This window comes from Gracilinanus agilis, chromosome 4 (assembly GCF_016433145.1).
Source record: "Gracilinanus agilis isolate LMUSP501 chromosome 4, AgileGrace, whole genome shotgun sequence".
Lineage (NCBI taxonomy): Eukaryota > Metazoa > Chordata > Mammalia > Didelphimorphia > Didelphidae > Gracilinanus > Gracilinanus agilis.
The window spans coordinates 168,162,030-168,230,160 of record NC_058133.1 but is presented as its reverse complement, the minus strand read 5'-3'; the positions used below and the strand labels follow the sequence as shown (position 1 = coordinate 168,230,160).

Sequence of the window (68,131 nt, the reverse complement as noted above, 5' to 3'; positions counted from 1 at the left end):
CACTATTTTTTCCATCAGGCTAGGAAGATTTGTTGCCACAAACTAAAAGGAAAATAATTTGCAAGAACCACAATGGGGGGCAGCTGGGTAGCTCAGTGGATTGAGAGTCAGGCCTAGAGATGGGAGGTCCTAGGTTCAAATCTGGCCTCAGACCCTTCCCAGCTGTGTGACCCTGGGCAAGTCACTTGACACCCATTGCCCACCCTTACCACTCTTCCACCTATGAGCCAATACACAGAAGTTAAGGGTTTAAAAAAAAAAAAAAAAAAAAGAACCACAATGGTCATAATCTGAACAATAGGATGAAATAGTTGCCTCAACATCAATCTGCTTTCTTTTTTTTAATTCAAAAATATTTTTTTCCCAATTACATGTAATAATTTCAACTTGTTTTCCAAAATTATAAGGCCCAAACTATCTCCCTCCATCCCCTCCCCCCAACTCAGAGAAGGTAAGCAATTTGATCTGGGCCATACATGTATTATTATGTAAAACACACTTCCATATTGGTCATTGTTGTAAGGGCACAATCCTACAAAACCCCAAAACAATATCTTAAATTTTACACTGATGTGAAAGATAGGCTTTGATCTTCATCCAACTCCAACAGTTCTTTTCTCTGGATGTGGATGGCATTCCCCATCATAAGTCTTTCCAGATTGTCCTAGATCATTACATTGCTGAGAGGAGCCAAGTTTTCACAGTTGATCATCACACAATATTGCTGTTACTGTGTATAATATTCTCCTGGTTCTGCTTATTTCACTCTGCATCAATTCACATAAGTCTTTCCAGCTCTTTCTGAAATCATCCCATTCATTATTCCTTATAGCACAACAGTATTCCATCACCATCATATACCACAGTTTGTTCTGCCATTCCCCAACTGATGGGCATCCCCTCAATTTCCAATTCTTTGACACTACAAAAAGAGCAGCTAGAAATATTTTTGTTCAGATAGGTCCTTTCTCCTTTTTTATTAGAGTATCAATTCTAAGAACGATGATAACAGTTTTTGTTTTTTTAAATACTTGTTGACTGAGAGACTTATGAGAAAGAATGATATCCACATTTAGAGAAAGAACTGTGGGAGTAGAAGCACAGAAGAAAAACAACTGCTCGATCACATGGTTTGATGGGGATATGACTGGGGATGTAGACTCTAAACAATCACCCCAGTGCAAATATCAATAATATGGAAATAGGTCTTGATCAATGACACATGTTACCCAGTGGAATTGTTCATTGGCTACAGGAGAGGAGTAGGAGGAGGGAAAGAACATGAATCATGTAACCATGGGAAAATATTCTAAAATAATTAATTAAATAAACTTATTTTAAGATTTTAAATAAATAAAAATAAAAATACTTATTGACCTGTTGAAAGGAGAAAATTAGGTCTGAAAAAAAGAAAGTTTTTCTATACCATACTTTTCTTTGTGTAGTTTACACTCCAGCCAAACTGAACCACTAGGCAACCAGGAGGAACAGTGGATAGAATGTTGAGCCTGGAATGAGGAAGACTTGGCTTCAAATCCAGCCTCAGATAATTACTATCTGCATGACCTTAGTCAAGTCACTTTTTAAAAAAGTTTCAGTTTGCCTCAGTTTCTTCAGCTATAAAATGGGAAAAATAATAGCACCCCCCCAAAGTTGTGAAATTGCAAAGTACTTAGCATTGTTATGATAATAGCTATTATTATTATTATTATTACAATTTGAATTTACATTGCCACTAGGCTTTCAAATAGGCCATTCCCAATTCCTATGATATTATAGGAGGCTATCCTATAGAGCATGCTCAGAGTAGTCATTCCTGGTTCCCAACAACCACATGAAAGCTAGATGCTTGCTTACAGCCATGTGTGACTCCTCACTGAAAGATTTAAACTTAAAGAGATCATGAAGAGTTCCCTTGTTGGCTGCAGAGTCAGAGAAACCAGGGACTTAGTATATAGAACAGCTCCCGACCCATCCTCTACTTCTTTCTTCCTTCTGAATTATTCCTGGTGAATGCTCTTCAAAACTGCCTTCAGCTGGCTGCTGAGAGTTGGGTTGGGGAGAGAGGGGGCTAGAGCCTCCTTCCTCACCCCAGCCTCCACGAGGCCGCAAACACAGGGCAACTAAAGCTCTTGTCCTGTTTGGGAAGGCTGAACCTAGGTTTGGCCTCTTTTTTGTGTCTGTTATTTCTTTATCTTAGATGAACACAAGATAGGTCCTGGCTCTCATGGGGTCAGAGCTGAATGGTAGCAGGGAAAGATTATCCAGAAGCTATCTCAGCATTCTTGGAGAGGGTTGCCACAAGAGAATTACACCAACCAAACCTGCTACTTTATCAGCAGAAACGAACTCAGAGCTGAGTTGTTTAGAAATTGCAGAGCTAAAGTGAAATGTAAAATGCCTAATTAGAAGTTCTGCAAACTGATTTATATTCAGTAAAGTATCAATCTCCCAATAGATTGTGACTAGTTACAAGATAAGTTAGAGCCCTGTTTCTTTAAGTTTGTTTTTATAAAAGGTTTTATAAAGGCTTTATAAAAGGCTTTTTGTAAAAGTTTTTATAAAAGGCTTCAACCCTTAAGAGTGTCCCATGTTTAGCATTCTTTTGGTATATAGGAATAAATTACTTGTTTCCCATCAGAGATATATTGTACAGAGAGTGATGTTTTTACTCTCCCCTAGATGTCACAAATAAAACCATCTCTCATCTGATAGAAGCAGCTAAGTGGTACAATTTTCAGTGTTAGACTTGGAGTCAGGAAGATCAGAGTTCAAATCTAGACTCTGTCACTTACTGGTTATATGACCCTGAGCAAGTTACTTATCCTCAGTTTCCTCAACTATAAAATAGGGTTAAAATACCACTGACCTTGAAGGGTTTGGGGAAGGTTCAAATGAGATAATATTTGTGAAGTACTTACCACAGTGCCCAACACATAGTAGGCTATATAAAGGCTTTATTCCTTTCCTCCCATCTCTACCTAATGAATTCCTTCCCTTCTTTCAAGGCCCAGCTCAGGTGCCATGTTCCCTATGAAGCCTTGGAAAGGCTGAGCACATGTGTCTGTTTGCTTTATGGACCTAAGGAGAAGCTCTTTTGACCAGAGTCTATCCTCTTGACAAAAAAAAAAACAAAAAACAACAAACCAGTCATCTGGGGGAACAGTCCAATCACTGAAAAATAACCAGGAGTTGTCTGGTACCCATGGGTTTGCCTACCATCTCTATGGGGGATGGGGTATTCCCATCAGATGTCCCAAAGATTTACCACTCAAATTGATCAGGAAATTAACCTGGACAACATCAACATCTACATCTCCACTGGGGGAGAATAATAATATTGGAAAGGATGGAGTTTGAGAAAAGAATATTGCAAACATTCAAGCTCTATAGACTGTAAGATTAAAAATTAATATCCAAATACTTCAAGTATTTTATTTTATAAAGTTTATTTATAACAACTTGAAGTAAAGGAAGAAAAGTTTCAGTAAAGAAAGCCCGCTTTCCCAGCCAAGCAGATTTTCTAATTACAAAAGACATAGTTCTTATCTTGTGGAAGAGTCTGGAATGGCTGCTCCACTGGAAACTGAGACAAAGGTCATGCCAAAGAGGTTGATTCTTCTTGGATAGGGGCTAAAAAGAACAGAGTGGGGATGGAAGGACTTTACTCCCCAAAGTCCCCAAAGAAACTATTGCATATCAGCCAGGTTTGAAAGGATCTAGCAGATTCCATGGTTATGAGAATGCCCAGTCCCACCCAGAGGGTGTCTGGTGTCACTTCAGAACAGATAACCAGAATTCTTCTTCCAATAGATACTCCAAAAAAGATGGCAGCTGATCTTTGAGAAGGAAAGTGATTTTTCCTCTCCCTAGCAGCCTCTAACTTGGAGGAGGAGAAAGGAATTCAAGTTACCAAGAAGTGCAATCCAGCTAATGTTGAGGCTCTCTGAACCCACAGAAGGCAGAGTTTTTGCCTTCAAGAAGTTTAGATCTTTGAATTATAAAGCCAATGATTCCTTCTATTGATAATTTGGCATTTCTCCTTGGGCTACTTCCCCACTCCTATTCATACTGGCAGGCTGGTTCCCCAGAATTACTCCTTCCATCAGGGTTCTAGAGTTAACCCTACAGGCTAGGGAGTGATTTCCTAGTTTTGTAGCTCATGAGTCCCCATAAGGTATGTTTCCCATTAAATACCAACTAGCTAGATAATCATAGTATGAACAATTGGTATAAAAACATCTCCCACCTGTAAAAGTGAAATTTGAGAGATGCCATCTTTAAGTATATATATATATATATATATATATATATATATATATATATATATATATATATGTTCTGGACACAGGGAAATTGTTGAACTACATTTNACAAGAGGAAGCTCTGTTCCACCAAGGCTCTTGACAACAAAGCTCTATCCTATTTAGAATCTACTAGTTATAAGACCTACTCTTTGCTATTATTCTTTTTTCTTTGAGTCTTTCTTCCTTTGTTGTGTTCCCTCTCTCTCCCTCTGTCCCCTTCACCCATTTTCCCTGGGTTTCTAACTTTCCTTCCCAGGTGTCCACCTGCGAATATATTAATTTGTGGCTGCACAAAAATAATTAGTAAATAAATATTTTTGATTGGTAATGTCTCATTTTTAGAATTTTTGGAGTAATAAGAGGGTCCTCAAATAAGGTTACTTTTGTCATATTTTCCAAAGAATCTTTTAGGATTTTGTTGTACATATGAGAGTCAACCTTACTGAGAATAACCTTAATGGTATAACTTTACTTGATACTGTTGGATTTAAAAATCAGTCTGGCAGTCTACTGAACTATTTCTGGCCTGGACTAGCTACCCCCAGCCCCCAAGGTTTCCCAGCACAGTCTTCCTTATCTCCCCCTATCATAAACCTAAAACTGAAGCTATCTTATCTGATGTCTTGAGGAATGTTTGTCTATGTTTGCCTGCTTTACAATATTTGCCTATTTAATGTATGTTTGCCAAATGCTTCCAGACCCCTGACCCTGAAACCCCCCTCCCCAGATGCTTCCTGACCACCTGTCCCTGACACTACCTTGATAACTATGTATGTACCAACCCCCTTCCCCAAACATTTCTATATAAACTCTTGGCTGAGAATTCCAAGGGGTCGTTCAGGCATGCCTCTCTGCCTAGCGACCCTAGCTATTATTGCTAGTAAAGAATGAGCCTCTTCTTGCATATTGCATTGTCAGTGTGGTTCTTCCTCTGGCCATGATCGAACCTGGGTTAGGTATTAAAATTTGGGTACAACAGTACCAGGGCAGAAGAGCAATAAAGGGTAGGCAATGGGAGTTAAGTGACACAGCTAGGAAGTATCTCAGGTCAAATCTGAACCCAAAACCTCTCATTTCTAAGCCTGACTCTCAATCCACTGATCCACCTAGCTGCCCCCACCCATGCTCATAATTTGGGACCCCATATTTTGTGTCAGCTAACACAAATCCTATTTTGCTGCAGGGGAAAAGTCAGAGTACTAGAATAAGCAGAGAAGAGTGATTCTAGTCCCCAATGTAAAGACCTCATTCTGCATCAACATGGGAAACAGATAAAGTGATGATGTAAAACCTATTCAAATAGATGGCAATTTGGAACTATGCCCAAAGGGCTTTAAAAGACTGTTTGCCCTTTGATCTAGCCATACCACTGCTTGGTTTATACCCCAAAGAGACTATAAGGAAAAAGACTTGTACAAAGATATTTATAGCTACACTCTTTGTGGTGGCAAAAAATTGGAAAATGAGGGGATGCCCTTCTATTGGGGAATGGTTGAACAAATTGTGGTATATGCTGGTGATGGAATACTATTGTGCTCAAAGGAATAATAAACTGGAGGAATTCCATGTGAACTGGAATGACCTCCAGGAACTGATGCAGAGTGAAAGGAGCAGAGCCAGAAGAACATTGTACACAGAGACTGATACACTGTGGCACAATCAAATGTAATGGACTTCTGTACTAGCAGCAATGTAATGATCCAAGACAATTCTGAGGGATTTATGAGAAAGAACGCTACCCACATCCAGAGAAAGAACTGTGGAAGCAGAAACACAGAAGAAAAACTACTGCTTGATCACATGGTTCGATGGGAATATGATTGGGGATGTAGACTCTAAGTGATCTCCCTAATGCAAATACTAATAATATGGAAATAGGTCTTGATCAATGACACATGTAAAACCCAGTGGAATTGCACGTTGGCTACCAGGGGTGGGGTGGGAGGAAGGGAGGGAAAGAGCATGAATCATGTAACCATGGAAAAACATTCTTAATGAATCAATTAAAGAAATAAATAAACAAACAAACAAACAAATAAAGACCTATTCACATGAGAGGAATTATCAGATGTCAAACCTGGTGAACAAAAAGTTTTGTTTTTCTTTTGGTTTGAAGACACATCATGGTATCCATGCTCACCTCCACCTGTGCTGTAAGATATCAAAGCTGAAACCAGCACTTCCAACAAAAGAAAAGTGATAATCCCCCAGTTTCCCTGAGCAGTCATCTAGGGAAGAGTCAAGAGAATAATATTCAAGGTCCATCAGGCAAAGTCCCAACCTCCAGATGTCTCAGAGGTGACCTCATTGGTTGATGATGAAACCTGATCTTGCTAGTGGTCAGTGGGGACAAAAAGTCCTCCAGGCCCTAAATTCTAATAATTTAGCAGATTATTCCAGAGGAGAATCTCACTCACAGAATAGGTTGGCCCTTCATGCCTAGCATTCCCCAATAGATAAATGGTTAAAGGATATGAATAGGCAGTTTTCAGATGAAGAAATCAAAGCCATCAATAATCATATGAAAAAATGTTCTAAACCCCTCCTGATTAGAGACATGCAAATCAAAACAACCCTGAGGTACCACCTCACACCTAGCAGACTGGCCAATGAGATGGTAAAAGGAAAATAATAAATGTTGGAAGGGAATGTGGCAAAATTGGAACACCAATGCATTGCTGGCGGAATTGTGAATTGATCCAACCATTCTGGAGGGCAATTTGGAATTATACCCAAAAGGCTATAAAAGACTGCATACCTTTTGATCCAGCCATACAACTGCTGGTTCTGCATACCATAGAGAATTTTTTAAAATGGGAAAGGACCTATTTGTACAAAAATATTTATAGTTGCTCTTTTTGTGGTGGCAAACAATTGGAAACTAAAGGGATGTCCCGTAATCAGGGAATGGATGAACAAATTATGGTATTATGGTGGTGATGGAATACTATTGTGCTATAAAGAATGACGAACTGATTGATTTCTATAAGAACTGGAAAGACCTCCATGAACTGATGTGGAGTGAAATAAGCAGAACCAGGAGAACATCATACACAGAAACTGAAACATTGTGGGACAATCAAAGGTAATTGAATTTGCTCCCAAAAGCAATGCAATGATCCAGGACAGTCCCAACAGTCTTATGAGAAAGAACAATAACCACATGGGAAAAACTGGGAGTAGAAATGCAGAAGAAAAACATATGATGTATCACTTGTTTGTATGGGTGTATGATTTGGGGTTGGGGTTTTAAAAGATTACTCAGTTACAAAAATGAATAATATGGAAATAGGTTTTGAGGGATAATATATGTATAACCCAGTAGAATTGGCTCTGGGAGTGGGGAGGAAAGAAGGGAGGGAGAGAACATGAATCATGGAACCATGGAAGAAATATTTTTAAATAAAATAAAATAAAATAAAAATTTTAAAAATAGGTTGGCCCTGACTCAGTCCAGGTCGTCTGATTCCTCCCTCTTGTAATCCTAGAAGTCATCATCTACATGGCTAATGTTCTGTTTCTCCACTCCCCGAAGCTGGCAGTTGGCTTCTGCGCTTAGTGGGGTACCATAACTAATATTATGTCAACACCTTCCAGGCTTCCCTGGCTTTTTTTCCACCTACTAGCATAAAAGATCACTTAACTGGGCTCTTTTAATTAGTATATATTCATCGTGATCCTCTTGGATGGCCAATAAAAAAATAATAAGGTGTAATCATAGATGAATTAATTCATCGAATTATTGTATGAGAATCTGTAATCTATAATCATATTGTGAGTAAAAGTCGCTGAGAAAATCCTCTGAAATGCCTCGGCGGCAAGATATCCTTGCCAGAGAGAGCTGCACACGGGTGCGGCATCCTGGAAGGTATCCAGATAGAATGATATCTCAGCTGGCTTTGAAGCTACCAACATGATCTTGGCTTCTACCATGTATGAACTGATCATTACTTTATAGAATATGCCTTCTTTAAAAAAAAAAAAGAGACCCTCTTTGGTCACCCCCTCTGAGAAGAGGTAAATTCAGACCATTCCCCTTTTAAGGAGGAGGAAGGTCTTTGAGCCACCCAGCTGCCCCCCAATTTTAAGTTTTTTTAAAAGCCTGTCTAGGATGGGGGTGGGGGGCAGCTGGGTGGTTCAGTGGATTGAGAGTCAGACCCAGAAACCTAGGATCCAGGGAGATCCTGGGTTCAAATCTAGCCTCAGACATTTCCTAGCTGGGTGACCTTGAGCAAGTCACTTAACCCCCATTGCCTAGCCCTTACCACTCTTCTGCCTTGGAGCCAATACTGCGTATTGGTTCTAAGATGGAAGGTAAGGGTTAAAGAAAAAGAATACTATTTGTTCTATGGAATGATTTTCAAGGAGGAGGATGGAGAGGCATACTGAGAAAAACTGTGGTGATATAAAAAGCAAAAGACATCAATAAAACTTATTTTGAAAAAGAAATATTAAAACCAAACCAAATCAAAAAAAACCCAACAGACTCCAGGCTAAGAGCGCTGGATTTAGACTGGGATTATTTGCTTATCATCCTGGTGAGGTGGTCCAAGTGGATAGAACCTTGAGCCTGGATTTAGGAAGAATTGAGTTCAAATCCAGCCTCAGACACTTACTAGCTGTGTGACTTTGGGCAAGTCACATCACTGATGTCTGCGTCAGTTTCCTGGACTGTAAAATGGGGATCATGAGCATCTACCTCACAGGGTCGTTGTGGGGCTCAAAGGAGTTGATATCTGTAAGGCCCTCCATCTAGTGTCTGGGACATAGCAGGTTCCAGGGCTGGCTGCTGGATCTCTCAGGCTGGGGAGCCTGAGAAGCATTAGGGCTAATCTGCCTCAGTCTGGTCCCTGCACTAAGGCACCCAGTGGTGGGAGTGGGACTGCCATCAGACTGCCAAGGCTGAAATAGTGCCAGTCAAAGTTTCTCTGCCCAACAGCAGAACTAGCCAGAGTGGCTGCTACACTTCCCTCCTGGAAGGGACAGGGGGATGCCAGGCCTGGAGTGGCAAGGAGCTGGGTTCAAATGTGATCTCAGATACTTTCTAGTTGTGTGATCCTGGGCAAGTCACTTAACCCCGTTTGTCTAGCCCTCACCCTTCTGCCCTAGAGTTGTTATTAAGATAGAAAGTAAAGGTTAAAAAGGAGGAAAAAAAGAGAGGGAGACCCTTTCTTTAAAAAATAAAAAAGGCTAATTAAAAAAAATTTTAATTCATGTACTTTGGGGCAACCTTAAAAAATAATTCCTATTAAGAATTCCTGGATTAGATGATCCCCTTCATCTTAAAATCCCATGGTTCCCCTGGAAAGAGAAAGGGGAAACTGAGGCCTCCAGAGGGCCATTGACTGGGGGCCAAGGCACTCTAGTGAGATTTTTTTTTCTCTCTGACTCAACTGCTTCAAAAACTTCTAGCTCATCATATCTGTTTCCTGAGGGGGTAGAAGAACTGGGGGAACCTCCTGGCCACCCCCAGAGCTCGTTATGCAAATGAAAGAAAAGAAACCTGAGAACTGAAACCACTTGAAAGGCTTCAAATCCAGGTCCAAATGCTCAGTCAGCACTCAGAGAGACCCTAGTGGGGCAGGTTGGCCTCCTCCCTGTTCCCAGGCCTGGCCTAGGGTCATCATCCTCTGAGGACCCCCTGGGATAACCTGGATCCCCTGTCCCCCAAGGGGAATCTTCCTGGATTTGGGGGTTCAAATTTTGCTGCCATTTTTTGTAGTAGGGCTCTCCCCTTTTGTAGGACTGTTTCCTTCATTCAACAAATATTTCTTAGCCACAAGCTCTGTGCAGTGGATGGTCCTTGGAGCTGAGGAAATGAAATCATCCCTGCCCTCAAGAAGAATAATGGCAGGCGGCAGCTGGGTGGCTCAGTGGATTGAGAACCAGGCCTAGAGATGGGAGGTCCTGGGTTCAAATCTGGCTGTGTAACCCTGGGCAAGTCGCTTAACTCCATTGCTTAGCCCTTACCACTTGTCTACCTTGGAACCAATACATGGTATTGATTCTTTTTTTTTTTCTTTTCATGGTATTGATTCTAAGACAGAAGTAAGGGTTTTATATTAAATTTTTTTTAATTTAAATATTTTTAAAAATAAGAATAATGACATTTACTAGGAACCTGAAGGCATTTCAGGAGATGACAGGTTCTTATCAGCTGGAAAAATCCCAGGATCCTCCTTGCTAAAGCTTAAATACAGTCAGTTATTTGCCAGATGCTGTGTGCTGGGCCACAAGGGGGTGCAAAGGATGTATAAACTAGAGTCTGCCTGGATGAGGCAAGCTCTTTGACCTACCCTTCCTTTCTCCCTCTTTCTTGGCAGCTAAATGGTCCAGTAGACACAAGTGCTGGACCTGAAGTCTGGAGGATCTGAATTCAAATCAAGCCTTGGATATTAGCTTATGTGACCCCAGTCAAATCACTTGACCCTTTTGCCTTGGTTTCTTTAACTGTAAAATGGGAATAACAGCTACTTTGAAGGGTAGTTTGGTGCCTTGTGCATAGTAAGTAAATCCCTAATGTTTATTCTCTCCCTGGTTCTTCCTCACTGTGCCCAGGGTCTTAGACATTTTCATTTCCTTCTAAATTCCCGCTCCGTCCATGGGCATTCCAATCCATGCCTAGTTAAGACACAAAGTCTGTCACTTATTAACACCTTGGGGCTTCCTTTACTTCTCTGAGCCTTGGTTTCCTCAGCTGTAAAAATGAGGGACTTAGACTGGTTGACCCCAAAGGCCCCTTCCAGTTGTAAATTCTTTCAATTCTACAAAGTCAAAGTAAGTTCCCGACTCTGCTTTCTTCCTCTCATGCCCTGCCATGGGAGTTCTGGAAAGAGCATTAAAGAAGAAGCTGGAAGGCCCAGCCATCGATGTCTCCTTTCTGAGCCTTGGGTGTCTAATCTGTAAAGTGAGGAGATAGAGGGCAGCTAGATGGCTCTGGGATAGAGATCCCGGCCTGGAGACAGGAGCTCCCTGTTTTCCAACGTGGCCTCAGACACATCCTAGCTGTGTGGCCTTGGGTAAACCCTTACCCTTCTGTCTTAGAGTTATTACTAAGACAAAAAGTCGGGGTCTAAAAAAATGAGGAGTTGGATTGGTTAAACTCCAAGGTTCTACCCCTTCCAACTCTGAAGTTTTAGTTCATCCTAGTGAATAAACCAGAAAGCCAAGGACACCAGGAGGGAGCCAGGCCGGATGCAAAGCTCCTGCTTCCAGCATAGTGAAATCTCGAAGAATAGGTGCTCTACTCACACTGTTCAATGACGCCGAGGGTACAAGGACATCTTAATGAAAGGGCCAGGCAAACATGAGGAACTTGGGCAGCTCCTGCTTCAGGAGGTTGCTGCCACCTTCTTCATCCTGCTCAGCTCCTTCCTCAAGTCCCTTCCCTCCTGAAAGGGTTTCTCACCTGCCCTCCATTATCTGTTCCTTTTTCTAACATCCTTCATGACTGGGTTGTTACTGGGGTCCACTCCAGGTTTCCTTTGATTTATTTACTGACTTCCACTGCTAACCGCCTTTCTCGCTTCCCAGCCCTTTCCTTCTCCTTTACTTCCTGGGCGCCACATGTCTCACTCATCTCTCTAAGCTGATGTCTTTTCCCTTAAACGCCCCCCCCCAACTCTGCCCCCTTTGTCAGGCTCTGAGGCCTGTTGTGCCCAGGTAGTGGCATCAGCCTCTCTGGGAACTTTCTTTTTTAAACCTTACTTTCTGTCTTCAATTTGATACTGAAAATATTGGTTCTAAGGCAGAAGAGTGGTAAGGGGCTAGGAAATTAGCGTTAAATGACTTGTCCAGGGCCATCCAGCTAAGAAGTATCTGAGGCCACATTTGAACCCAGGACCTCCCATCTCCAGGCCTGGTTCTCCATCCACTGGGCCGCCTAGCTGCCCCTACCTTGAAACCTTTGAGCACTTCCCTTCCCAGGAGCCAGATTCAGCTCCACAGAAATACCAGTGCCCTTACTCTTAGTGGGGAGGATTCCTAGGAGGGAAGGGTCCAGGGCGTCAACAGTGGCAAATGGGATTGAGATTAGATTTCAGGAAGGGCTTCCTGTGAAGTGAAATAGGACTCTCCTTGCCTAAAGAGATGCAGGAGGACGACTGCCAGCTCAACTTGGCTAAGAGTCAGGGCATCACAGGGCCTTTGGGCTCTTTGCCCATTACAGAATGTGACAAAATGGACAAAAATGTGAGACTAGTGCGCCACCTAGTGCCCCTCCCACCCCCCATCTCCAGGGATGCCAGGGAGCCTGGGAAACAAGCTCTGGGGCTGTGCCCATGGGCTGCTGCATAGGGAGTGGAAGGGAGCCATTAGGGATGATGGATGAATGCAGGGGATGGGGTTCAAGACTGGATGATGGAGATGAGGGTAGAGCATCAGGGCTGGAGGCTGGGATGGGTGATGTTCAGGGCTTCTCCAAACCCCTCCTGTCCGTGGGCCCTTCCAGGGATAACACATATACACACAGCCACATCACTAACAAAGGCACTTTATTGAGTTCAGTGTAGACTGTGTGCAATCAAAAGCCTGGAGGTAAGGAGTGAAGACCCCAACTCTATAGTACTCACAACTCTAACTGGGCACCAGAGCCTCGGGCCCAGGCCCCACGACTGACCAAACCATGGCTAGAGGGAGAAGAGTATTCCCTAGGAGCCATCTAGGTAGCATCTTGCCATCCTCCCTCCCGTGGGCAAAGAGGGGTGAAGGGAGAATTTATTCACCTGACTTAGTCCCTGCTCCTCCTTTTACCAGATACTCCAGCTCTATCCCCTCCCCCAGAAGCAGACTCGCACACACGGACCCTCTCCCTCCCTCCCTCACTGTACTTTGGCACAACCTACTTGGACCCAGAGCCACAGGGGGTCCATTGGGGAACCTGAGGGGGGTAAAGAGGGTCCAACTGTATTCACTATGCAAACAGGCACAAGCAGTGTCAGAGCATTTTCAAGCTAAAGTGGTATCTCCTGAGCAAGCTGGGGTTGGAGCTCTCTTTTGTGTTCCTGCTCGGGCCCCCACCTCGTGGAGGCGAAGCCAGTGCCAGAGGGAGGTCCTACTTTAATGCCCTCGCTCCCCTCTAATTTGTATCACAGACCTCCCCAAATACACCACACACATGCAGTGATAAATATAGACCAAAGGAGGCTCAGCAACCCCCGTTTCAGATTTCTGGGCAGAGCAGTGGGCAAACCGGACACTGAGCCCCTCCGGCTCTCTTCCTCAGCCCTCCCGGTAGTTTCTGGGACCCTCCTTGGGCCCTGAGCTTCTGGGGCCCTTCTGATACTTCTCCTTCTTCCCAGACCTACAAGAAGATAGCAAGTTAGGGAAGAGAGCCAGAGGCAGCACAGACTCTCCCAGCCTCAACTGCCTTTTAAGGGAGGTTTGCTGGCATCAAACTCCAAGCTAGGCCTCCAACCTTCCAACTCCTCCAGTTGTTTCCTGGTTCTTCAATGAACCAAGAATTTCCAGACCCACTCTGTCTGATGCTCCAGCCTGCCTTCTGTTCCACCAAACCCTGCCCTTCCCGAAGGCCCCACATTTCTTCCTCCCCGGGATCCCACACCTTTTCCTCAGTGCTTTGTCCCCAAAGAAATGGCCAAAGATGAAATCCTCAAAGTCGTCGACTTCATCGTCATCTCCCGTCTCTCTGACTGCAGCCTCCTCCAGGCTGTCCTCCATGGCCTCCACAAAGTCACGGAAACGGAGAAGGTCATGGCGGAAGAGGCCATCCTCACCAAAGTATGTGGACAGGAAGGCCATGGGTTCAGGAAGTTGTTGGCCCCAGGGCAATCGAGCCAAGTATTTCTGCAGCAGCGCTGCCAGCTCCTGCTTCCGAACTGGGGGCAACTCTAGCCCAAACATGGCCAGCCCTTCCTGGTGTGCACACTGGGCTACACTGGAGCAGCCCTGAGGCACTCGGTACTTGTGGCCTAGAACCTTCTTCCAGGCCAGCTGGGGATCAGAATAGGCTGAACCACCCCCCTTGGCCCCTTCCCTTGGGGGCTTCTGCCCATCCCACACTGGGTGGGGTCCCTGGCTCCCCCAGCGGCCTCCCCAGCTCTTCTTGGGATGCTCCTTCGTGCCTCGCCATTCCCGGCCGTTCTTGCCCCCCAGCTCAGCGGTCCCTAGCTTTTCTTGCTTCCACTTCCCTCCTGACTCCCCATCTCCTTTGCCCCTGAAGCTCTTCTTCTTTTCGACAATAAATTCTTCTTTCTTATGCTTCCACTTCTCTGCCTTCCCATCCCCTTGCCTGTCCTTCTCCTTGTGCTTCTCCTTTTGACTAGGCTTCTTTGAGCTCACAAAGTGGGCTCCTCCCTGCCCCAAGGACTCAGATGTGTTGGCTGGACCCTGGGAGGCCTGGTTTTCCTGGGGGCCCCAGCTCTCTGCCTCCTGAAGCTCCATGGCCAACTTCTGACCCAACTTGGCCAGATCAGCTTGATCCCTGTCCCCTAGCCCTGACTCATGAAGGCTCCTTTTCAGATCCCTCTGCACTGAGCTCAGCAGCAGCCTCTGCTTCTCTAGTTCCCTGCGTAGCATCTGGGCCTCAGCCTCCAACCGCTCCTTCTGCTCCAGGAAGCCTTTGGGCTCCAGCAGCCCTGGGGCTGGCTCCTGTGGGGGCTTCCCTGCACTCTGGCTCTCACAGGTCCCATCCACCCCTCTGGAGTAAGTCTCCTCTAGCTCCCCCAGGCGGCTCCGGAGCTCCTGCATCTCAGACTCCAGCACCCGCTGGGATGCTTCTCGCTGCTGCAGGGCTCCCCGGAGCCTCTCGTTCTCCTCTTCTAGTCCTGGGTGTTTGTGTAGCAAGTTCTGGAGTTCTTCCTTCTGAGCCTGGTAGGGAGAGAGAAGATGGGGGGAAAGAGTCAAGCCCCCAGTTATGGCCTTAATGATAGGAAGACAGGAACATGACAGTGGGTAGTAAAAAAATGACCACTCCTTCCACCTCCAATTCCACCTAATCCCAACATGTAGACTGTCCCTGTCAGAGGGAGGACCCTACCCCATCACCCCAACCCCAAAGCCCCAGTCAGGGAAGCTCTCCTCTTGCCTCAGAATTCCAGAATATTAGAACAGGAAGGGATCGCAGAGAGAAATTAAACCAAGCCCTAATTACACAGAAGACTGAGGGCCATAGAGGGAGCCTAAGTGTCAGAGATGGGATTCAAGCTCTTGAGGCTCTCCCAACCACAAGTCCAGGGTTTTCCCCACTCTACCTACTTACCAGCATTATTATCATTAGCATCCTAATAGCTTACTTCCCTCAAACAGTCACTCAACAAGCAGTCCATTCCCCTCTACCTGCAACTGGGCCTGAAGAAGCCGAATGTCCTGGTTCTCCTTGGCCAGCTTGTCCAGCAAAAGGCTCATGGACTGAAGACTTGGGAGACTTCCAGTAGGGTAATGGGCCTGTTGCTGCTGCCTAAGTCCATCCTTGGGGACAGGAAAGCTGGGTCATATACAGGAAACCAGAAGCAGGTCTTTTGCATGCCTCTACACAAGAATACACACACAGGACCCACAGGCATGCAGACACAACCTGGATATCCTCTGCATCTTGAGGGTCAGACTCCGGGGTCACCTGGGACTCCAAGTTCTCTGCTGGCCCTAGCAAAGAGAGAGAGATGGTCTGAGAAACTGGCCACTCATTAGTTTGCCGGCCTCCACCTACCCAATACAACAAAACGAGGAATCCCAAACCCCTCCAGTGCAATAGTCAGAGATCCACACACACTCTCTCATACACTCTCATACTTTTTCCCTCTCTCTCTTTATTCTCCTTCACCCTCTCCTTCCTTCCAGCCTGGCAAGACTCTGTAGCCCAGGAACCCTGGCTTGGGATTAGCCTTAAACATATTTTACATATTAGAGGAAGGACTAACTATTTGTTCTCCCTTTGGCTCCCCAGTCCCCATTAAGCCAGAAGACATCTTCTTCCCCCTGAGGACTAAGAGGTCAGCCCAGCCAGGCCCCCTCCCCACTCACCAGTCTCAAGGTCAGAGAAACCACCTGAAGACAGACAGAGAGGAGTCTGGGTGAATCCCCTCTGGCATCATCAGAGTTGGGGTCGGGGTAGGGGTGGGGAGAGGAAAAACAGAATCAAGGAAATGGCAGGAAAAAGGGGACGAGAGATGAGAAGGAGAGCAGGGGCCCCATTCACTCACCAGAAAAGAGGAGGAAGCCAAGGCCCACCAGGACCAGAGCTCCCAGAAGACAGGTGTTCAGTGTGAGCCCCAGCTCCCCATTTCCTCCCTCGCTACTGGCCTGGTCATGCCCACCCACAGAGGCAGGGAGATGGGTCGGCCTGGATTCCTGGGGCCCCCGACGTCTCCTCAGGCCTTCCACATCCACATCTTCGTCACTACTGGAGCAGCTGAATTCCTCACCAACCTTCTCTGGAAGTGAGCAAGGGGAGGAGAGGAGAATGAGTTAGTTACAAGTGCAGGGGCCTGGGGATAGGGGCAGAGAGACCAAGAGAGAGAGTGATGGCAAGAGCACCCCTTCTACCCGGAGACTAGGAGCCAGAAGGCTTGGGTGCTAGTCCTGGCTGGGACACTCACTAGCTCTGTAACCCTAAGGCTCAGTTTTCACAACTACAAAATGAAAACTGCCCTGCTTATTTAACAGGCTTGCTGAGAGGCTTGTTGAAAACTAGAAGCATTAAAGGCTAAATGGCTGGCCCAAGGTCACACATGTACAAGGGGCAGCGCTGGCCTCAGAGCTCAGGTCTTCTGTCCTTTGTCCCCCATAGGAGCTATCCAGCAAGTAAGTAGAAATGCCAGTCTAGGGGGCAACTGAGTAGCTCAGTGGATTGAGAGCCAGGTCTAGAGATGGGAGATCCTAGATTCATATCCGGCCTCAGACACTTCCCAGCTGTGTGATCCTGGGCAAGTCACTTGACCCCCTTTGCCTACCCTTACCACTCTTCTGCCTTGGAGCCAATACACAATATTGTTTATTTAAACACAGGGTTTAAAAAAAAATGCCAGTTTGGAGTTCTAGGGAGGGCTGGAAGATGCTATTACTATTATTATTATTATGTATTAAAGGGCAGGGATAGAGTGGATAGAGGGCCTAGAGACAGGAGGATTCATCTTCCTAGGTTCAAATCCATCCTCAGACACTTATTAACTGTGTGACTCTGGACAAGTCACTGAACCCTTTTGCCTCAGTTTCCTCATCTATAAAATGAGCTGGAGAAGAAAATGGCAAATCATTCCAGGATCTTTGCCAAGAAAATCCCAAATGGGGTCACAGAGAGTCGGACATAACTGAAATGACACAACAACAGAAAAGAATAGATAAAAGAGATGGAGGCAGGATTCTTACCTGTTTTAGGGGACCAAGGGCCATTGTGTGGAGAGTTTAAGTCCCTTTGCTCCATGATGTCTGACTCCAGCTCAGTCCCTTCCGTGGTCTCTGGTTGCTCAGCCTTTGTTTGTTCTTCATCTGGACTTGGGAGGTCTAAACTCTTCTCATTGCTTTCCGGGGAAACCTAACCCATTGTAAGAGCCCTGAGAATGGCTTTTGCACCCAATTTCCCATTTTGCAGAAAGGAAGATAGCATCTCTGAGTCACAGTAAGTTACTTCAATGAGTAAGGGCTGAGACTTGAAACCAGGTCTTCCAACTCCCAATCCACTTACCCACCATCTTCCCTTGTGAGGGGCCTACCTTAATGTCTGTCTCCTCTGGAGGGCAGGCATCAGGCTGGACAGGAGGGCTCTTGGAAGCAGTAGGTGCTGGGTGCAGGAGTCAGGGAGAAGGCTCAGAGAATACTCTCCAAATTCCTGCTCAGCCTCCTCCAGACCCAGGGGATGTCCAACAGGTCTCACCCCAGTTTGGAGTGAGGAGAGGGCAGGGACAAGAGTAGCAGGGAAACCAACTGATCTACAGGGTAGGGAGAGTGGAAGGGTAAGGTGTTGGGCAGTAAAGGGGGGCAAGGGAACTCTCTTCCAAGGGAATCCAGATGATAGAAGCAGGCCTGCTCTCCCAGATAGCTTCCTAGCACCCTCACCAGGGCCCAATTACCCTTTCCATCCAAGGTTCTTGGAAGTTCATCCGCTGAGCTCTGAGGGGCTGTCTCAGATTCTGGACCCAGAGTCTCTACTGGCAAGCAGCCCTGAAGGAAGAAGGGTGTGTACAAGCAGAAGGAGGAGACATTTATTGCTGGTAGAAGCTGCTACCTATCTTTTGTCTGTGCCTTCAAGTGCTGGGGCTGAGGTAGGAAATGCCTAGGCACCCAGACCTTACCCACAGCACAATGCAGACAGTCTCTGTCAGACCCCTGACATATTCTTGACTATTCTCTCTCTGTCTGCATCCTCTCCTTTGGCAAGCTTAGGCACTCCCTGAACTTCAACTATCACCTCTAATGCAGATGGTAGGTGGGGGTTGGAGGCAGTCAGGAAGAAGGTCCAGAGAATACTCTCCAGATTCCTACTCAGCCTGGCCCCCAGGACGCCCAACAAGTCTGTCTATCTGTCTCTCTCACATGTTTTCTGGCATTTTTTTTCTTAAACCCTTACCTTCCATCTTGGAATCAATACTGTATATTGGCTCCAAGGCAGAAGAGTGGTAAGGGTAGGCAATGAGGGTCAAGTGACTTGCCCAGGGTCACACAACTGGGAAGTGTCTGAGGCCACATTTGAACCCAGGACCTCCCATCTCTAGGCCTGGCTCTCAATCCACTGAGCTACCCAGCTGCCCCCTTTCTGGCATTTTACAATCCAGAGTTTCTCCTTCCCTCCCTTCCCCATCTGTCCAGGGCAGAAAATAGTTTGATATAAGTTAAACCAGTGCTGTCATGAAATACATATTTCCATATTCCTCATGTTATGAAAGAAGGCACATATCACATATACAAGAAGAAACTCATACAGGAAATAAAGTGAAAAATGGCAAACTTCGATCTGCAATCAGATTCTGGAGGTTCTTTCTTCGACTGTGGAAAGCCTTTTTCATCATGTGTCCTTGGGGTTATTTTGGATCCTTGCATTGCTGAGAAGAGTTTAGTCTTTCACAGTTGAACAAGTCTCTCTTATATTCTACATCTTCACCCCTAAGCTCCAGCTCCCTAGCACCCCAGCACTCCTCTGGTCTGATATGGCATGACCAGGACTCTTGTGGCTCTCGCCTCAGCTCTGTCACACTCACTGGTGTGACTTGAGGGAAGTCACTTAGCAACATTTTGAGCTTAGTTTGTTTGGCTGTAAAATGAGATGTCTGGACCAGATGATCTCCAAGGCCATTTTTGTACTTAGCACATTCAAATTTACCTTAGTTATTTTTGTAAAGGGAGCTGGTCTTGGAGTCAGGAAGGCCTCAAAACCCTCCTAACTTACTTACAGGAACTATAGCTGTCACGCCAGGCAAGTCACCTACTTTCTCAATCAGCTAGATCCTTCTCTAAGCTGTAAAGTTACAGAGAACATGCTGCCCTAGAACCTATTGAGGAGTCTCTTGGCATCAGGGTAATCCCCTCTATTTGTGTATACATCTTATTTCCCCAGTTAAGTTATAAGATTCTTAAAGACCAGGACTAGGTTTTAGTTCATCTTGGAATCTCTATGGTCTTGTGAATAATAAATATTTATTGAATTAAACGAAAACTAAGGCTCTTGGGGTGGGACTAGGTAGATAGAGCACCAGCCTAAAATCAGAAGACTTGAGTTCAAATCTTACTTTAGACACTTCCTAGTTGTGTAACCGAGGGCCAGTCATTTAATCCTGATTGCCTTGCAGTTCTTCTGAATTAGAAGTGATACTAGGACATAAAGTAAGACTTAGAAAGAGAGGAAGGAAGGAAGGGAGGGAGGAAAGAAAGAAGAAAGGAAGGAAGGAAAGGAGAAAGGAAAGAAGGAAGGACTAAGATCCTCCATAGTCTGTCCCCAAACTACCTTTCCAGCCTCATTTCCTACCTTTACCACTCTCTAAGTGAATCCTTTGCTCAAAACCACCAAATGAATCTGGTCACTGTCCCCCAAAATGCTGTGTATATACCTGGCTCTGCTCCTTGACTCATCTTGTCCTTCTAATCTAGAAAGAGCTTCCCCTGATCCAACTCATTCAAGTCCTCCCTGAGATCCTATAAGGCCCATCTCAGGCTTCACCTCCTCAGCAAAACAGTAACTGACTAGCTAGGCCTCCAGTGATTTCTGGAGCCAAGAAACAACATGTTAGAGCAAAGAACCTGCTGGATTTGGAATCCAGAAGACTAGTTAAAAATACTCCTCTGCTGTATGACCAGGAACAAAGTTATTTACCTCTTTGGGCCTTCGTTTCCATGTGTATAAAAGAACAACAAAAATAATAATAGTACAAAATGAGCTAGAGAAGAAAATGGCAAATCATTCCAGTATCTTTGCCAAGAAATCCCCCAAATGGGATCAGGGAGAGTCAGACATGACTGAAACAAATGAACAACAAAGGGGCCTACCTCACAGGGTTGTCATGGGGCTTAAACTAGATTGTGAAGAAGGTGCTTTGCAAACTTTAAAATATCATTTAAATATTAATTGCCATTCTTCTTCAAATCTTGTAGCACTAATTGTCTATAACAGCCATTTGACCCATATCATAGACAGACTGGCAGTACAGACCACATGACTTTGGAGTCTAGTTTATTCCACCTGAGCTGTTTTTTTGTTTGTTTGTTTTTTAAAACCTCACCTTCAGTCTAGGAATCAATACCAAGTATTGGTTCCAAAGAAGAAGAGCAGTAAGGGCTAGGCAGTGACTTGTCCAAGGTCACAAAAGTAGAAAGTATCTGAGACCACATTTGAACCCAGGGCCTCTTGTCTCTAGGCCTGGCTCTCACACCACTGAGCCACTTAGCTGCCCCTCCACCTGAGATTTTTAGTCAAAAGGCATTTTATCTGATTAGATACACAAGTGATCTAGTGGGAAATGGAAGTTAGCCACCAGCCTGCCACTACTGTTGGATGACCACTTACCACAGTAAGCATATCAAAGAATCCCAGAATCTTAAAGTTGACCCAGAGGTCACCTAGTGAGCAGAACTACAGGAATCCCTTCTGCAACATTCCTGATGATGGGGGGTCTTCACTAAAGATCTCTAGCAAATGTTAATGAAGATAAAAATGGAAAGAGCATTTGGCTTTAGAGTCAGTAGAGACAGAGGCTCAAATGCCAACTCTAATTCTTTATTGTTGGGAGATACAAAGCAAAGTACTTATACTGCCTTCTTAGGGTCTAGAGTTTAGGATTCAGAAATGGAAGAGGCTGTGTAGATCATTTTGTCCACCAGCAGGGAAAGGCCAGTATCACACATGGAGTTAAGGGATAGAGCCATGATTTGAAACTCCCTCCCCAGACTGCAAATACAATGCTATAGTATTCAGGGATGCTTGGAGGATGGTACCTGGTAAACCTGAAAACTTGAAGCACAAGAACTACTCAGTGCCTCTAGAACATGGCATTAGGATTATTATGGATTATATAATTAATTTTTTGGACCCCAATCTTTTTTACGTTGCTGCCATCTTGTCCTATTCTGAACTACTTTTATGAAGGCATTTTCCTCTCTTTTTAAAACCTGCCTCTCTGCCTAGGCCATGTTGGCCTATAAGCTTAAAGAGGGCAGGCAGGGTCTGTGTTCTATTCCCCTTGTTGAACCCTACGGTGTCTGGCTCTCTACTTTAACTAGAGAGTAGGAAGTCAGGAAACGGTACAACTGCTGATATCTGAGCAACTGCCTCTATATCTGTTGTTTTTATCTTTGCATCTCTGGTGTAGTGGCTTGAACTTAGTAATAAGTAGTGCTGGTTTGGAATGGCCCTCTCCTCCATGAATCTGGTCCATCTTCTAATTCCTCTTACTCTATGGGTTAGAAGTATCCAGTCAATTCAGCTCTCTCTCCTAATTCTAAAAATAAGCCTCCTTGTTGCTTCCCACTCATTGTCCTTGTTATCCAAATCTATACCAAAATATCAGGGGAAAGCATGGGTTCAGAGCTCATGTCTGGCTCCCTCAGGACCTGGAGTCCAGTGTCCATTCCTGCCTTTCCCCTGAGGCTTTCGTGTTTCCTAAGGCTCCTCTCTTTCCCCCTTTCTACTACTACTTTGACTTGGGTTTTCCATTCCAGCAAACATGTCCCATTACTTCCACCTATGCCTCACCAACTCCCCACAGAAGGGAACATTCTAATCCTCCAGAGATGCCTTCTAAACTGCTCTCCTAACCATGTTTCGCACTAAACTTCTCCAGGAAGCCTTCCCAGACTGATGCCTCTAACTCAACTCGAGCTCAAACACTGATGACTAGGCCTTCTGTCTAGCTCCATTTGCCTCTTTGTTCCTGGAGCTGGTCAGTGTCCTTGGGGGGCACTATAATGTCTCCACCAAATATAGCACTCTCAGTGGACAAAAGACTGGGCTTCTTTCTTCTCCTGGATCCCCCCACCACTGCAGCACCCAAGGATGCAAGAGGAGAGGCACTCAGATTCAAAGAGGGATAGACTGACTGAAATTAAAGTCAATAGGGATTCCTTTCACCACAGGCATATTCTGGCTCTTCCACAAAATTCCCAGCCTCTCCCCATCTTACCTCAGAGCCAGCAATCACCCAGCTATTATCGGACTCCGGGCTGGAGGATTCCATAGCTGGTCACCTCTGTGGGGACCTCAATAGGCACCACCTGCTGAGAAAAGTGCTTGGAAATAACAATTCGTAGAGATCACCCTCAGGAGGAAGGGAAGAAGAAAAGCCCAAGAGGTTAACGGTAGCAGAATGCAACACCCTGCACCTAGGACCTGCTTCAGCAAAAGCCACCAATTTGTGGACAACATTTGACTTGCAAATTCGTATTTGCAAATGTCCGAAAAGGAGTATGTCCCTCCAGGGGATTGGCTGGGCCAGCAGGAATGGGAGGGAAATGACCTTGAAAGGACATAAAACTTCAGAGCTGGAAGAAACTTAAGGGATCATTTAGTTCAGCTCTTGAAACTGTAGCCTTAGAGAGACTGGAGGAGTAACTTGCCAAGGATCATGCTTAGTAACAGTGGGGATAAGAATCCAGGTTTCCAGCCTAAGTCACATTTTCTTTCCTTATCTCTCCTCCCCAGCCTCTCCCCCACCAGTAAGTAACACACTGGTAGCAAAAGGCCATGCAGGGAAGGGGAGAAGGCCCTAGATTCCCAGGCTAGGGACCTGAGGTTGGATCAGGACTCTGCTACTTTTCTACTCTCTGACCTTGGCCTTCTCATCTATCTGTAAAGGATGGGGTCAGACTAGATAACCTCAAAGTTCCCAGCTCCATGTTTCATACCGTCTCTCCCAATCTCTACAGTTTACCCTGCTTTTTATTTGGGACCTCATGTGACCTACCCCAGACAGAGACTTCCCCTAGAAGGGAAAACTCATTTACCTCTAGCTTCCTTCACCAACACCTCCTGCCTCCCAAAGCTAGAAGGGAATTGTGGGAATGGAGTGAAGCACACTGACTCCAGCTTGTCACTTAGTTCCCTTTCCACTCAATTATGAATCTGGTCCAATTTCTGTCTTGTGAAAAAATTATTCAATTTATTTATCACATTGTCTGAACCTAGCCCTGCATGACTGAGAAGCTGGACCACCTCTCCCGGTTGCTTAGAGACCCTTAATGAATAACCTAGGTTATGTTGACCGGAAGCTCCATCAGATCTGGACATGGATGAGTTTTCTCACAATTATACATTACAAGCAACCCATATATGTCTTATCTGAAAACTGGCCCCACACTGGTCAATCAGTTATTGTTTCCATTTTCCCTTGACTGAATACAGATACTTGGGAGAAATGGGACACCTCTTTTTTTCTTATTTCTGGGAACTGCATCTCCCCTTCCCAAATTGGTAGGCCCCTAATCTTTCCACCAATTAGGAATTGGATAGCCTAATTCTGTTTCCTGGTTAATAGTTTCCTTTTAATTAATTGGTCTTGTTTTATTGTTTTTAATGTATAAAAATCTGACCTTCCCCTGTATTCAGGATGGTTCAATGCCAAGCTAAGGAGGATTGGTCCCCCCAGAGTACAGCAGTGGGAAAAGGTTTGTATTTGTAATCATGAGACTACAGTTTAAATCCTATTGCTGTACAAGCTGAGTGAGCATGAGGCAAATGAATTTACCTGAACTTCGGTTTCCTTAACTAAAAAATGGGAATCATGAGAAATGTGTTCTATAAACCATAAAGTACTATATAAACTTGAGCTAACAATGGGGGAAGGCAAATTCTAGACAAAATAGCTTTGTACCGGAGGCAAGATTTGAAAATTGACTCCCTTTAGGCTATTATTTACCAGAGGATTTGGACTTTTACTGTAGCTTAGGAACATTTTATTTAAACTGGAAGAGATCTTATAGATCATCTAATGTCAAGCCCCTCATTTTACAGATGAGGAAACTAAGAACGTGGGGCAACCTGACTAAGGTTTTAGAGGAAGTAAAGAGTAACTGAGACCTAAGACTTCAGGACCCCTAAGCCAATGCTCATCACAAAATAAGTAACTTCAGGGCATGAAGATAGAGGCCATAGAGCAGGGGTCAGCAACGAATGGCTCTGGAGCCATATAGGGCCAGATATGGCTCTTTCTGTAGGAGCCATAAAGTCAATTAATTTTCAGGCGCTGTTACAGGAGCGCGCACTGTGAACACTGCACAGCTCTCACGAAATTACATTTTAAAAAATGTGGCGTTTATGGCTCTCACGGCCAAAAAGGTTGCCCACCCCTGCGATAGCAAGGGACACAGCTTGGGGAACATCCCTAGGGGAATGATAGCAAACCTTTTAGAGCTGGAGTGCTGGGGCCTCACCCCTACCCCCACCCCACCCCAGGCCTTGTGCTGTGCCCCACCCCCCTTTACCCCACACTGGGGAGGGAGGAAGTGCTCCCATTGAGCTGCTGGGCAGAGGGTCAGATGAAGTGAGGAATGGCCTCTGCTGCCGGTGAACCACCCACCTAACCCCAATTCACTCCCATTACCTGCTGGGCAGAGGGGCAGGGGATGGAGAAAAATGACATCAGGCAGAGGGGGAGGGGAGTAGTTCTGCCTGAGTCCTTGAACTTGTCCTGGAGGGCAGCCAGGTGCCTATACAGAGTGCCATCTTTGGCACTCATGCCATGGAAACAACATCCATGGAAAAGAAGTGGCTGCCTCATTAAGGATTCTTAAGACCCCCACCCCCCCACCCCAAACCAACTTCACCAGGAAAAAACTTTCCACTAAAGGGAACAAAGGAACAAAATTTCATCTTTAAGAGTAGTAAATTAGGGCCAGCTGGGTAGGTCAGTGGATTGAGAGCCAGGCCTAGAGACGGGAGGTCCTAGGTTCAAATCCGACCTCAGATATTTCCCAGCTGTGTGACCCTGGGCAAGTCACTTGACCTCCATTGCCTACCCTTACCACTCTTCCACCTATAAGTCAATGCACAGAAGTTAAGGGTTTAAAATAATAATAATAATAATAAAAAGAGTAGTAAATTGGGGGTTACTAGGTAGCACAGTGGATTGAGCACCAAGCCTGAAGTTGGGAGGTCCTAGGTTCAAATATGGCCTCAGATACTTCCTATCTGTGTGACCCTGGGCAAGTCACTTAACCCCATTTGCCTAGCCCTTTTCTATCTAGCCTAGCATTTTTCTTAGAATTGATACCAAAACAGAAAGTAAGAGTTAAAAAAAAGGAATAGATGATTTTGACACCACTTCCCCCATGTCTGAGTGGGTTTAGGACCTGCATAGAGACAGATGAAAGGTTGCTAGAATTTCTCATAATTGAATCCAGATTGGCTTCTCTAAACATCTATGGATCTGCTTCAGTTACAGTGCTTATATTTTTCTCCCTTCCCACTCCTCCTCCAAGCCTTGGCTTAGTCAATTATAACCTTTTTCATGCATTTCCAATCTCTCCCTTTTCACTGGTTCTTTCCAATATGCCTACAAACAGAAATAGTTCCTCCTAACCCTAAAAAAAGCCTTTGTTCAGTCTTTCAAAGCTATCTTGCTACTATCTCATTTCTTTCCAATTTTCTTTTAATATCACCCTTTCACTGTCAGAATTCTTTTTTTTTAAACCCTTACCTTCCATCTTGGAGTCAATACTATGTATTGGCTCCAAGGCAGAAGAGTGGTAAGGGCTAGGCAATGGGGGTTAAGTGACTTGCCCAGGGTCACAAAGCTGGGAAGTGACTGAGGTCACACTTAAACCTAGGACCTCCCGTCTCTATGCCTGGCTCTCAATCCACTGAGCTACACAGTTGCCCCCTTCACATACTCTTTCTTCACTGCCATCATACCACTGAAACTTCTCTCTAGGCACCAGTGACCAAATCCAATGAACTTTTCAGTCTACATCCTTCTTGACCTCTCTGCAGTTTTTGAAACTATTCCCTTGCTATTAAATACTCTTGCTTCTCTGTTTCAAACATTCCATCCTTCTGTTTTTTTCTCCTAACTATCCCAATTCCATAGGGCTCCTTCCTTTAGACCAGTGGTTCCCAAACTTTTTTGGCCTATCACCCCCTTTCCAGAAAAAATATTACTTAGCCCCCTGGAAATTAATTAAAAAAAATTTTTTTTAAACCCTTAACTTCTGTGTATTGGCTCCTTGGTGGAAGAGTGGTAAGGGCTAGGCAATGGGGGGGTCAAGTGACTTGCCCAGGGTCACACACTAGGAAGTGTCTGAGGTCAGATTTAAACCCAGGACCTCCTGTCTCTAGGCCTGACTCTCAATCCACTGAGCTACCCAGCTGCCCCAATTTTTAAAAATTTTAATAGCAATTAATAGGAAAGATAAATGTACCTGTGGCCATCACTGCCCCCCCCCCAAGGGTGCGGTAGCGCCCATTTTGGGAATCACTGCTTTAGATCTACCCTTCAAGGTGGGTGATCTCTAACACCATGATCCAGTCTTCTCTTTTTTTCTCTACACTGAGTACCAGTCACAATGGTTGCTATGATTTCTGCTATTATAAAAATGCCTCCCTAACCTCCCCCCTGCTATTCCTGATTTCTCTCTGGAACTCCAGAACTCTCTCTCTGGCTATCTGACCAATTAACCCATCAATGAAGTATTGGTCAAGGCATAATCCTCCTATGATATGGGTCTTATACTCTTACCACCCTCTCTTGGATGCCCATACTCCAATTTGTCATGTTCCTTTTTCCTTTAAAAACAAAAAAACAAACCAAAAAAACCTCTTTCCTTCTGTCTTAGAATTGATCCTTTACAAGACAAAAGAGCAATAAGAGATAGGCAATTTGGATTACATGATGTGGCCAGGGACACACAGCTAGGAAGAATCTAGGGCTAGATTTGAATTAAGGGCCACTCCAGGCCTGGCATGACATTCTAACTACTGTGCTACCTAGCTACCCCCATGTTCCTTTTTCAATTCAGTACCAGAAATGAACATCAAGTCCAGATATGGTCCAATGGGGCAGAGTAGAACAGGACTATCACCTCTCTCATCTGAACACTATTATTTCCATTAATTCAGCCTAAATTCAGGTTAGGTTTTTTTTTGACTGCCACATGATACTATTGACTCATACTGAGTTTATAGTCCTCCAAATATTTGTAAAGCACTTAGCACAGTGCCTGGCACATAGTGGGGGCTATGTAAATGCTAATCCCCTTCCCTACCCCTAAAATCTCCAGTTCTTATTAATTGTTGATTAGGTAAAAAAACTCTATCTATGGTACACTTGTGAAGTTGATGTTTTTTAGCCCAGGTAAGTCTTAACATTTATCCATGTTAAATTCTATCATCATAGATTTAGCATATCCTTCTGATCTGTCCCAAATCCTTTGGTTCCTGATTCTGTCACCTTTGTACTTACTATTATTTCCCAGTTCTTCTTCGGGAAGCTTACCATTTATGCCACTGTCCAGGTCACTGATAAAAATGCTGTTTAGCATATAGGCAGGGATGGATTGCTGGGGCACTCTACTGAAGACTACCCTCCAAATCTTCCATGTTCAAAACTCAAGTTGTAACTTTGTCTCTTCTCTATCCTTTTCCTCTTTCCTTCCACTGAAATCCTACTGACTCTTACTTCACAAAGTCTGTCCTAACTGTACTATCCTTTTTTTTTTCAAAAACATTCACCTTCTGTCTTAGAATCAATACTAAGTATAGGTTTTAAAACAGAAGAGCTGTAAGGGCTAGGCAATGGGGGTTAAGTGCCTTGCCCAGGATCACCCAGCTAGGATGTTTTCTAGTCCAAATTTGAACCCAGGACCTTCCATTTCCAGGCCTGGCTCTCTATCCACTGAGCTATCTAGCTACCTCTAGGCCTTTTCTTTCTTTCCTTCGAGAAAATGCCTATATAATGTTCCTTATGTCCCTACTGCCACCACCCTTTCCCATCTCTGCCTACCTACTGAAACCCTACTTTAAGTCCAGCTCAAATGTCATCTCTTCCATAAAAACCTTCTCCAATGCCTCTTTCCTCCCACCTCCCCAGATTTCACATAGCAATTTGCTGATCCCTTTGTTGTACTTACACAAGTACTACAATACAAAATAATCCATGTCATGTGCCCTATTCCCTGACTTAAGGCAGGGGTTTTATCTGACTTTTGTATCTCTCTAGTACCACAAAGAATTTTGCATAGCGGTATATCAAACATTTTGTGAATGGAAGCCCTCTCTCTTCCATCTCACGGCTCTTTTCTATATAGCAGCCAGCTATCACAGGCCTCTTGGTTACTAGGTAAGACTGTTAACAGCCAGTAACAGGAAGGAAATGGAAACAGACTGGTGAAGTCTCTGTTTACCCCTCATTCTGGTACAGCATGCTCAAGTCCCCCAGCTATGGCCACCATGGCAACCAAGATGATGTCAGACCTATTGTCACCATGGGGATAAGAACTAGTATTTAGGTCATCAAGACATTCTCTCCCACCCTGGGGAGATGGAGCCAAGAGAACGGTTCCTGCCCAAGCATCCTGGGTTCCCAAGACCTTGACATATCTTAGAATAGCCTTTTGGGGTCCCTAGGGTTCCCATCTGTGCCAGCATCCTTAGGAAAAGTCCCTTCCCCTATTTAGATCTGTTTCTTCATCTGTAAAATCTATAAGGTCCCTCAGAGCTTCAAATCCCATGATTTAAGTTTCTTCTTCAGTCTAATCTCTGAGGCAGCATGGTATAAATGCAAAGAGAAATGGACTTGAAGTTGGAAAGGCCTATGTTCAAATGTCATATGTTAGAGCTTCTGTGGCAGGGGTCAGCAACGTATGGCTCTCGAGTCATATCTGGCTCTTTTGAGGGCAAGATGTGGCTCTTTCTGCAGGAGCCATAAAGTCAATTTTTTTTCAGGCGCTGTTACAGGAGCGTGCACTGTGAACACTGCATGGCTCTCACAATATTACATTTTAAAAAATGTGGCATTTATGGCTCTCACAGCCAAAAAGGTTGCTGACCCCTGTTCTGTGGGGTGGGGGGAAGAAACTTCTGAATCTCAGTTTCTTCATCAGTAAAATAAGAATAACAATACTTTGTTGCACTAACCTCACTCAATTATAGTGAAGATAAAATGAAATAAAGCTAAGAAGTAATCTGGGCCAACATGTACCTGACAAGAAACCCCATTTTCTTCCTTCCTTCGGATTCATAATTATTGTGTTTTTTTGTGTGTGTATACTCATACACAGTGCTTTTCAAATTTTATCAAGTGCTTTAGAAATATTGTCTATTTCAGACCCCAGGCAATCCTCAAGAGATAAATGCCTATTTTGTACTATCCCTACTTTACAAATGAGGACAGTGAGGCAGAGATTAGTGAAGTGACTTACCCAGCTAGGGTCAAGTCACAGTTGACTTGTCTGAGACATAACTTGAGCACAGGTTTTTCTGAATGCTTTTGGTCCAGCATTCTAGTCACTTCACCCCAGATCATCTCTTTAGGGAGGGGTGGCAGAGGCCATGAGACCTCCTCAAATCTGTTTCCCCACTCCTTTGCAGGCAAAGAAACTGCTCAAATACCCGAGGCGGCGCTCCTGGCTTTCCTAGGCTGAGATGGGCAGTTTCACTAGTCATGCCTGTCAATCTCTCCATCTCAGGCCTGGCGGGCTCCTCACACTCCACCCCACCCATGGGGAAGGGGGGTTGGGAAGAGTTGAAGGAATTTCGAGTAGAACCGACTGTCCCAATGGGGTAGCAGATGCCCCCAGGTGTCCCATTCCCTCCTAACCCTCACTTCCCACCCCGGGGGACATTACCTGATTCAGCTCCGGGCTTGGCTAGGTCTTCAACTCAACTTGTTCCAGAATCCCCTGGTTTCCGACTTCTCCTAGAGGGCGGGGCACGTGACACTCCTAGGACCAATGGGAAAGCTGCTCCCCGGCTGGGAGAAAAACTTCGGACCAATGGGAGAGCGAGGTGCGATGGTGAGGCCGGGGCTTGGGCTCTCAGGTTGGCACCAGGAGGAAGTCCCAGAGCCAGTCTCAGGGACTCCCCACCCCCACAGCACCCCTTCCATAACCTAAATCCAAGCCGGGGCCATGAGGCTGTGTTTGGGATGGACATGAGCAGCTGTGGCCCAAGGGGCGGAGGAAGCTCACGCTCCTCCTGACCCCACCCCCTCTTCTAAAACTACTGGACCCAAACGGCAGCCAGGGTGCCTCCTGCTGCCGCCCCCCTCCCCCAGCTTCGGCGTCAAAGCCCTGGCTTAAGGCCCAGCCCCAGGAATGGGCCCAGAAAGGAATCTCGCAGCCCATTTCTCACGACCAGGCCAGGCTTGGATGCCCCGCAGAGTTCACTACAACCCTCCAGTACTTAACATGCTCTCCTTCTCAAACTGTCCTGCCCCCCAGTTTACACACTCACTCTTACTGTCTCACTTTCCACAGCTAGTACAGACACCCAACCAGTGGGAACTCCGAAAAATTAGTTCATTTTCACATTCTAATCCAGCAAGGTAGGAGAGTGGACAAACACACAGAGGAGTCATCAAGAAGTTCTGGGGCCTCTATGAGGTTGGAGGTATTAATAGACACCCCACCCAATACTCTCCCAAACACAACTCAGGATCCAACAAGATTTTTCAAGTTGCTTTATAAATCCAACCATACAAAAAGTTCAAAGGCCCCATTATGCCAAACCACCTCTGCCCATTCCATCCTATTTGTAGATGGAGAGGGCCATACTTTACAAAACAGGGGAAAGAAAACAGGGAGAGGAAATGCACAAAAATAGTAATAGATAATGGGGACACCAGAGGCAAATCAAAAACAACACAAAATTTAATAGTGTGGCTGTCCATCCATCTGTGCTCAGTTTATTTCTCATGGTCTTTTCCCCCCAGGGGCAGAAGGAGGGGAACACAGGGTCCACTCTCTTCAGGAATTAAGAACTTCAGGTATTAGTTTAACAGACAGGAAACTCAGATGTCCAGTCCCTTTGCCCTGGAATCTTATCTTATCTTATCCAAGTGCTCTGGAACTTGGGAAAGCTGCTGAGGTGCCTGGCTAAAGAAAGGACCAGAGCAGAGCAGCTGGTTAAGGAACAGGGGGAAAAAATATTTTGGCTCTTTCCCATCATTCCCTCCTCAATTAAAAGAGTGAGTACCCACAGCTAGAGGCTACTAATTCCTTCCAGATGACTAAACCTAACCCAAATCACTAACAGGGAACTGATATGTGAGCTGATATTTTCACTTGAGTGGAGAGAAAAGGCGGGCATCCCCATATGTCAGAAGCAGAATGGCCTAAACAGAGACTCTATGCTGGGCAGTTATTTGCCTCAACAAGTGGCTCTGGCAGAAGAGAAAATACACTGTTAAAGAGACTGATGAGAAAACAGATTTTAAACTGCGGAACCATTAAATCTTGGGAGATACTGAAGGGCTGGGGAGTGAAAAGTAAAAGTATCCAATTTTCCCACATATCCTCCCCATTAAGGGTCCCAGGACTGGGACCTGCCCATTCAGGGGCAAGATAAAACCTTCACTTTTGTCCTATAAGAACATCTGAAATAAATGGCTGAGGAGTGGAAATTGTTAGGGTTTCTTTTTTTTTTCCTTGGGCTCTCAGCACAGCAAAGACACAGGAACTATTGGCAAAAGGGCAGATTTGGAAAAAAGTGGTTTAAGATAATATGTAACAGATGTATAAAGTGTTGGAATTGAAGAAGCATGACATAGATCAAGTAATGATTAAACTGAAGCTGGGGAGGGAGGGACCTGTAGCTGTGGTATGAGGAGGGGATTGTCTCAAGAACATCATCTCTCAACCATTCTGATCTTGCCACCACCAAAAATCTCCAGAAATCTGCTATGATTCAGACCTTCATCTGGTTTCCTCAAAGCCATTTGGTTCCAGAGGAGGGAAGCCAGTGGAAAGAGAATAGTTAGGAAGAATGGATGACCCCTACCAACTGGTTTCACTCAATGTCTAATACTGTCTTCTGCACTGGGCTAAGATTCCATGGTAGGTCGCTGAAGGAATGGGAAAAAACCCTGACAGCTACCTCTGGTCAGAGGTAAAAACCATTCAAGAGTCTGTCAGAGTGAAGCTGGTTAGAAGTGTTAGGGGCAGGTGCTAGAAGTTATTTGGCACTAGCAAAGAAATGCAGCCCCCAACCAATAATGTTCACTCATATCCTACCCCTCTAGCATTTCCTCTTAAGTTACCTTGTAGAAACAGAGAATGGCACTGCTCAATAGGGCTTTGACCTCCCAGAGGATTCTTTCTCAGCCCTTCATGGGCAGGTTCTAGGCATTCTTCCCAAAAAATCCCTTCTCTCATTCCTAGGAGTCACTAAGCCTTCTCCCAGTCTGAATGGGGAGTTGGGACCAAGAGCCACAAGAGGAGAAAGGTCCATGGTCCTCAAGGAGATTGCTTGGTCCCATATCAACTGTTCCCAAATTCACCCATCATTGGCAGCCACTAGTTGCCCCATGCCTTCTCGGATGTAGACTGATTGGATCTCCTTGGTCTTCAGGCAGAAATCACAGGCCCAAACAGCTGAAGCTTCAGTGGTCAGGAGCCCATAGGCATTCTCTGTCATGCCAGTACACTCTCGATGGAACCACTTCTGACATGATGCCTCACACAAAATGGCGTCCTGGTCATCATTCACCTCACTTCGGCATGCCCCACATGGGTACACCAAGCCTGGAGGAGGCTGGTGCCCAGATGCTCCACCTGTCTTATTTGAGGGTGCCAAACTATTGGCATCTGGGGTTCCCCCACCCCGACCACCACTGTTCTGAGGAAAACTGGGCTGGTTGCCATTGACAGCAGCAGCAGGTGAGCCCGAATGAGGCTCCTGAGGGAAGGCAGTCGCTGCAGGAGGGTTTAGGGGCTTTCCTCCATCCTCTCCTCCAGGGCCAGGGAAGCCAGGATCAGGACCAGGAAAGGGGCTCGTGTTGGGAGGCAGACTTGGGAGCCCTTGACCAGGTCGCTGAAGAGGTGAGGGCCCAAAGGGAGCACCTGGCTGGGCAAAGCGCTGGGGAAGGGAAGGAGGGCCCAGCTCCCCTCTGGGTGGCTGCCCCATAGAAGGTGAAATCATGGGTCCAAATCCCCCCACAGGGCCTGGCATCATTTGTCCCCCAGGAGGGCTAAAGTTCTGGCCCAAGGGTTGGTTAAAAGGCTGGCTGGGGAAGTTCATGTTACCTGGAGGTGGGTACCCAGGGCCCTGAGGGGGCATATTGAAGGCAGGGCCCATTGGATTGGGAGGGAAAGGAGGAGGCTGTCTTCGAAGAGGTTGTGGCCCGCCTCCTCCCCCACCCCCATAGCCTGGGGGCACCTGGCCTGCCATGCCCCCTTGCACACGGAATCCGCCAAAGGGCACAGGACTGCCAAGGAATGGAGGAGCTGCCCCCCCAACCTTGGGGGCCCCAAAGTCATCCTCAAATGGGTTAGATGCCACCAGGTGATCCACCATGGGGGTCGGGGGTGGTGCAAACTCCGTCAGGTGTGAGTATGCAGGGCCCTGGGAAGGGGAAGGACAAAGAAGGGGACGGGTTACAGGTGAAAGAAAAGAGGAAACCAAACACCTGGAGAATAGGAAGGGAGATCCAGAAATACAATAATACACTTACACTAGAAGGGACCAGGGGACTGCTGGAACAAGAGAAAATCTGGTAGATAGGAAATGAACAAAGGTGATGACAAAGCCTGACCAAAAAGAGAAACCTTCCGTCAAACCATGTCTCTTAGCTCATCCATTCTTAAGGATTTAAAGCTAGAAGGGGCCTTTGGGATAATCAAATCCAACCCCCTTCAAGGGAGAATCAAAGGGGTAGTGAATGGACCAAGAAGGGGTAAAACAACTCCAACTCTATCACCTCTTCTCTTCTTATATGTAGTCCAAAGAATAGATGGACACACTAAAGTTTGTAAGTAGGATAGGTACATGAGAACCAGGATCATGGAAGCCCTTAGTCTAATGAGAAAAAGCCACCCCACCTAGTACACAACATTCACCTGGGTATTTGACTTGCGTCGCTTCTTTTCTGGGCTCTTCATTTGCAGACCTGGGGGAAGGAAAAGAATAATTGAGAAGTCTCCATGATAGAGGTAATCTAGTCTCCCAAGCCATCTACCCCAAAACTGTGCCTAGAGGCACCAAATCCTCCTCTGTCACCTCCATATCTAAGTTTCTTCCCTCAATGCTATAGGATCTATGGACTGCTCCTAACACAAGCTTGCTCTTTTCTCACCTTTCATTCAAAATGGGATCCTAGGCTGAAGAACGAAAGGGAAGAAAGGATGAGGAGGAATATTTCAGACTTAAGTCTGGGTTTTAAAGGATGTATGAGGGCTTCAGACCCAACTTTCTCAGATGAAGGATCTGGCTAGAGTTCTCTAAGAGCCTGGCAACTGATCCTAATCAAGGACCTCCCTCAACTTTAGAAGTAGGCCAACTCCAATTCTTAGAAATCCTGCTGGACCCTTGGCCAGCCCATCCTCTGTTTTCTTCATGCAGAGAGAAGTAACAACTCCTATAAATTTCCGATGATCAGTGACCATTGATTATCCTGTCCCTTGAAATGTTCTGTTCCCTCACCTCTTCTCATTTTCCTTGACTACCTTGAGACTCAGCTCAACAAATCCCCAATTAATAAGTTGTCAAAGGATAAGAACAGGCAGTTTTCAGAAGAAATCAAAGCTATAGTGACATGAAAAAAAATTCTCTAAATTACTACTGATTAGATAAATACAAATTTTTAAAACCCCCGAGGAACCACCTTATTGCAAAAATGTAAAATAACAAATGCTGGAGGGAATGTGGAAAAAACAGGGGCAGGGGCACTAATACATTGCTGGTGGAGTTGTGAACCAGTCCAACCATTCTGGAGAACAATTCGGAACTATGACCAAAGGTTATAAAACCTTCACAATCTCTGACTCCGCAAAAGCACTGCTAGGTCTGTTTACTCCAAAGAGATCAAAGGAAAAAGACCTATTTGTACAAAAATATTTATAGCAGTTCTTTTTGTGATGGCAAAGAATTGGAAATTGAGGGAATGCCTTAACAAGTTGTGGCATATGATTGTAATGAAATATTATTGTGCCATAAGAATTGATGAGCAGAATGGTTTTTGAAAATCCTGGGAAGACTTACTTGAACTGATAGAGAAAAGTGAACAGAACCTGAAGAATACTATAACACAGTAACAATATTGTAATGATGATCAACTGTGAAAGACAGCTACTCAAATTAGGATAATGATCCCTGACTGTGATGAAAAATTCTATCCCCTTCCAGAGAGAACTGATAAACTCTGAGTGCAGATTGAAATACATTTTTCACTTTATTTTTCTTGCTCTCAACTGCCCACCCCGGGCATCCCCAAACACAGCTAATGTGGAAATATGGTCTGCTTGATTTCACATGGATATCATATTTCCTGCCTTTTCAATGGTTGGGGGAGGGAGTGGAGGAAAATAACTGGAACTGAAAATTAAAAAAAGAAAAAACCAAAAAAAAAAAAAAAAACCCCAGCTCAAAGCCCATCTTCTGTAGGAGGTCTTTCCTGGTTCCCCCAGCTGCTAATGCTAACCCTTTCAGATTACTTCCCATCTACTTTGTATATACCTGATTATTTACATGTTGTGTCCTCCATTAGACATTACAAAAAATAATCCCTTCTCAGTCTATGAATCCCCTAACTCTTAACATAAGTCAACTTATAATGCCTTCTGTGCAACTATATAATGCAACTATAATGCCTCAAGCTGTGAGTCCGTCAAGCCTGATTTCTCAGTCCAAAACCCTTTCCCTAACTTCTGATCTTTCAGTCAGTAACTTCTACCCTTAAACCCAAATCATCCTTGAGCCAATGCCCTGCAAGACTTTCAAACCTAAGATTTTTACGTCTGCTATCATACACTCGTCTTCAACCTGGAGACCTCAGATCACTCAGCCTTAGACCTTAAAAATCCTAGACCCTATAACCTGAGAGACCCATAACTCAGCCTGGAATACCCATTAAACTTTAAAGCTCTTAGCCTAAGCCCCTTCCACCCCAGGCTCCTCTACCTGACCCCCTCCTATCCCTTTACCCGAGACCCATTTACCCACCCTCCCTCCCATCTCAGGTTACTCTACCTACGTCCCCTCCTATTGCTCTAATCTTCTCTCTTAGACCCCCAGCCCCACCCCGGGCTCCTCAGCCTGGGCCCCCTCCGTATCCGTATAAGTCCCAGCCTTCGGCCCCCCCCCCACCCCGCTCTCACCGGCTTTGCCCTGCTTCCTCCCGGTGCTGGGCGGCGCTGGCGGCGCAGCGGGGCCGCCTCCTCCCTCCAGCTTGTCAGGGGGGGGCGGCGCCGCGGCGGCCATGGGGCGGGGGCGCGGGTCAGCGGCGGTGGCCGCCGGAGCGGCGGCGGGGGGGCGAGGGGCCCCCGGCCTGCACCATCTCCCAGAGGGGGGGATCAGGGCCAGCGCAGGCCCCTGGGCGGTACCATCCTAGGCAACGCGGAGGAGGGAGCGGGCCCCAGCAGATAGGGAGCTCACTCCCAACTCAACACCCTCCCGCCCGCCGCCAGGACCGGAACCGGAACTCAGCCGGGGCTCCACCACTCCAACTCTGTAGGGAGGGGAAAAAGGGACAAGCAAGCGGAAACAAGGACTCTACCATCAGCACAGAGCCCCGGGAGACTACGACTCTGGAGGGAAGATCCAGCCAGGTCGGAGCATACCACAGCGCACCCGTTCTTGAGTAGACTGTACCATCCTGGAGGGGTCAGACTAAGCCGACTCGGTGCCCTGCGCTGGCGTCCGCCCCACCCCCATCTTCAACCAGCCATCCACAAGGTCTGGGAGCGGAAACCACGGCTTGTTAATATCATACTAGACTACATTTCCCCCACCATCATACCCAGCTAAGCATCCCTTCTCACATGTCACCGTACCTAGGCACACGGCCGTGTCACCACCACACTCACACCCACCCCTCCTACAGTGATACTTCACCCAGACATGTGTACAGCTGTCAGCATCACACCCATTCACCCCTCCTAGTGATACTCCCTCCAGAAGCACCTACAACTGTGCCACTACCACATACACCCCTCTCACAGTGATACTATACACCCAGGCACATACTTGTCCTTTCCTAGACTACAACTACTGATATATCACAATATAGTCAAACATCAGACACAGACACACACCCCTCTCCCACATCTATTACCCATCTATTACCCCTCATACCATGCCACCACCTATGCCCAAATTACATACATATTCCCTTCACTTCTAGCAGAAGCTTACTGTGATTTCCTCCAACCCCAAGCCGACCCCAAAGGAACTGAAGAAGGGGTACTGGATTGAAAAGGAGACATTTGATAAAAGAAATAATGATCTTTAATGACATTTCCCTTTGGTATATAAGTGAGACCCGTGAATAGATTCAAACAAAATAAGGGTAGGAGAGAGAAATGGAAGAGAAGGAGATAAAAGATACAGTCAACTCTCCATTATCTACAACTCCTTCTACCTTTTCTGTATTCCTCACTATGCCTAGCAGTAGGTACTCAATACATAGATTTGAATGATTCCTTCTGAGGCTTATCTGCAGCAAAGTTAAATTCCAGCCTTTTTTCTAGGCTAGGAGGAAGTCTGGCTTTTAGTCCTGGCCTTTTGCTAGCTATGTGGCCCTTAACAGTCACCTAAGTTTCTCTCTGCATCAATTTTTTTCACCTGTAAAATGGAGATAATAATGCCTATGCTATTTATTTCATAGGCTTGTCATGATGGTAAAACGATATAATAGATTAAGGTCTTTGAAAAAAATTTTAAAAGGTGCTATATGTATAAAGATAACTTTTATGCTCAAGCAAGACAAAATTAGGAAATAATTCTGCTGCCCAAAACTAAAACATTCCCAACTAAATAAAAAACTATAGAGGATTATCCACTGCTATAGATAATCATCACCCCCTCAAATTAATGCAGAAAATTGAGAGTTGACTGTATAGACAAACCAAACACTGGATTCACTGTCCAACCCAAAAGAGTTGGAGAGGCTACAAGGGGCTACACTTTGGCTGTAGAGTAGGATGATGTGCATGCAAACGCTGGAAGTGGGGTGGGGTGGATGTTTACGAAATGTATATACAGACCCCTAGAGAAGGGGGCCCCCTGGCCAGGAGGCACTCTTTGTTTGTGGCAGAGGGGAGGAGTTGAGATGTGACATTCACCTTCCCCTGGCCAGGAACAGGGGTTCTGGGAGATACTCTTAAGGACTGAGCATCCTCTTTGAGGAAGGGCAAGCAACCACATCTGCCTCTGGTCTCCCAAGCCCATTATGGGGGAACCAAGCTAAGGGAGGGCTGAGGGACGGAATCCTGGGGGCAGATAGAGTGTATCATCATTTCTAGCCCATAGGAAAACTTTGCATAAAACTTATTCTGACCTGGCGCATGGTCAAAGGCACGAGGTTTAAACACTGGAGGAGGGACAGAATGATATCCCTTTGAAGAAAAATCCTATTCCACTGGAATTTTCCCTAAGATTCCTTTCTCCCATTAGGGGGTCTTCCCCAGACCCATCTAGGGGCTAATCTAATACTCTGGTAGGGGAGAAGGATTAATCCCTCCTCAGGGTCCTGAATGCTAGGATCCAGGCCACTCACAGATACCACACAGAGTACTTCAACCATAGCATTTTCCCCCAGAAAACTGTTGGATTTGAGACCAGAAAAGTGAAAGGGAGTGTCCTGGAAGCTGGAGCAAGGTTGGAGACAGAATCAGGTCAGTTACAGCTTCCTTTCCACAGGCTGCTGAAGACATAGCTCGCTGCCTGCAGAGATGATAGGGAGGTGATTGTCCATGTGGTAGCTGATGAGATGACTGACGCTCTCGAATCGATGATCCTTTGTCCGAACCTAGTGGTAGATGATAAAAGAAATTCAGATTCGAAGAGGTTGGGGTTTGTTTTTGGGGGGGGGGGAGACAGGAGGCAGTAGAAACTAGTTAGAAGGATTAGAAGGATAACTGAGGGGGCAGCTGGGTAGCTCAGTAGACTGAGATCCAGGCTTAGAAACAGGAGGTCCTAGGTTCAAATGTGGCCTCAGACACTTCCTAGCTATTGACCCTGGGCAAGTCACTTAACCCCCATTGCACTTAACCCCTTACTGCTTTTCTGCCTTGGAACCAATACACAGTATTGATTCTAAGTTGGAAGGTAAGAGTTTTAACAAAAAAAAAGAAAAAAAGGGATAGATGAATCAAATGGAAAAGCATTCACCTCCCAATAACTGAAGACTCTAAGGCATCTAAGAGAAAAGGGAGAATGTTAAGAGAGAAAAGAGGCAGCTGGAAAGTAAGTAGGAAAGGATAAAAAGAATGAAGAAAATGTATCAGACTGAACAAGATCTGGGTATCAAGCCAGCAGCTATCATTGAGGGATCCTGATTATTTGGAGAAGAAAAAAGATAAGAGATGATTTTAAGAAAGGAGAAGGGTAGAGCAAAAAAACATACCCAGAGGACAAAGGACTACAAGCATTAACTATTAAATCAATTAATAATGAATGGTCTAGTTTGGGTAAAGATAAAGGAAGGCACATATTTGCAAAGGGGAGGGATATACTGACTTACTCCCCTAGGAAAGTCACACACAATGTTCTAGAGGGAGTCACAGAAGGGAAGGGGAGAGTAGAGAATAAGTAAGCATTATGGGAGGAAAATGATTAACAATTATAGAGGAAATGGGCTAAAAGTGTATGTGTACCTCTAAGGATCTTATGGAATCATGCAAGGTAGATTCTTGGCAAAAAAGTGCATAGGATGGTAGAACATTATGGGGAAGAAGATACTGAATTTGGGAGTCAGGAGGCTCTAGCTGTGTGACCTTTAGTTTGCTTCTAACACCTTCTCAGCCCTATTCCTTTATCTGTAATAAGAAAAAGTACTAATAATAGCTAGCATTAGTAGAACAATTTTAAGATTTGTAAAACATTTTACATATGTTATCTCATTTGATTCTCACTACAATTCTGGGAAGTAAAGACTGTTATGCTGATTTTACCAAAAAGGAAACTGAGGCCAATGTGGCAATTTGTTTTACTTGACTAAACATGTTTGTAACAGAAGTTGTTTTCTTGTTTTCTCAATTTTTGGGGAAAAAAAAGGGTTAAGGAAGTAAAAAGAATAAGGACCTAAAAACAAAATAAAATATAGTCTCTTCCTAACATTTGAATATTCTTTGATTTTAAAGTGGATTGAGGGGCAGCTGGGTAGCTCAGTGGATTGAGAGTCAGGCCTAGAGACAGGAGGTCCTAGCCTCAAATCCGGCCTCAAACACTTCCCAGCTGTGTGACCCTGGGCAAGTCACTTGACCCCCATTGCCCACCCTTACCACTCCTCCACCTAAGAGCCAATACACAGAAGTTAAGGGTTAAAAACAAACAAACAAAAAACAACAACAAAAAAATAAAGTGGATTGAACAGTAACAGCAATATTGTGAACTGATCAACTGCAATACACTTAGCTGTTCTCAGCAATACAATGATCCAGGACAATTCTGAGGGACTTAGGACAAAGAATGCTCTCCACCTCCAAAGAAAGAACTATTGGGGTCCGAATGCAGATCAAAGCATGCAATTTTTCACTTCAGTTTAGCTGGGTTTTTGTTTTGGGTTTTGGTTTTATACGATCATTCTCTTTACAAATATGATCAATGTGGAAATATGTTTTGCATGATAATACATTTGTGTGTAACCTAGATTGAATTGCTTGTCAGCTCTGGGAGGGGGAAGGGTAAGAGAAAGGGAGACAATTTGGATCATATAACTTCAGAAAACTTTTGTGAAAATTTGTTATTACATGTAATTGGTAAAAAAAAATATCTTTATAATAAAGTAAAATAAAAATAAAGTGGATGGAAGCTAGAGAGAACAGACATGCCTATCATCAGACCTAAGAACCTTAGTGGGGTTGAGTAAGGAAATACTCCCTCAAAGATGTAGCTCATTTGGACAGAAACCAGTAATGGGAAGAAATAGGAGTTAGGCAAGGAGGGGGGTGAAGGGGTAGGGAGATGGCAGTAAAAACAAGTGCAAAGAAGAGCGATGTCTCAAGATGGTGAGAAAAGGCCAGAGCCCACCCACGCACATCCACAAACTTACCACACCTTCAGGGTCGACAAGCAGCAAATGTTTGGGCTGGCCACTCTGTAGGCCAGTAAGGACATACTGGCCTGGAGTGGTCGTACTCTCCCGAACAAGGAAGTCCCCATTGAGCCTCAGCTGCCCTTCTGCCTCCCTCCTATTCAACTTGCCATGAAACCAGGGCTCTGCCCGGAGCTGCTCAGCCATTGGTGGTGTAGGGGAAGGTGGGGGGACCCGAAGCGCATCTTCAAATGGCTCTGAGGAAGTAAAAGGAGGTCAAGATAAAGATGGGTTATTTTCCCTAGGTCTACCCCAACAGCCTACTATCATGTGGTTGATAACAGATCATTTGAAGCAAGAGGAAATCAAGAAAGAAGGAAAATATGGGAACAGAAAGAAGAGAAACTGGAAGGGAAAAAAAACCAAACCAGCAGGGGAAATAGAAAGAGAAAATAAAAGCTAGGGGGGAAAAGAATAATACTTACTCATGTCAAAGAGGTCACGTGGGGCACTACCATTGGTAGTAGGGTTCGAAGGACCACCAGCTCCTTGCCGGACTTTTTCCAGGTTCTGGACATTGACATAGGAGGGATCATCAAATAGTTCTCTACCTACCAAGGAAATAAAGAGTGTCAGTCAATATCCTAGAGTTGGTAATGCCCTTAAACTCCATCTCCAACCCCAATTCTCCAACCTTCCTTCATACCTGGTCCAGGAGTTGGCAACTGTTTTCGAATATCAGGGTCCCCACCAGCTAGCTGTCCAACGGGCTGGGGGAGGGGAGGGGTAAATACAACATGAGAACTAGAGTCACTAATAGCCTTACCTTTCTCCTAGCTCATCTTGGGCAACATACCAAGGTGGCTCCTAGGTGGTTGGTGGTCTGGTTGCTGGGTGTGGGTGGCCAAGGACTCCCTGGGGCAGGTCCATCCCGAAGTCTCATGTCTACTACCCCACCAAGGGGGGGCTCCTTCCCTGGGAAGTCATTGTAGTATTGATGGTCAGGTGGATCTTCCTCCTCCTCATCCCAAGCTGAGCCATCAAAACCAGCCATCCTGAGAGAAGGGAAAAGGAAAGTTCATTCATTCTCTGGTCCTAGTCCAGCCTGGCCTGCAGAGGGCAGCTATCCTAAAGTGGAGATTACACATCTGTCACCCAAAGAGTAGGCTCTTGTTTTCTAGCTCCTATATGGGAAGTCAGATTTCTAGTATTTGAGAAGCCAGAAGGTCAAAGAGGAAAAGCAGCAAGAATAAGGAACCTAGCTTATTCTAAGGGGGCTTATAGGCCATCAAATACAATCTCCTCATTTACAGGGCACAAGAGAGAAGTTACTTGTCCTCAGTCACTCCTCTAGTTGGGTTCAGAAGCAAGATCTGAACTTAAGTTCTTCCTGAATCCAAGTCCAGCACTCTATCCACTATACCCTGTTGATTCTCATCTAGAGGAAACTGGGTGATATTGCAGATAAGAGTACTAGACCTAGATTCAGGAAGATTTCAGTTCAAACCCAGCCTTGGAGATAATTACTAGCTGTGTGACCCTGAAAAAGTCACGTAACTTCTGTTTGCTTCAGTTTCCTCATCTATAAATGGGGGGAGGGGGGGATTATAAGAGTACCTGCCTCTGGGGGCAGCTGGGTGGCTCAGTGAATTGAGAGCCAGGCCCAGAGTTGGAAGGTCCTAGATTCAAATCTGGCCTCAGACACTTCCCAGCTGTGTGACCCTGGGCAAGTCACTTGACCCCCATTGCCTAGCCCTTACCACTCTTCTGCCTTGGAACCAATACCCAGTATTAATTCTAAGATGGAAGGTAAGGGGTTAAAAAAAGAATACCAGCCTTCCAGGGTTGCTGTAAAGATCAAATGAGATATTGATGTAAAGGGCTTTGCAAACCTTAAAGAACTATATACTAGTAAAATGACAGCCATTAGCTTTTGCCAGACAAAGCATTAGGGGCCCGGATCTGTGAAGAGGAGGCCTATCTTGAAAGAGGGCATGCTAGATTCCAAAGTGGCCCATCTTTCCAAAGAAAGAACAGGATGAAAGGACCAATTGTAGTAGTGGGTGCAAGGCTAGAAATTAGACCCCAGGAAAGAATTCTCAAAAGGCCACTGGAAACATAGGGAAGACAGAAGCAGGACAGGCAGTAAGGACATGAGGCCACACAGGGCCACCTCCTCTGTTCTTTAAGGTTCTTTTAGCTCAAGAAAGAATCTGTCAATGACATAAGGCCACAGAGGGCCGATGCATGCCTGGAATGTCCTTCTTCACCTCCCCTGCTAAGAAAATCTGTCTTTCAGCAATGCCCAACACCTGTGTCACTTCCTGAATGGCCTCACTGGCTTCTCTTTGGCCCCCACCTAGATGTCAGAGAGCTCTCTTTGTCAAATTTAATTGTTTTATTATATCAATTTGTTGAAATGCTGTATTCTCCCAAGTAGAACATAAGCTGGGAGAGGGGAGCACAAGACAATGACTGTTGATCTTTTTTTTTTTCTTTGTATCCCCATACTCAATAGCATCATGCCTTGCACACAGTAAGAGCTGCAACAATGCTTGCTGGACTGATAGGGTAATTTGGGTCTTTACTGTATCCCTAAGCATTCTTTTCTCTGGAGAATATTCCCACCCCAATGCCCACATCCCTAGTCTTCATCCTACCTGTCATGGGGAGTGACAAGCTTGGGTGGGTTCCTGAGGTATTGTTTGAAGCGCAGCTCAAAGGCCTGGCCAATGGTGCTGATGACATCCTGTGCTAGTCCTTCTGGACACTCCAGGATGTGGCAGGCTATGGGCATAGCAGGTATTATCCTTATAAGCAACAAGTTTGGGGCTGGGGATGTTCAGGCACCAGCCCAGCCATCCCAGGCTCCTTGGAAATAGCCACCCATTGGGCAAGGGAAGCTCCAAATTCCCTCTGTTCAGTGACCGCAGAACTGGCAAAAGGGAGGGGAACTCTGACCCACTCTTCATCCTTATTGATGGATTAGTGTCTCCCTCACCCACCCCATCAGACTCCCTCTTACCTCTCTGATTGACAGGATCTTTGGCAACATAGGCAACATATTCGGCAGTGTCCTAAGAGATCAGGTTCCCAGTCGGGACAATATCAGCCAGCTTGTCTTCATCTCCCCACTAGCCCCTGAAAGCCTTTTCACTGCCCAACCCACCTCCACCCAACTTTGTACCACCCCAATCCAGAGCCATTCAACTTCTCCCCAGCCACCATCCCTTTATACCACAACTCACCGGATCCCCACCAGATGCGAATGAGATTGATTGCATATGGTGATTGGCAATGATCTGAGAATTCAGGGTGGTGAGACAATATTAGCAGTTCCTCTCTGGTCCTCATCCTTCACCCCTCAGTATTGCCTTCCCTACTAGCTCCATTATTTCTTCCTGTGCCATCCCTTGGTCCCTTCCACCTAGGGCCCCCTAATTGCCTCCACCCAGAAACCCAATTCTTCCCTCAGCTCCATTCCCTGGATTTCTGATTCCTCTTCATTGGCTAGACTGTTTCCCTCTCCCCAATCCCCTCAGACCCAACCAACCTGTTTACAGTCTGCAGCCATGAGGTTGAGGCTACTGGTAGAAACAGTTAGGGTTATGGGCATGCCAGCAAACTTTAAATTACTCCTCCCCAGTATGGAGCTGAGCGGGCGACTACAGGGCTAAGAAAGGATGCACAGAAAATTTGGGGTTAAGAATCACAGACCTACCACTGAGGAAGTCTCATTTTCTACAGCCAAAACCCATTTAACCTTCCCTTCCCTCCTCCCCTGGCCCTTCACATCTCTCCTGGCTTCTACCTCTCTCTTTCCATCTCCCACTCTCCACAATAATGCTCCCAGTACCTTTCTCCTCCGTGAAGCCCCCTTGGCTCCTGGCACAGCCTCACACACCAGACTGATGGCTTCTCTGAGGAGACAAAGACTTACTCAGAAACAAAGATTTCCCGGGGCCCCAACATAGGTCTAAGGGAGGGGAAGCCAGGGACAGGCTCCAGGGGCACTCTGAGCTCTTTGTAGTAGCTGATTGAATTAAGGGCCTTTAATATTTGATGATACTAAGGAGCTGCCGGCTGGCTGATTGGATTAGGGCCTCTGGGCTCAGTGCTGGACCCAGTCACTTCCCCTTAACCTCAACCCTTCTAGTCACCAAATACTAATTTTCCCTGAATCCATGCCCCCACCCTTCAATGTCTTTGTATTCCTATGGCCTAGCATAGTTCCTGGCATACTGTAAGCGCTAACAAATGCTGTTTGATTCAAGGGCTACCCCTTCTCTATTCCAAGGTTAGGTAGGTAGAGAGAGACCTAGATCTTAGTATTATTCAATGGGCTCCCCCAAGTGACCCATCACTCATTAACAATGCTCTCATCCTGCTATCATGACCACAAGTCCCCAGCAGTTCACTAATTGGTAGGGACCCCAGCAATACCAACCACCTTCACCCCCAAACAGACTCTACTCACCTGGTGACCTGTGTTCGAGTATTGAAATCCAAGGCCCTCATTGACTGGAGCACTTCCACACAACCCATGTACTGAGTGGGAAGGGGGGGGGAGGGAGGGAAAAGTAAAGCATTTGACCTCTGCCAAATATTATCAGCATCACACTCATCACACATACACACAAAAGATCCCTCATGATTTTCCCCACTGACCCTGCTTGGTGTCCAAATATAAAAAACCCTTGGTTCTTAGTGTGGAGGGACAGAAGAAGAGGTTAGAGAAACCATCTATGTAAAGTAATGGGGAAAGACAATCTTTAGGTACTTGGAGGAAAAGACCAGAATGATATGGAGAACAGGAAACAGGGGTGTTTACAGAAGAATTTGGGGGCAAAAAAAGGAACCAGGAAGGAGTAGGGATCTGGGACAAGAAACAAAGTAGGTAGGAAGTAATATACGAAGGACCAATAGACCTGAAAAGGGAATTTAGTAAAGAAAGAAAAACATAAAATCTAGCAAAACAAGGAATTTAAAAGAGTCAGGCAGACGAGGACTAAGGAGGGGAAGGAGAGGAATATTTAAGGTGAAGGATATACTCACTCACCCGAACAAGGTAGGAAACCCCAGGTCCCATGACCTTGTCGTTGGGATGCAACCAACCCCGAGTTGGCTTGTTGACAAAGCTCCCGTGCCGAGTCCACTCCTCACCCCCCAGCTGGCCCCCTTCCACCCGAGTCCTCCGCCCGCCGCTCAGTTTGTTCATGTCCTGGAGAAGAGGTGAAGGGCCTGAGTCTAGCCCAGCGCCCCCTACATTTCTCTCCCTATCCTCAGGTCCCTGTCCTGACTCTTCAGAGGGCCCTAGCCGCCCCCCAGTTGGGTTGGCTAGCTTCAAATTGCTCATCCGAGGAAAAAAAGAGCAAAGGGTTGTAGGACTCTCATCCCCCAGCATCGAGGGCAAGATGGGTCCCAGGGAAGAGGCAGATGGAGAGGAGAGTTCTCCAGGAGATAAGGATCCCAGAGTCCCCTCTTCCAATGATGATATAGATTCATTCCGAAGAGGGTTGTACTTGGGCTTAGGGGGCAGGAGATCCATGGCTGGGGCAATAGGGGAGCTGCTGTCCAGCCCGGCCCTCCCCCCAGCCAGGGTAAGGGGGCCGGGCTGGGGGCATTCCCAGACCCTTAAACTGATCGGATATATACAGGCAGGTAGTCACAGAGCCCTTGCAGGGAAAGCCAAGGAGACCACCACTCCCCCAGCTCAGACCCAGACAACCCCTAGCTCCAACCCCGCCTAGCATGTAGCCTCTTCTCTGGCTGAAGAAGAGAGATCTGGTCCAGGAACAGTTTGGCTCCTCCCCAGGGGAGGAGGGTTGGTAAACAGAGGCCAATCAGGAAGACAGTGCTGACTCACAGGCACACAGAAGGGGCAGAGCCCCCCAATTCTACCCCACCCAAGGTCTCAAATCCTAAGGGAGGGAATCTCGGTGCCCCTCCCATTTCCACATACCCACCCCCCCCTCTCCCAACTGGGCATAACCCGGAATGGGGAAAAGGGAAAGGATGAGAAGATAGAATAGATCTGAAAGTCTAATGTCTGACACTAGGAAGGGGGAGGGGAAGGCAGGAAGCCGGGGCATAGTGGAAAAGGAAACAGAAGAAGATAGGGAAAACGGGGGGAGGGGGGGGCAAGTCTTTAACTTATTTCCCCTTCCCACCCCAGTTAGAAATTCTGGCAACCTTGTCCTCAAGACCCTTACCACTGTTTGCCCTGGGGAGAAGAAGATCTCCAGAGAGCCTCAAGGCCATTAGCTAAATCTGCCACAACAGCTGGTGATATAGTAGAGAGGGAATCTCTCTTCTCTGGGGGGTGGGAGGAACAGGGCAGGGAAGAAAGACAGCAGAGGGACAAGGCAAGCAGAGAGCCAAGAAAGATTGCAAGGGTGAGGGAGCAAGGCCAAACCAGTGCATCAGTAGAGCCAGCCCAACAAAACCTCTAAGGGAGACATTAGGGACTCTGGGGATCTTGTGAGATGAGTCTCATTCACCTTTTTAGCATCTCAACTTAACATAAACTAAGCCAATCCAAGGCAGTTCTGACCCCATCTGTACTACACAGTGAATGGCCAGGAGAGCCCAGCTACCAGTTTCCTCCCAAGGTGCTAGTTAAACCAAGAGAGCACCATCTGGAAAGTGGGCAAGGCTCTACTACCCACTCTTCCTGATCACCAGACCAAGAAGCTGAAATCCAAAATCAGAAGATGAGGACATCATTAGCCAAAAATTCTCCAGGGGAAATTTCCACTATCCTAGGGTTCATCTGTCTTTGTATATGGACACTTTACTCATTCCATGAGGAAAGAAAAATCTATGACTGGACACAGGATCCTATATCCTAATTATCCTAATCCCAGAGAGCTATGTTCTAATCCCAAAGCTAGGAAGCTTCCAGATTTCCATAGCCACGAGGTCCTGGTAGTAAGAGCAAATTTAAAAGCAAAGGAGGCCATCCATGGGGGATGCCTAACAAGTGGGAATCTAATTGCTACTTCTATCGCAGGTATTCCTAAATCTCCCTTCTGGGATGGCATTCTGAAATTTCCCATTCAGAAAAGGGGCCCTCCATATTCTAACTATGCAGAAAAGGGGACTTTGGGGAGTCATGTTTGAGTTTGGATACAGGAAACAGTCCAAACCCATTTCCTCCACCTACAAGTTCCTGACTTCCTGACAAACCAAATGGAGGAGAGGGCAGAAATTCCTACAAAACCAGGCAGCTAAAAAGACTAGTGGGACTAAATTCAAAACTGAGCCCTCTTAGGTGCAGCCTGAGCCTAGGGAGAGAAAAAAAGCTTCCTTTCATCTCCTAGTCAAATGCAATACAAAGAAGCAGTGGAAGGAGTGGTGGATTTGAAGTCAAAAGAACAGGGTTCAAATTCTATTTTTACTTTTTGAGACTTTATAGGCAATCTCTCCATGTCTTAGACCTCTCATCTATGAGTGATGGGAAAAAGAGTTAGCCTAGATGGCCTCTAAGATATCCTCCAGCTTAGAATCTATGATCCTCCAAATGGGGAAGGGAGAATGGAGAGAAGTGCTTGTTTTAACCCATCACTCCTAAGACACTAAGAGAAGAAATTTATTATTCCCATCTCCTCACTCCCTGGGTCACAGAAAAAGGAAGATCTAGAGGATACCCCCATATCCCACATACTCTGTGCCCAAGACTCTTGCACCGCCTATAAGACATTCACATTCTCATAGCTTCCTAGGTAAGAAAACAGTGAGTGTAAAGGAATATTTGGAAAAGAATATGGAAGAAATTCAATTCCAAAGAGCTAAAAACTAAATGACTTTCAGAGATTTGGGGTGGGGGTGGGGAACATCTGCCTTCTCTGCCAGGGGGAGGAGGAAAGGGAGGAGAGTAATGTGGTAGGAAGCAGCCGGAAATGGCAAAAGCCTCAGGAATGTTTCCTGGACTGAAGACTAGGCAGGGAGAGAAAAAAGGGGGAATACTCAGAGAAGAAACTGGGAGCAAAGGTTAGGATAAAGCCACTAAGGTCAGAGAGCAAAAAGCACCTCCCAACCCCCCACCCCCCACCCCCCACACAATGGCAAAATACTCTACTCTTTCAGGGTATGTGGGGAGAAGTTACCCATTTCATAATCCCATTCCACACACCAGGAAATCCATGGCCCAGCCCAGCTCCTGAGGTACAGGTACGACATGCAGTTGTTTCTGGGGTGGAGCCGATCCTGGGAAGGGAAACTTAGGGAGTAGAGCTGGGAACTTCTGAGGGATTTCCCATCCCTTCTCCCCTACCTCCAGCCCAACCCACTTACAGTCAACCCACACCCAAGAATAAAATTAAGACCTAAGGGGGAGGGAAAGTACAGCCAGCTTTCAATCCCCCAGATCTGAGTCAGAATTGGGAATCATGGGGCAGGAGAAAGATCCCTTGATTTGAGAGTTGGGAAATTTGAGATGATTCCTGCCTCTAATACCTGTTAGCAATATGATCATGTCACTTAACCTCAAAGAGTTTCAGTTTCCTCAGGTGTAAAATGCAGATGAGAAAACCTGGACTACCCATCTCATAAAACTTCAGAAGGGGTAGTGCTATATAACTTAGTTATTTAAATTATTATGGTCATATGGTAGGGGGAAGGTCAGGAACATAGCCAATAAGAACTGGGGAGAAAAGCTGGGCTGAAAGAGGCACTGTATGTGTGAGGGGGAAAAGGAGGCTGCATGGATTTCTGGGGTTGAAGTAGGGAACCTTTCAGGTTACAAGGTCCATCCAGATTTATAAGGGGCACCTTTTAAGTATCTATTAGAAGATATGGTTTCAGAGAAAAGGAAAGGGTCATCCAAAATATTTTCCAGCCAATTTTCTTTAAAACTTTACCTTCTATCTTAGAATCAATATTAGTATGGGTTCCAAAGTTAGGGAACTAGGGTTAAGTGGCTTGCTCAGGTACACAGCTAGCAAGTAACTAAGGCCAAATTTGAACCCAGGTCCTCCTGATTCTAGACTTGGCTCTCTTATCTGCTGAGCCATCTAGCTGCCCATTCCAGCCTAAATTTTAAGACTAAATACATATTTCTCTATTTCACACACATTCTATCTCAAAATCAAATTAATATACTTGTTCTGATACACAGCATGCCATCTTCTATCTCTGTATCTTTACATAGACTGTCTCCCATTCTTGTAATGCACTTTCTCCCCATCTCTGACTCATAAAAAGTCTAGCTTCCTTTAAAAAACTTCACCAAAGTGCCACTATCTCCCGGAAGGCTAGTCCAATTTCTCTCAGTTGCTATTGGGAAATTACTTTCACAAAAAACTACTTTGTGCATAACTCGTATTTAATTTTCTATCTGCATGTGGTCCCCACTCCATTAGAAGGCAAGTTCCCTGAAGCCTGGAACTGTTAGGTTTTTAGTTATGTATCCACACTCTGTCAGGTACATAGTAGGCGCTTAATAATTGCTCATTGGACTAAATGAAGGAGCCAGGGAGAGGGGAGAGGATGGTGAGGTGTACAAGAGGGGTAGTGGCCTGATGAGGGGGAAAGTTCCCCAGAATTCTAGTCGAAGGCACTTGAAGGTGTGTGTGTGTGGGGGGGTGCCCAGGGGCCATGGCCACCAGAAGACCTGGCCACAAAAAATTATTGGGGACCCCCTCGGGGGCGGGGCTTCCTGGGAATGTTAGGATTAAAGAGGAAGCAAGTCCTGGGAGTGGGGGGATGTGGATGGCAGAGCTATACATAAAATGGGGCGGGAAGGGGGTTCTCGGAGAGAAAAACATTTACGAAGCTAGCAACTTTAGGGGGTTCGGGGATCCCCAGATCTGGGGGGCTGGACTTCCGGGGATGGGGTCTTAGAAGGCGGGACTTGTGAATGGTTGGCCGGAAGTGGGATTCCAGGAGATTGGGGGGGGAGAATATAAGATAAAGATGATAAAAATTCCGTACTCACCAGGGCCGCATGGGGTCTCCACTCCGCACCGCGGGCCGGTCTCACTCTGGGTCTGGCGGCCGCAGCTTCTTCAAGTAGACGCTCCAACTTTCTGCACCCCAGGCCCAGCCTCCCAGGAGAAACTTTATTGCACTCACTTCCGGCCTGACTAACCTTTGACCCCCCACACGCATTACGTGTCTCCTCCTTCCTCCATTTCTTGCCCCTCCTCTCCTGTAGTAGTGCGAGGGTAGGGCCCTCGCGGAATGATACCCAATAAGAGCTCATGTCTCCTCCCATGAGCGTAAACGAGACATACAGTCTGTCCTATGGACCAATAAGAACCCGAGGTGAGATAGAGTGACATATAAAAAAGCCAATAAGAATCTCGAAGGTAGAACATTTTTCCCGTCTCCAGCCGAATGAGCCAATCGGTCGAAGGAGCGGCAGGTTTGAAAGCAAGGCCCCGTAGAGTTGTGGTGCGCGCGGGTGGCTGTAGTTGGGCGGTTGGCGGCGCGGGGCTGGGGGACCCCCAGGAGGAGCGGACATGTCGCATAAACAAATTTACTATTCGGACAAATACGACGATGAGGAATTCGAGTACCGGTCAGTGCGGGCGCGAAGGGGGTAGCCATGTTAGATACCGTAGGCATCGGCGGGTGAGGGCGCGAGGACCGACTTGGCCATAGGGATTGAGGGGGGAAAATAGAGTTGGGAGCATGCGCGAGAGCCAACAGGGGGAGTGGGCTTGCTGCTAAAGGGAAGTTAGACGCATGCGCAGGAGAGGTTTGTAGGGGGCATAGTAGTTAGAACGCATGCGTGGAACGCGTGGCTCTATAAAGCAGACTAGGAAGGCCACCAAATGGAAGGCTTGTTAGCTTTACCCTCACGAGTTTCCTACCATCCTCGACCCCAACTCCTTTAAAAGCAGTTGATCCCATTCATGTCGGCCCTAATGCTGAAGGTATGCCAACTGGCTATAGAACCGAGAGTGCGACAGGCCTGCCAGTAATATCCATTAGCCCCAAGGAAAAAAGGAGTAAACGAGAGCCCCCCGTTGCCCCTAGAACGAAGGGTTCAATGAGTCGGAAGGATGGCGAGGCGCTAAATGTTTACTTTAGTAAGTAGATTGAGGAGAGAAAGGGTATTATAAATGTCCTCATATATTTGAAGGACCCTTTAGAAAAAGGATTTACTCTGGGTGGCTCCAGAAACGGAACTGGGATCTATTGGTGACTCTGATTATGGAAGGAGTAATTATTAGAAATTCAGGCATGTGCCAGCTCTGTGGATAGAGTGTCAAGCCTGGAGTCAGGAGGACCTGGATTCAAATCTAGCCCTAGACTCTTCCTAGCTGTGTGAACCTGGGCAAGTCACTTAACCCTAATTGCCTAGCCCTTACCACTCTTCTACTTTGAAACCAATACTCCATAGCAATTCTAAGACAGAAAGTAAGGATTTTTTTAAGTGCAGACAAATGTAAATCGTTGTATTCTATGATAGCGAAATACTCTGCCACTAGAATTGTTGGAGTAGGGCCAGAATTACCATAATAGCCATTAAAGAAGGAATCTTTTAATGTGAGACCCAATTGGATAATCTTTAAGATAATCTTGGAATTCTGTGTTTTCTAAATCATGCAACTTATTAGCCATCTATTGGCACCTTTTAGTTTATTCTTGTTGTAATAATATAAATGTTCATAAGATATCTCCAACTCTTTCCAACTAGATTTCAACTTAAGTACAGGGAAAAAACCATGGATCTTCACTTATATATCCCACAAGGTCTTAGTATAGGGTTCTTCACACCTTAAATGACTGACCCAGTCAACAAAATGCTGCAGAGAACTGTAAAAAGACCCAGTTCCTCTTTGGACTCTCCAAGACTATTCATTTAAATAAACTAATACTGAGACTACTAAGCCCACCAGTTACTGAAATGGAGTAGGAAGAAACCATTTGTTTGATCCTGTGGAAGATGCCCATCTGAAATTGCTATGTAGTGGGTGCTATGTAGTTGGTTTAAAATATTCTGTGCTCCTCTGTTAAACCAAAATCTGCTTAGTGGCTTTTAACTCAAGGCCTTTTAGAATTTAAACTCCTCATCAGAGACTTGGGCAAGAAACATTTATTTGTATACAGAGGGACCTTTGTATACAAGGGACATTTACCAAATATTCATTGACATTAATGAAGCTCAAATTGGGTCAGTAGGACTCAGGTTCCAAATAATCAAAGGACTTATCTGCCTCTCTGAGTGTCTTAGGCCCCCAGATCAGAATATTGGCAAAGAAATAGCCCAAAAAGAATTGAAAAAGTAAAATCCATTTCATTTTCTATTCTGTAACTTTTTTTTTTGTTTTTTTTTAAACCCTTGTACTTCGGTGTATTGTCTCATAGGTGGAAGATTGGTAAGGGTGGGCAATGGGGGTCAAGTGACTTGCCCAGGGTCACACAGCTGGGAAGTGGCTGAGGCCGGGTTTGAACCTAGGACCTCCTGTCTCTAGGCCTGACTCTCACTCCACTGAGCTACCCAGCTGCCCCCACTTGGTTTTTCAAAATTATGTACAACATCCTCTCTTCTCTAGATATTGGTTAAGATCTATCATCAGGAGTCTGAAGTGTTCTAATCATACCATTATTCTCATCAGCATCAATAAAACAAATATTAGTTTACAATTGCTTGATAATACCGATTTTTGAAAATGTTTTCATAAGTCTTTTTTTTAAGCTCTTACCTTCTGTCTTAGAATTGATTCCAGACCAGATCATGGTAAGGGCTAAACAACTGGGGTTAAGTGACTTGCCTAGAGTCACATAAGTAGGAAGTATCTGAGCCCAGTTTTGAACCCAGGCCCTCCTCACTCAAGGATTGGTACTCTATCCACTTAGCTACCCCTCTATAACAATGCGGGCTGAAGATTACCATCATTAGATTGTAAGCTCCCTGGGGACAGCCGGGTGGCTCAGTGAATTGAGAGCCAGACCCAGAAACTGGAGGTCCTGGGTTCAAATCTGGTCTCAGACCCTTCCTAGCTATGTGACCCTGGGCAAGTCACTTAACCCCCATTGCCTAGTCCTTACTACTCTTCTACCTTGGAACCAATACCCAGTGTTGATTCTAAGATGGAAGGTAAGGGTTTAAAAAAAAAAAAAAAGATTGTAAGCTCCCTGAGAGCAGGAATTATTATTTTTTTGTATCTCCCTCTTGGGCCATTATAAACCTTTTCATACCGAGTGAGGGGCATAATGCATAGTGTTGATTGCCTAATTGTACCATACATTGATCCAAATCATCCCCACATTTCTATTACAGGCACGTCATGTTGCCCAAGGACATAGCCAAACTGGTCCCTAAGACCCATTTGATGTCTGAGTCTGAGTGGAGGAACCTTGGTGTCCAGCAGAGTCAGGGATGGGTCCATTACATGATCCATGAACCAGGTCAGTGGAAAATCTGAAAGCAGCCCTGTAGAATAGCACTGGAAGAGTAATAAGATCATATATCAATGTAATAAGCTAAGAAGATGGAATGGGAAGGGGAAGGGGGAGGAGAGATGTAATAGTTAATAATTTATCGCCTTAAACATCAGTGCCCCCATTATGGCTCAGTCTTAGCTATTTAGGTAGAATAGAGGAGTCTCACATGCACACCATCCCATCCAACACCTGTACTACATGGAGAATTCTTGAACTGACCACAAACAGTGGGCAAAATTATTTAGAGAATTCAAATAATATCCTGTCATTTTGGACAATAAGCACTTAATATGTGCCAGGCACTGTGCTGAGTTCTGGGAATACAAAAAGAAACACAAGACAGGCCCTGTTCTCAACAAGCTCATAATCTAATGGAGTGGACAATAAGCAAACAGTTTGTACAAACAAGCTATCTATGGCATAAATAGAAAATAACAGAGGAAGCATATTAGAAATTAGGAAAGGGCTTCTGGTAGAAGTTGGGATTTTAGTTGGGACTTGAAGGAAAGCAGAAGATAGAGATTTGGAGACAGAGCAGTCTAGATTGGGGTGGGGGAAGGGGGAGCCAGATTAAATAACTGGAGCCGAGAGATGGGAGTGCTTTGCTCATGGAACAGCCAGGAGGCAAATGTCACTGGATTGAAGAGTATGGAAGGGGGATGTAAGGTATAAGAAAACATGAAAGGTGTGAGGAGGGCTTCAAATGCCAAAGAATTTTGTATTTGGTCTTATAGGCAATAGGGAGCCATCAGAGTTTCTTGAACTGGGGGAGGGGGACACATGGTCAGACCTGTGCTTTAGGAAAATCACTTTGGCAGCTGAATGGAGAATGTATTGGAGAAGGGAAAGGCTTATCATGACAGGCTGACCAATCAGCAGGACTAGTGCAATAATTCAGGCCTGAGGTGATTGAGGGCCTATACTAGAGTGGTGGCAGTGTCAGGAGAGAAGGTGGCACATTCAGGGGTTATCCCAAACATGAAATTGACAGGCCTTGTAAACAGATTAGGTCTGGGGAATGAGAGATGGTACAGAGTCCAGGATGGTAACTCTTAGGTTTCAAGCTTGAAAGTCTGGGAGGGATGGTATGGCTCTCTGATAGAGAAGGTAGGAGGGGGTGGGGGGAAGAGTAAATTCCATTTTGAACATAATGAGTTTAAGATGTCTACTGGACATCCAGTTCAAGAGGTCTGAAAAGCAATTGGAGCCTGTCAATATGAACACTCTTTTGAAACAATAAAATTACAGGCTATAGACTAAGGTCAGATATTTCTTACCTCCTCTGCTTTTCTGCCGTATTAAGACCCAATTTCTGTTTTTGGCCATGTGTGAACTAAAGCCAAGAAAATTATTTTTATTGGTAAAACACCCAATATTCAGCTTAAGGACAAAACTAATAAAAGATACTCTTACATCTAGTCTAGGTAAACCTAACAGGGAGTATTAATGTTAGCATTCTTGTATTAGATTGTGCTTAGCACATAAATGATGACCTAAGGGAGAAAACAGCTCATGAGAATGGGGCAGGTTTTTCTCATCTTATCCAGATATCTCTCTCTCTTCCAGAGCCTCACATCTTGCTGTTCCGGCGGCCACTGCCCAAGAAGCCTAAGAAATGAAAGCGCGTAGTACCACTTCTGCTCTAAGCTGTACATAGCTGTCCTTACCTGCTAACATCTTTCTGCTAATAGTGTTGCCTTCTTGTTTCTCACTTGGGATATTTAAGGGATGTTTAATACACTGTTTGAAAGTGCTGGTGACTTTCTTGTTTCTTGAGCAAAGCTGACACTACCACCACCACCCTATTGGGTGCTCTGATGGATATAACTTCAGCTGAGCTTTGCCTCCAAAAGCCACGGCAAGCTTTGTATCAAGCTGAGCACATTGAGTAGATGGACAAAGCGCCAAGAATGACTGAAGATTCATCACTGCTTAGTTATGGGGCATGTATAATTGTTGCTATTTGTGGGGGGAGTTTTTTTCCCTGCCAGGTTGTGTGCAAGGCGACTGAATGGATTTATATTTTCATTGTTGGAAACTTTCTATTTTATTCAAGAAATATCTGTTCTGTTTAAATCCTTGAATAAAGAGGAAGTTTTTGTAATTTATTCTTGGGTTTTTTCTGCCTGTGATCAGGATGAACATCATTCATGAGATACAGCGTCCTAATTATCTGACTTCACTGCTTTGCTGATAATGAGGCTCATTTCAGGGAACTGATTTTAAAAATAGATTAAGTTGATTGCTCTTTAACATCTGCTAAAAAGTTTTCATTTCAAAACTTCATTGGCCTAGGGCAGCTGACTCAATAAAATGCTTTAGTCTGTCACTTTTTATATTTGTATGTCTCCAACCAAAGCATTGCTTCCATAATTTAGTCCATTCATAACAGTTCCCTGTATTACCTATGACAAGAACTTCTTTTGTAAAATGAAAGGAAAAAACTGAAGTCCCTTTTGAAGTAATGTTGGCAGTCTTCCAAGCTAGAGACCCCTCCAAGATGCTGCTTTCCCACATATTTTTGGACATGAAAACTCCATATTGTTTGTACTGGAAGCAGCCAGATTGATTATCTTGTTCAGTTTCCCATTGAATTGTGTAAATGGAATTAGCTCATCCTCATTCATTGTTAGACTCTAGCCTTCAGAAATAATGTCACCCCACCCCACTTAGAATTAAGTGGGGTGGGGAAGATCAATTATCCACATGCAACAATAAGTAACAAATAAAAAAAAACAACAAGGGACTGCCCTTTGGGCAGTCCAAAACGCTGTTGAGGCAAGCCATTTGTCCACTTGAAATTGAAGGTGGATGCAGGAAGTGACGAAAGATGCTACCTTTTAAATATGATGGTAACTTCCTGTGGAGCAGTTGGCGCTTTGAACTTGGTGTTGAAGGATCTCTGGTGGGACCTCAGACAGCTTCCCTCTGAATTGTCACCTGGGTAAGTTAGGCTGACTTCCTTTCTCCTCAAGGAGTCCTCTCTTGCCTCTCTAATTGTAAAGGGCCTTGTGGCTAGAAGCTTTGTTTAACCTCTGTCCTCTGCTGGGGCCTCTAAATTCAGACTGGTCTGGACCAGAGTTTCTCAATTTCCCTACCTTCAGCCTTCCTAATTGTAAAAAAACTTAAGTCACCCTGACTTGGTCTATTTTAATTTGAAATCGAGTTAATCCGATTTCTGGCGATCAATGGACTGCTAGGGAACTGGTAGAAATTTCTTCAAAGATGTCCAGACATCCTATATCAGGGGTCTGGCAACCTTTTTGGCCATGAGAACCATAAACGCCACATTTTTTAAAATGTAATTTCGTGAGAGCCGTACAGTGTTCATAGTGCGCACTCCTGTAATAGCGCCTGAAAAAAAATTGACTATGGCTCCTGCAGAAAGCCATACGTTGCCGACCCTTGCCCTATATGATGGTCTTGGTTTCCCCTACTTGAGGTGGAGATTCATAAAATTGTCCTGCTAAGAAAAAGTTCCTGGATGTAAGACTTTTGGCTTTGTTTTTCATGCTATTATTGTTTTGTTTTGTTCTGTTTTGAATGAGACTGCTTCTTCAAAGTTGGGGATTTTTAACAATTGAAATAGCTCATTTCATTTCCATAGAAGGTTAAGATTTACAATAGTTTGGAAAATGATACTTGTAGCTTAAGTGATTTACCTGAATTGTCACCTGCAAGTTAAGTCCAGCCTGTTTACCTGAGTCCAAGTCTAGTACTCTATTTCACTGTTTCCAGAGGTCTGGCTTTATTAACTTTATAGAGTCCACCTCCAACAATTTCCCTCAAGTCTTGAAATTCTGATGGATCAAGTGGTTGTTATCTTTAAGCTGTAAGTTTCACTTATTTGTGTTGCTTAAGCATAGTACCTCATAAGCAAGCACTCAAAGGTTGAAAAAATCAAGGCTAGAGAAGAGGTCCTCATCATCTGTAAGTGGATTACCTAAAATAAAAGGCAAGAAAAGTGAACCAGGTACTTGATAATCTGCAGGGAAAGTTCCTGGGTTTCTAAGCATAGCTGGGTGTGGTAGGGGAGTGTTCTTAACAGTACCTTTGTTTAAAAAATACTTTAAACTCGTGTTTTGACCAGGTGCCCAGGGCTGAATTTCCTCCCTCTCCCCAAGAAAAGTTTGTCTTTAAGAAGCGATGTAGTGGACTAGCAGGACCCCTGCATCTACAGAATAATGTTGTGCCCTCACCTGCTTTGTATGACATCCCATGGGAAGTTGTTGGTATCTAATCAAAGTTCCGTCTCACCCACCTACCCACTATTTGCCCATTGCACCTTCACCCTGGGACTACAGTGGGTGAAACCGATGCCTCAGTTTGCGGACTGTGTCTTTTGGCCACACTGGGCTTTAGCTAATGGTTCCCCAAAGTCCACAGTCCGAAATCTCGCTCCGAGGGAAAGGACTCAGTGCCCCACCCCACGTCACAGCACTTCCGGGCGTGACGGCCACGTGTTCCTCACCAACAACAACCCAGAGCCTCTCCCGGGATCTGCGAGGGACTGTCTCCGGCACCAACGAAGCTTAGAGGGGGTGGGCGGGACTGAGAAAACGAAGGCCAATAGGTGTAGAGCGGGTGTGTGGCTGGGGAGGACCGCTGGGTACGGAAGCCTAATTGGAACAATCGAGAGGGAGTTGTAGGAAACAACTCGCGACAGGGTAAAAGGGCAGGTGAGAGCCGTGAAATCCCGGCTGGAGGATTGGAGATCTGGAGCGCGGTCAGAGCGGGGTTGGGGGCCCAGTTTGGAAAAGTGCGTTATCAGGCTTGGAGAAGGAGAGGGATCGTCTCCGCGTGCGGGGCCCACGGTGCGGGCGATTAAAGAGGCAGGTACCCGATCCGCAGAGGCGATGTTTAAAGGGGCAGCAGTTAGAGTGCTGGAGGCTCTGATGGGGGTCGGTGGGATGTGGAGAAAGGAGCCTCGGACTGCCGTCCAACAGACGACGTGAGCTCGCCGGAAGCAAATGTAGACCTTGGTGCTGTCTGGTCCAACCCCGTCCCCCCTTTATTTTACAGATGGGGAAAACGGAGTTCCAGAGAGTTAAATGATTTATCCAAGGTCACACAGTGAGTAAGTAGCAAAGCTGAGACTGGAAACCTAGTTATTAGACCTTGTTTCAATGCTGTCTTTTACTACCCTGAGCTCCCTCATCACTTTGCTTCCAGGCCAGACTCTGCCCACATTGTGCTGGTTGGTACTGAGCAGTCACTTCCCCTCTGATCCTCAGTTTCCTCTTCTGTAAAAATGATGGAGTTGTATTAGATGAACCTTAAAGTCTTCTCCAGGGCAGATATCCCATGATTCTCTGACCCCCAAGTTAAGGTTCCCATCCTCTATCCACATTTTCCCTTACTTCCCCCCATCCTAATCTCACTTGAGCATTAGTTCCTGGTTTTCTGTAGAGCTGGCGGGACCCTCATGTTTCCGAGCCCTGTCCTGGGGCCAGGGTGGCTACTGGAGGCTGCTGCAAGATCGAAGTTGGACCATGGCCACCCCCAGAAAAAATGTGACCGCTGGCATCATCATCATCGGAGATGAAATCCTCAAGGTGTGTGTGGGCAAAGGGGCTCCCACGTGATTTGTGCATGCCCCAACAGGCAGAGGCATGAAAGCACTTGGACCTGGACTCTAGGCAACCCTTCCCTTGTCCCTCTTCTTTCCCTGTAGGCTGGCTTATTGATTTGAATTGAGGGGGAGAACTGCTCATGTTAGGCCAACTGGGAAAGAGGCAGTGAACTTCTCCCAAGTGCCACCTAGTCTAAACTCAAAGGTTCCATGACACAGACCTCCCACAGCCACACACCTCCTTACAACGTGACTGATCCCTCTGCCAAACTGGTTACTTAACTCCCTCTTCATTCTTGCTCAGCTGTATTTTTTTCCCCTGGTGTCTGTCAAACTCCCTGAGGAATGGGGGGAGGGGGAAGGTATGTTGTGTATTCATTTATTCGACAAACATTTACTGAGCACCAACTACATACCTAGAATTATATATACTAGATCACATGGGAAATGCAAAGTCTGTACACTTTCCTTAAGGAAGGAAAGAAGAAAGGCAGACAGGTGCATTCTAAGCAATTATAGGGGCTAGACACTATGCTAAGTGCTGGGGAGACTAATAAAAAACTTGTCAGGGAACTTATATTCTTATGGTAACTAGGTGGTACAGTAGAAGACCCAAGGTCAAATGTGGTCTCAGACACTTACTAGCTGTGAGAACCTGGGCAAATCACTGAACATCTTTGCTTCAGTTTCCTCAGCTGTAAAATAGGGATAATAGTATCTATTTCCCAGGGTGGTTGTGAGGATCAAATGAAATATTTTGTAAGAGTGCTTCAAGCAATGCCAGGCACATAGGAGATAGTATATAAATGCTAGCTGCTACTATTATTATTATTAATTTGGGAACACAAAGATAAAAAATAAAGGAGGAATTCGATTGGCTTAAAATAGCTAAAGGACAAGCCGGTGTCACTTGATTTAAGTGACACATTGTGGTTTTAGAGCTCCAAAGAGGAAAAGATCACTTCCAGGTGATTAAGTGGAACTGCATGGAGAAGTCTTTTGAGCTGAGCTTTGTAGGTTGGAGGCAGAAATGATGGGGAGAATGTTCCAGGGGGAGGGGAACAACCTGACCAATGGATTGATGAGCACAAATCAAGTTCAATAAGCAGTAATAGTCTGATTTGGCTAGAATATGGGGCATGTGTATAGGCGGGTAGAGTGCAGAAAGGTAACCAGATCACTGAATGCCAGTATGAGCAGTTTGGACTGTAGTCAGCCGGAAATAGGAAGGCACTGGCAGATTTTGACCAGGATGGTGATGATCAAAGCAGTGTTTAAGGAGGATTAGTTAGTCCAAGTGTCCTGTATAAGACAATTGAGGAGAGAGCCAAGTAGAGAAGGAAGAAGACAGAATGGGCTGCAGTAATAGTCCAGGCCAGAGTGGAAAAAAAAGAGGCTCTGACCCAGGATGTCCACAGTGAGAATGGAAGAACACTGGACTAATTGGGTTCACATGTCAGCTCTACCACCTAAAAACTTGGAGACTTAGGGCAAATCCTAATAGAATGGACAGGACTTGTCAACTGATTAGAGGTGAGGGAGAAGGGAAAGAAAAAATTACGTGTCATTCTGAAATAGGAAAGTCATGAAGGACAGATTCTAGAAGAAACATGACTTTATTTTGGACCTGGTGAGCTTGAAGAGCCAGAGTGCTCTTTCATCCAAGGGGAGATGTTCAAGGTCAGTTGAAGATATGGGACTGGAACCCAAAGACACCAGTTAGTGCTAGAGATAAAAGGCTGGCTAGTCATCTGCATGGAGGTGATAGTTGAAGCTATGGGAGATGCCCAAGGGAGAATGCCTAGAGAGAAGAGTAGAGGGCTAAGCATGGCATCATTTATTTAACCCAACAAGTGACTAATTTCCAAATTTCAAACCTAAATGATTTTCCAATATCTACTATTTTACCTTATTCATTGCTCTCTCTTACTCCCATCTACCCACCCCTATGGTACCTCCAAGAAAGTGGGTCTCTTGTGGGGCAGCTAGCTGGCTCAAAGTGGGTTCAAATCTGGCCTCAGACTCATCCTAGCTCTGTGACCCTGGGTAAGTCACTTAAGCCCTGTTGCCTAGGCCCTTGCCATTCTTCTGCCTTGAAACCAATACATAGTATTAATCCTAAAATAGAAGGTAAACTTTAAGAAAGAAAAGAAAATGGCTTTCTTTTCTACCAGTAGGTAGAGAGTAGGAACCATCTCTTTACCTGACAAAACATCCTCCTCTGTTTTCCCTAGGGTTATACTCAAGACACCAACACCTTTTTCTTGTGCCGGACCCTTCGATCCATGGGTGTCCGGGTATCCCGGATCTCTGTGGTACCAGATGAGGTGATGGCCATTGCAGAGGAAGTGGCTTCCTTCTCCACCAGATTCACCCATGTTCTCACCTCTGGGGGCATTGGACCCACTCACGACGACATCACCTTTGAGGCTGTAGCCCAGGCTTTTGGGGACAAACTTGAGCCCCACCCTGAGTTGGAAAAAGCTGTGAAAGCCTTGGGGGTCACTGGGCTAGAGAAGATGGTTCGGGTGCCTTCCACTGCCCGTCTCCACTATGGCACTGACCCCAAGACTGGAGCCCCCTTCAAATTCCCCCTGGTTTCTGTCCGAAATGTCTACCTCTTCCCGGGCATTCCAGAGCTGCAGCAGCGGGTACTCAGGGGGCTATCAGAGCTATTCAAGAATGAAGGGATGCAGTTTCACCTTTGTGAGTTATACCTGGCACAGGAAGAATCGGCAGTTGCTTCCATCCTCACAGAAGCACAGGCCCACTTTGGACGCCGACTTGGCATTGGCTCCTATCCAGACTGGAACAGCAACTACTACCGGGTTAAACTGACACTGGACTCGGATGAAAAGGGAGCAGTGGAGGAAGCCCAGGCCTACCTGACAGCCCACCTGCCCCCTGGAATCCTAGTGCCATTTACATCCAATGCAGTGGAGCAGGCTGGGGAGGCTGTATACAAGCTAGCCAAGTCAGGTAAGAAGAAGGCTGCTGGAGGAGGTGGGGTGAGCATTTGGCCACCTTGGGTCTCTGGTGGCTTTGTCTTGGGAACGGGGAGGGTAGCCAGTAGACCTTGAAACGAGAACTATGGTTTGTTATCTGTAACTTTCCTTTCCATACAAACAGTGCTAGCAGGTGGGTGGTGAGACCTCCATGCTGCTTTTGGATCCTGCCTCTGGTTTTTCCAAGGGCAGTTGAGTTGCTTGTCAGGGAAACTAGAGAGGAAACTCATGCTTTACAGGCAAACAGCTGGACTAGAGATGACCTCTGGAGTTTCCTTCCAGCTCTCAGATTCTGTAATATTCTACAGTGCCCAGTGACAACTGATTTAGTCCTAGCCCCAGAGGTGGGACCAAATTGAAGAAGTGTTGAGCAGTGGAGAGGCTGGGGAATTCCTGTGCAAACATCCCACAATACCCTCTGATGGTTTGTGTATGTGTCTCCCCTGTGCTCCCAACATTCTTGGCAGGGACTCCCCTGGGGGAGAAGGTGACAGGGGCCTTGAAGACAGTGGAGGAGGCCCTTTCGAGGTACACCCTGGCCCAGCTATGTGTAGGCTTCAACGGGGGAAAGGACTGCACTGCCCTCCTACACCTCTTCCACGCTGCTGTACAGAGGTACCCCAAACCCTGGAATGGGCAATAGCTGGCAGGCCCTCCCTGAGGTGCATGCTCCCCAGGACACCAACCAGCGACTCCCCCATCCCTCCTTCCTGGGTCCATTTACCCCATTTCTCCATCATGGGTGTGTGTCATTGTTGAGGGGGAGGCTGTTCACTATCATTTCAACAAGGATGTGTTAAGTAGGGCACCTTCTGTGTGCAAGGCACTGTGCTAGACTTCAGGGAAGATGCATGTGGTTCATTGGGCATAAGCCCTGCCCTCACATAGCTTATAGTTTTGTTGGTATGATACAATTGCAACGAGTGACAACTAAAGAACAAAAACACATTCAATAACCAAGTGTTGGATCCTGTGCTGTAGAAGATAAATGTTTAACTTGAGTTGGCAGAAACAAGGCTAGGGGTGGCTTCCTGGAGTAAAGGAACCTTAAACTGGGCCTGGGGCGGGTGTGCAGAATTTAGCTATAGGAAGAGGAGAAAAGAGGATGTTCCAGAAGAGGGTGGGGGGAGACAGTGCAAACTGTTTTAAGGGGCTCTCTATATAAATGGAAGAGCCCATGGGTCCTGACCCCTCTCACCACCTACCCAAAGGAAATTCCCAGAGTCCAAGGTTCCGCTGCAGATCCTCTATATTCGTGGCATCTCCCCCTTCCCGGAGCTGGAGCAATTTCTGAAGGAGACAGCCGAGAGGTACTGGGGATCAGGAGTTTGGGCTTGGGAGAGGTGAGGGTTATGGGAGTTAAGTGGAGTGGGGAGTTGCTTGAATGTGGGTTCAAGAGGTGGTTTATGGGGCCCTCTCCAGGTATAAGCTGCAGGTCTTACAGTTTGAGGGTGACATGAAGCAGGCATTGAGTGAACTTCGGGTACAGAACCCCAATCTGGAGGCTGTGTTGATGGGCACAAGAAGGACGGATCCCTCATCCCGAAGCCTCTCTCCCCTCAGTCCCACTGACCCAGACTGGCCCCAGTATATGCGCATCAACCCACTACTGGTGAGAGGGAGAGGATTCCCAACTCATACCACCACCTTCCAAGCCCCACTGACATCACTGACTCCATCCTTTTTTCCTGTAGAATGGGACAGGTGGAATTTGGGGAAAACTCAGGAGGGATCAGATAGAAACTAGGACCAGTCTACAATCCTTTTTTAAAAAATAGGGGGAGGGAGCTGAGGATGAGGTGCTCGGTTTCACCTGTAAAGTATAGGAGAGCATCAGAAGGCAGACAGCCTCTAGGGATCAAGATGGGGAATAGGGTGAGTAGAAACGCTTGGGTCTGTCCATTCTCCCAAAAGTGGAAAGTCGGGGGAGGGGGCAGGTGACCTGTAGCAGTACCTGTCCAGTAAACTGACTCTCATCCCCCAGGACTGGACTTACAGAGACATCTGGGATTTCCTCCGTCAGCTGTTTGTTCCTTACTGCATCCTGTATGACTGGGGGTAAGAACCAGCGTGAGGAGAGGTTGGAGATAAGGAGATGCTAAAATGAGGAGTCAGGTGTTTACAGTTACTGTGTCATCTTCCTTCTCTGTTTCTAGCTACACATCCCTTGGCAGCCGGGAGAATACAAAGAAGAACGTGGCCCTGAAGTACCAGGGCCCAGGGGGCTTCCCTGCCTATCGACCAGCCTACCAACTGGAGAATGAGAATGAGGAGCGAAACTCACGGACCTGACTCTAGACTTGCTGTTAGGCTGGGGGACTCTCTGTCCCCATCTGCTGCCCTGATTGTCTCCCAACCCCAGCAGCCCTGCCATCAGAGCTAACCAATAAATGGTGCCTGCTACTGTGTCTACAGCTTCTGCCACTTCTTCCTTTCTTGGCATTGGAGTTGGTGGGTGGGAGAGGGATGTTGAACAGAATGGGACAAGGGCAGAGGAGTGGGGGGCTGGGAGTGTGAAAAAAAAGAGAGGCTGGATAGGCTTGAGCTAACTCCGATGCTTCTCGATGCCAACATCAGCAGGGCTCCACGTGAGGATATATGACCTGGGGAAGAGGGCGGAGGGAGCTGGGCCAATGGGTAGTTTGGCAGAATGCCCAGGGTCTCCTACACAGGGAAGGGAGGGACAAGGGGTCGGATACTCCCACCCAGCCCAGGCTGACCGTCTATTATTCCCCATTCCAGAATCTCCCCTTGCCTCATCCAGGAGCTTTGTTCTCTGCTAGTCATGAGGGCACCCAGTCCCAGGGTAGGAGAATGTTTATAAAAGCCAATGGAGCCGGCCCCCTTTCTCCCACTGAGAAACATCCCCATGCAACCGAGGGCTGTGCCCGTAGCCCAGACCTTGCCCTTCTCCCTCAGCCAGGCCCTTCATGATGCTGGGTTCCGACTGCCTGTCACCAAGATGGGCACAAGCTGGGGGGTACTCCAGCGATTCCTGAAGGAGGCGGCTTATATCCTTCTCTGCTGCTGGTGTATTAAGGAGCTGCTAGACTAGCCCAGGTATTCAGGACTCTCCCTGCCCATCCTCATCCTTGTCACCATATCTAGTACTCTCGGGTGGACAACACTGAGTCCCATTAGGGACAAGACTTGGCCCTTCTTGGCAATATTCCTTCCTCTGAGCCTCCCCTTTTCTCCTTCTAGTGCCTTCTCCATCTCTGAGCCTGCTTGTGTCTTCTGTGCTTACCTGAGGGTACCAATAAATGAGTGAAGTGCAATGCCTACTGTGAGCTGTGTGGGCTTCCAGCCTCTTTCAACCTTGGGGCCATTTGATTTCTGGTCCCTATGGACAATCAGAGCCAATGCCTGGCACAGGCAGGATCTCAGTGAGCTGGTACAGGGGGAGGGCAAGGTAGAAGTCCATAGGAACAAAGAGGTAGGAAATGTTCGGTCTTGGGCCAGGTTGGGGCTTTTTGTGTTTTGGGAGGTTTTTTCTGTTGAGGAAATGTGACCCTAGATAAAATGGAATGGGGTGGGGTAGGGTGGGGGAACCAATGGGGTAGTATCAAGGGCCCCTCCCTGTCTAGTATTGCTACCATATTCCAAAGCCGCTCTATCGCAGACATAGCACGCACCACCCGTCTGTGCAAAAATGCCAGGGAGAGAACACCTCAAGACCTTGGATTCCATTATCCATTGCTAAAACATAGAGGGACGGAATTCCCTTGTCCCAGTCCTTGGTTTGGCATAGAAAATAAGACCAGGATGATGAATAAGAGAGAAATGGAGCTTCCAGGATCCAAACTATCCCCTTCCCTTCTCAAGGGCCTGGCCCCCATTTTGCCCTAACCTATCCTGTGACTCAAGCCCTGGCCTCCTGCCTCTACCAGGCCCTTTCCTGTCTCCCGACCTATGACCAACCCCACTCCACCCAGCTGGATTTGGGGTATTGCCCAAAGGAGGAGGGGGAGGGGTATGATCTGAGTACAGAGGGGTGAGAATGGAACCTATGCCAGGGGAATGGAATGGGCAAAGGGATATTTGGCAAAGGAGACTTTGGGGAAGTGGTGGGTGGAGATGGGCAGAGCTGTGGTCTGTGAGAGGGGGAAAAAAGTCAGAAAAAACGGCAGTGACAGGGATTCAATGTGCAATTTGAGCTGGGAGGAGGAGGGTGGACACTCCGGAGGGTGAGACCTGGCAGCTGGAAGGGTTATGGTTAGGAATCAGTAGCGTTCCACCCCCAACCTCCCCCCTTTTCCATTCCTCCTCTCATTGTACTCACACCAAATAGAT

The 68,131-nt window shown here is 46.0% G+C and overlaps 6 protein-coding genes across 11 annotated transcripts; 3 read left to right on the top strand and 3 right to left on the bottom strand.

Annotated features, from left to right (window-relative positions):
* Positions 1-12,782: 12,782 nt before the first annotated feature.
* PBXIP1 (PBX homeobox interacting protein 1) lies at positions 12,783-30,580 on the bottom strand. Of its 4 annotated transcripts, XM_044671790.1 has the most exons (11): positions 30,522-30,580; positions 22,868-22,958; positions 18,332-18,422; positions 17,975-18,042; positions 17,631-17,796; positions 16,466-16,696; positions 16,287-16,310; positions 15,841-15,908; positions 15,603-15,734; positions 13,870-15,134; positions 12,783-13,608 (listed from the first exon to the last, which is right to left on the bottom strand). In XM_044671790.1, exons 2-11 carry the CDS (start codon positions 22,919-22,921, stop codon positions 13,527-13,529), a joined length of 2,181 nt encoding a protein of 726 aa, XP_044527725.1. In that variant the 5' UTR covers positions 22,922-22,958; positions 30,522-30,580; the 3' UTR covers positions 12,783-13,526. The 4 variants fall into 4 exon arrangements, with proteins under 4 accessions (XP_044527725.1, XP_044527726.1, XP_044527728.1 ...); XM_044671791.1 differs by lacking the exon at positions 16,287-16,310; XM_044671793.1 differs by lacking the exon at positions 22,868-22,958 and having other exon boundaries at positions 17,631-17,782; positions 30,522-30,536.
* A 758-nt stretch (positions 30,581-31,338) lies between these two features.
* On the bottom strand, positions 31,339-37,203 carry PYGO2 (pygopus family PHD finger 2). Its single transcript, XM_044672246.1, has 3 exons — positions 36,987-37,203; positions 34,731-34,780; positions 31,339-34,236 (listed from the first exon to the last, which is right to left on the bottom strand). Exons 1-3 carry the CDS (start codon positions 37,087-37,089, stop codon positions 33,169-33,171), a joined length of 1,221 nt encoding a protein of 406 aa, XP_044528181.1. The 5' UTR covers positions 37,090-37,203; the 3' UTR covers positions 31,339-33,168.
* An 889-nt stretch (positions 37,204-38,092) lies between these two features.
* Positions 38,093-51,923, bottom strand: SHC1 (SHC adaptor protein 1). Of its 2 annotated transcripts, XM_044672937.1 has the most exons (13): positions 51,801-51,923; positions 46,923-47,084; positions 46,341-46,411; positions 45,720-45,783; positions 45,417-45,536; positions 45,112-45,165; positions 44,889-44,940; positions 44,524-44,650; positions 42,720-42,918; positions 42,570-42,633; positions 42,349-42,474; positions 41,882-42,120; positions 38,093-39,637 (listed from the first exon to the last, which is right to left on the bottom strand). In XM_044672937.1, exons 2-13 carry the CDS (start codon positions 47,079-47,081, stop codon positions 39,509-39,511), a joined length of 1,404 nt encoding a protein of 467 aa, XP_044528872.1. In that variant the 5' UTR covers positions 47,082-47,084; positions 51,801-51,923; the 3' UTR covers positions 38,093-39,508. The 2 variants fall into 2 exon arrangements, with proteins under 2 accessions (XP_044528872.1, XP_044528871.1); XM_044672936.1 differs by lacking the exon at positions 51,801-51,923 and having other exon boundaries at positions 46,923-47,411.
* A 400-nt stretch (positions 51,924-52,323) lies between these two features.
* CKS1B (CDC28 protein kinase regulatory subunit 1B) lies at positions 52,324-57,263 on the top strand. Its single transcript, XM_044675423.1, has 3 exons — positions 52,324-52,385; positions 55,098-55,225; positions 56,828-57,263. Exons 1-3 carry the CDS (start codon positions 52,327-52,329, stop codon positions 56,878-56,880), a joined length of 240 nt encoding a protein of 79 aa, XP_044531358.1. The 5' UTR covers positions 52,324-52,326; the 3' UTR covers positions 56,881-57,263.
* A 3,034-nt stretch (positions 57,264-60,297) lies between these two features.
* FLAD1 (flavin adenine dinucleotide synthetase 1) lies at positions 60,298-66,252 on the top strand. 2 transcript variants are annotated; one of them, XR_006506090.1, is made up of 9 exons: positions 60,298-60,334; positions 60,671-60,816; positions 63,068-63,812; positions 64,306-64,453; positions 65,050-65,148; positions 65,261-65,450; positions 65,617-65,713; positions 65,823-65,896; positions 65,995-66,012. XR_006506090.1 is itself a non-coding variant. In XM_044673357.1 (8 exons), the coding sequence occupies exons 1-8, from the start codon at positions 60,313-60,315 to the stop codon at positions 66,128-66,130; spliced, it is 1,560 nt and encodes a 519-aa protein (XP_044529292.1). In that variant the 5' UTR covers positions 60,298-60,312; the 3' UTR covers positions 66,131-66,252. The 2 variants fall into 2 exon arrangements, 1 of the variants encoding a protein (XP_044529292.1); XM_044673357.1 differs by lacking the exon at positions 65,617-65,713 and having other exon boundaries at positions 65,995-66,252.
* Positions 66,253-66,503: 251 nt separating this feature from the next.
* On the top strand, positions 66,504-67,116 carry LOC123243803 (lens epithelial protein). The gene is made up of 2 exons (XM_044671906.1): positions 66,504-66,898; positions 67,043-67,116. The coding sequence occupies exon 1, from the start codon at positions 66,669-66,671 to the stop codon at positions 66,891-66,893; it is 225 nt and encodes a 74-aa protein (XP_044527841.1). The 5' UTR covers positions 66,504-66,668; the 3' UTR covers positions 66,894-66,898; positions 67,043-67,116.
* Positions 67,117-68,131: the final 1,015 nt, after the last annotated feature.

What these genes read in the sequence shown, in the direction of transcription:
- PYGO2 (XM_044672246.1), bottom strand. Translation starts at nt 37,089, where the DNA reads ATGGCCGCCGCGGCGCCGCCCCCCCCTGACAAGCTGGAGGGAGGAGGC. An exon ending in GAGGAAGCAGGGCAAAGCCG is followed by an intron (nt 34,781 to 36,986) that starts GTGAGAGCGGGG and finishes TCCTTCCCCCAG; the next exon opens with GTCTGCAAATGAAGAGCCCA. An exon ending in GACGCAAGTCAAATACCCAG is followed by an intron (nt 34,237 to 34,730) that starts GTGAATGTTGTG and finishes TCCCCTTCCCAG; the next exon opens with GGCCCTGCATACTCACACCT.
- FLAD1 (XM_044673357.1), top strand. Translation starts at nt 60,313, where the DNA reads ATGATTTATCCAAGGTCACACA. An exon ending in CTGAAGGAGACAGCCGAGAG is followed by an intron (nt 65,149 to 65,260) that starts GTACTGGGGATC and finishes GGCCCTCTCCAG; the next exon opens with GTATAAGCTGCAGGTCTTAC. An exon ending in TGCATCCTGTATGACTGGGG is followed by an intron (nt 65,897 to 65,994) that starts GTAAGAACCAGC and finishes CTCTGTTTCTAG; the next exon opens with CTACACATCCCTTGGCAGCC.
- SHC1 (XM_044672936.1), bottom strand. Translation starts at nt 47,411, where the DNA reads ATGGATCTCCTGCCCCCTAAGCCCAAGTACAACCCTCTTCGGAATGAA. An exon ending in ACCACCTAGGAGCCACCTTG is followed by an intron (nt 42,634 to 42,719) that starts GTATGTTGCCCA and finishes CCCCTCCCCCAG; the next exon opens with CCCGTTGGACAGCTAGCTGG. An exon ending in GTTGCCAACTCCTGGACCAG is followed by an intron (nt 42,475 to 42,569) that starts GTATGAAGGAAG and finishes TTTCCTTGGTAG; the next exon opens with GTAGAGAACTATTTGATGAT.
- LOC123243803 (XM_044671906.1), top strand. Translation starts at nt 66,669, where the DNA reads ATGGAGCCGGCCCCCTTTCTCCCACTGAGAAACATCCCCATGCAACCG.
- PBXIP1 (XM_044671790.1), bottom strand. Translation starts at nt 22,921, where the DNA reads ATGGAATCCTCCAGCCCGGAGTCCGATAATAGCTGGGTGATTGCTGGC. An exon ending in AAGAACCTTGGATGGAAAGG is followed by an intron (nt 18,043 to 18,331) that starts GTAATTGGGCCC and finishes TCCTGCACCCAG; the next exon opens with CACCTACTGCTTCCAAGAGC. An exon ending in CCCTTGGTCCCCTAAAACAG is followed by an intron (nt 16,697 to 17,630) that starts GTAAGAATCCTG and finishes GCTCACTTCCAG; the next exon opens with AGAAGGTTGGTGAGGAATTC.
- CKS1B (XM_044675423.1), top strand. Translation starts at nt 52,327, where the DNA reads ATGTCGCATAAACAAATTTACTATTCGGACAAATACGACGATGAGGAA. An exon ending in GATGAGGAATTCGAGTACCG is followed by an intron (nt 52,386 to 55,097) that starts GTCAGTGCGGGC and finishes TTTCTATTACAG; the next exon opens with GCACGTCATGTTGCCCAAGG. An exon ending in TTACATGATCCATGAACCAG is followed by an intron (nt 55,226 to 56,827) that starts GTCAGTGGAAAA and finishes TCTCTCTTCCAG; the next exon opens with AGCCTCACATCTTGCTGTTC.